Here is a 72,089-nt window from a genome sequence, read left to right on the forward strand (position 1 = left end):
AGGTAAACCTGACATTCACAAGCCAGACTGCTGCTTTCTGATGGAGTCTCATCACTGAAGAAATTTTAATGATCTGTAACAAATGCAAAAATTTGTTAACATCAGTGTTCTGCTTGGTTTGTAATAAGAACCTGTGATTAACCTTTAAGACGAGAAATCAAAGTCTTATGCTAGAGAAATGGGCTCCAGATAGAAGTCATATTTTCCACCCAGCAGGGTGATTTCTATTACATTAAATTGTTCAACATTTATGCACACATTAACTTTATTAATTGAAACCAAGTGAATTTCCTCAAAAGGCTTAACAGTAAATGTGCAGAAACCGAGGTATTTAGAGGATTTTACTGATTGATTAGCAACACGTTTTTATAAACAGGTGGCACGGTGGTTGGTCCGCCTGGTGGCATACTGCTGAACCTTAATGAGAAATGTTAATTTTCATTTGTGATAATGGCCTTTGACGTCAGCGCTTCACACACTGCTCGCTGGCCTTCTCAGTGGGCACGGATGCCAGCCTCCCTCAGGATAGCCTGCCATTTGCATTAAGTATTCATCACAGAGATAAACAGCCCCGGTCTGGCACAATGCACACTGTGGGTCTGGAGAAATCCATTTAGGTCCCCGGGGGATGGGGAGGGGAGGGAGGCAAGGATTTTGCTTTCAGAGGATTCAGTGGGATCCTTGCAAAGCTGCTGGGTGCTCCGCGTGTTCAGATGGCACAACTGCAGACATTCACCATGCATATATACATACACAGTCCTTACTCACTCACATATTCCACAATGGTTTTTCAGGGACTACATATATTAGGCAGAGGTTCCAACACCTGCCCTCCCATCATCCTAGGGGTAAGAACAAGATAATAACCAGATACCTCTACTTCACCATAAGATTGCTGACCCTTAATAGCAAAGATGAACCTTCACAGGTTCATTTCAAATGTGAAGCTAAGAGTAGCCTGCGCACAAGTAGCTTAGCATGGCAAAGCTACTGATGAAGTGCGGAGTTAAACTTAGGGGGTGGACAGAGATAAGCTGAATGTAGAAGCAAAGGATCATAGAATGGCAAAAATTAAGGAGGAAAAGTTGAAGTGGAAAAAAGGGAGAGAGTGAAAATGAAAAGGAAAGACAGAAAAATAAGGGAAAGAAAGCAAGAAGCAGGAGCAATCTCCTGTAAATCCAGCAACAGCAGAGCCCTCCACAGCTAACGCCACTGAAATCCTCTTGGCCTAGACCTCTGCCTGGTGCCTGGCGCAGATTTCATTAAGCCATCACAGAAATATGACGATGAGCAAGAAGTGTGTATTTCCTTCAGAATTAAGTGTTTTTTACGTATGCACTGTGGCATTATTGCAACAGCCACACTCTGCATAGGAAAGTGTCAGACACAGGTTTTGACGTCTGCTAGCCTCATCCTGGAAGTGTAGCAAGAGATCTGCTTACGTGGAGAGAGCTTAGTGTCTCTCATAGGCTTTTGGGATTTCTCCAGAGATAACGATCTTAAACTGTGCATCCAGTGGAGTCTACTACAAATGAATAACCTTACTTATGCTGATAAAGCAGGTGAGGGAGAGTGGAAGCCATGGAGGCAACACTGTAAAGAAGTGAGAAAACTTGTCTCCATGGGACTTTATCAGGTTGAGGATAAAGGGGCCATTCACTTGAAAATGCAACATTTTGAGTCACCTGCATGTCAGGATCTGGATTCAACTCTGAAGTCGGAACAGCTGAAAAGATGTCAGGTCCCTTGCCTTTCGGGAGCTCCCAGCCTCCCTCTACACTTATTTCATTCTCCTTTCTTCTATTCACTAAGGTAGAGAAGGACTGGCCCTAAGAGCAGGTGTCAATCCAATATTCCAGGTGCTTACATATATAGAATTAGTGCAACTCCCACTTCTCTCTCTTATTTCTTATTCCACCGATGTTTCCAGGTGCAGGAGGGTGGCCAATGCTCTTCCCTCCCTAATGGGGCCACTCCAAGCTCTGGTGGGAATCATGGTCTATCCTCCTTCTCCCCAACTTATTTCTTTTTATCTGATGCCAAGGAATGCCCTTCCCACACCTTCCATTGTAAGATCTTCATGTTTACAGATGGGAGTAAGAGAGATCTAGTGATGACCCACAAATGCCTGCTCTCTCTTTCTCATGAATGCTCAATGCACATTGGAGCACCAAGGAAAACAACCACAGTAAAGAAACATTTTACAGGCAGGTGTGACTTGGGCTCTTGCATTCAATATATACACCCCTGCAATGAATACAGAGACCCAAGGTTGGCTTTGTTTTGCTAAACTAAGGAGGTTGAGGTCATAGACCAAAGCTGGTGGTTTCTTCCCTTGGGTGAGGTGGAGAGGTAGGAGAAGAATCCCCACCGACTTCCTCACCCAAAGCCGTCCTTGGTTCATTTTCCTGAGACGCAGTGACAATGTCACCACTATGCACACATCCAGCTGCAGACTGGAGAGTACTTAGCTCTGCCATAGTGGTCTCAGCCTTTGCGCCATCCAAATCCATCATCACATCCCGCAGCTTAGTGCTCATCTTCCTCCTGGACACCGATGCTGCTGTACTGACCACTTGGGCTCCCGTGTTAATCCCCGAGGGGTCTTTGCTGCCACATGTCCCATCTGTAATCGCTTGAATCTGTGGCATTTTTCAGCTCTTGGCTGTCATTCCACTCAATTGAGTGGGAGTCGGCACTTCCTTCTCAGTGATAAAGTGTCGAACCCCCACTTATGAAATGGGAGCTATATTTTCACATTTCTCCTTGATCCTAAGAGGAATAAGAAATCCTGAAAATCTTACTGGGTCCCTACGTGAGGCACTTCCTGGTGTTTTCTTTATCCCTCATTGAAGTTTTGATCAGCACTCTCCATCAAGTTATGTTCCTATTAGCTCCCTGTGAATCACGAGAATCCTGGTTTGTCAAAGACAAACCTTGCAAAGCACCATATTTTAAAGACAGGAAGTGTTTCCAAAGATTAATGTGTCTACCACTGAGAAAGAGATACAAATTGAAAATTCAATTTCATTCTGAAGCATCAATAAAGTCTTCTTGAAGGGTAATTCTTATGAGTAAAACTTCCCATGGTCTAAATATACGGTTTTTTAAAAAGATTTAATTATTTATTTGAAAGACAGAGTTACAGAGAGAGAGAGAAAGGGAGAAACAGAGAGAGAATCTTCCCTCCACTCTATCCACTGGTTCACTCCCCAAATGGCCACAACAGCCTGTCCAAAGCCAGGAGCCAGGAGCTTCTTCCAGGTCTCCCACGTGGGTAGCAGAAGCTCAAGCACTTTGGGCCTTCTTCCACTGCCTTTCCGAGGCCATTAGCAGGGAGCTGGATTGGAAGTGGAGCAGCCAGGACACAAACTGGTGCCCACATGGGATTCCAGCATAGCAGGTGGCAGCTCTACCTGCTGTGCTCCAACACGGTCCCTTAAATATACTATTGTGTATAATTCATTTTCTGTCTAAGGAAGCATTTTTAAAGTGGTAATGAGTATAATGCTGAAAATGATCTCATTCCAAGCTCAGGTGATTACCAAGTTGAACAATATGCGCATTGATTCCCTCTCTTTGGGATAAATATGTATTTTCAGTATTTCCAAAAGTTTTTTTTTTTTTTATTAGAGAGGTGTGGTGAAAGTGAGTGAAAGAGATCTTCCATCCCCTCATTTACATAACAAATGCCCACAACAGCTGGTACTGGGCCATGTTAAAGCCAGGAACCAGAAATTCCATTTGGTTCTTCCATATGAGTGGCAGGGACCCAAATACTCAGGCAGCTGCCTCCCAGGTGCATTAACAGGAAGCTGGATCAGAAGTGGAGTAGCCAGGACTTGTACCAAGCTCTCCAACACAGGACACAGGCGTCCCAAGTGGTGGCTTAACCTAGTGTACCAAATGCTCACTGCCATTTCAGTATTTATCGAACGTAGAGGGTGAATCCAATCCCGTTAGCAACGAAAGCAGGAAGATGAGCAAGACGGTGTCAGTGTAAGAAGCACAGTGGCCCAGAGAAGCACAGGAAAGGATGCACCTTGGGGAGTTCAGGAAGGATTTCCAGGGCAAGGGACACCTCCCTGGAAACCTCAAGTCAGACTGGCAGTCATGGCCAGATGAGCAGTGTTCCTCATTGCAGTCAGCACATGTGGTGCCAGCTACCAGCCTGTTGCTCTCTAAGAGAAGTGTGAAGATGAGAGTATTAAGCAGCTTTAATCATGATTTAGCATTACCATGATATTCCAGCATGTGACCAGCAAGTTCCTATTTTGTATCTTTAACTGGGTAATCTTCAAAAATGAAAATACCGTGGCAAAAGTACATGGATTTCAATCCATTTGTTTGTTTCTAACACTTCTCTGTTTCTATTTTATAAAAAGTCGTATTCCTCAATGGGTTGGGAATTTTAGCAAAGAAACACTGGTCTTTCCCCACGTAGGATTTGAGGAGCAGTGAAGTAGTCACTGGTATTGGAATGAGGAAGGGGTGGGCTGAGTTCAAAAGACAGCAGATTCTAATGTGTGGCTCTGAGGCTGGAGAGGTTGGCCCTTACTGAGACTTGGTGGAGCCCAAAGTATGCCTCTCCTTCCTCCCACGAGCAATTACTTTGGTGATAATGATAAAATTATAATTCTTTTTAAGAACTATTCTTTTTTTTTTTTTTTTGACAGGCAAAGTGGACAGTGAGAGAGAGAGAGAGACAGAAAGGTCTTCCTTTGCCATTGGTTCACCCTCCAATGGCCACTGCGGCCAGCGCACTGTGGCTGGCGCACCACGCTGATCCGAAGCCAGGAGCCAGGTGCTTCTCCTGGTCTCCCATGGGGTGCAGGGCCCAAACACCTGGGCCATCCTCCACTGCACTCCCGGGCCACAGCAGAGAGCTGGCCTGGAAGAGGGGCAACCGGAACAGAATCCGGCGCCCCGACCGGAACTAGAACCCGGTGTGCCGGCGCCACAGGCTGAGGATTAGCCTATTGAGCCTCGGCGCCGGCCAAGAGCTATTCATTTTTATTTATTTGAAAGTCAGAAAGACAAAGTGGGGGGTGTCGGGTGGGGAGAGGTTTCCCATCTATTGGTTCACTTCCCAAACATCCCAACAGCTAGGGCTGGATTATGCTGAAACCAGGAGCCTGGAATTCAATTCAGGTTTGCCACCTGGGTTGCAGAGACCCAGGTATTTGAGCCTTCATCAGTTATAGTTTTTAGGTGTGGATTAGCAGGAAGCTAGAATCAGGAACTGGAGCTGGAACTTGAACCCAGGCACTCTGACATGAGAAGTGGGTATCCCAAGCAGTGTTTTAACCTACATGCCAAGCTCCTGCAGCAGTGTGATAACGCTTTTGAAAGATTTATTTATTTGTTTGAAAGTCACAGTGTTAGGGAGTCTGTGTCTGGAGGAGGGGGAGAGAGAGAGAGAGAGAGAGAGAGAGAGAGAGAGAGAGAGAGAAAGATTGTCCATCTTCTGGTTCATTCCAATGCCATGTAATAGCCAGAGTTAGGCCAAGCTGAAGCCAGGAACTCCTTGTGGATCTCTCATGCATGTGGCAGGGACACAAGTACTTGGGCCATCATCTGCTGCTTTCCCGTGAGCACTAGCAGGAAGCTAGATAGGAAAAGGATCAGCTAGGACTGAAACTAGCACTCCGATATGAGATGCTGGTGTCACAAGTGGTGGTACCTGCTCTGCCACGACACCAGCCCCATGGCAATTTTCTTTTGAAATTTATTTTTATTTATTTGAAAGGCAGATATACAGAGAGAGGAGGGGTGAGAGAGAGAGAGAGAGAGAGAATCTTCCACCCACTGGTCCATTCCGCAAACGGCTGAAATGACCAAGACTGGACCAGACTGAAGCCAGCCTCTTCTTCCAAGTCTCTCATTGAGTGCAGGGGCCCAAGAACTTGGACCATCTTCCTACAGCTTTCCCAGGCTATTAGCAGAGAGCTGGATCACAAGTGGTAGCAGCCAGTATTCAAACTGGTGTCTATATGAGATGCTGGCGTCACAGGCAGAGGCTCTATCAGCCATGCCACTATGCTCACCCCAAGAATTCCTAACACTGTGCATGCGTTCTGTGTTTCTGGCACTGTGTGGGTCACTTTATCTCTGTCATCTAATCTGTCCAACCACATGACTAGGTAGATACTCTCCTTATCCTTATTTTGTAAGTAAGAGAGATAAGATTTGACGAGGTGAAGATCCAGTAGTTCCTAGGTGAGGGCTGAACCCAGAATCTCTGACTTCACTTATTCTTCTAGTCTATTTCCTTGAAATGCTTATGCCTCCGCTGCATAGAATCACTACATCTAGGGCACCTCATCTTCTCCTTAAGAAGCGGCTGAGTTTCCAATTCTTCTCATGTCCATAGTAACCCTAGAAGTGCCTCTCCCTCCAACAGTACAACTTTAAAAGAAAAATATCCACACCCTAGTGTTGTTTCTCTTCCCTGCCCATGATCCAATCCTGCACCTGCTCACCCTGGAGATGTACTATGAGAATTAACAGTAAAACCAGTCTTCAAACAGTACTTTATAGTTTGTGTGTCTGTGTGCATGCAAACTGTTGAAATCTTAGTATAGAGTTGATCTTTGGTATATAAAGACAATTAAAAATGAATCTTAATGAAGAATGGGATGGGAGAGGGAATAGGAGATGGGATGGTTTGCAGGCAGGAGGGTGGGTATGGGGGGAAGAACCACTATAATCCAAAAGTTGTATTTTGAAATTTATATTAAATAAAAATTTTCTATATAAAAAAAGAAAACCATGGCTTGAGCTATCAAGGGACACATCTGTCATGTTGACCTCTGACCCATTTGCTCTAAGAAGAGTTGCTGGTACAGTTCTGAGTCATCAGGGTTCTGAAAACTTTCATGAGATTCTTTTTTTTTCTGCTCATTTCAAACTAAATCAGGGCTGATGATGACGGTAATAAGCTCCACTGTGATGATGGGGCTCCCTGAAATGGGGCTTTGTCTGGCGGCTGCTGATTGTTCTTCACGCAGCAGGGCTCCTTCCCACTTGATTCTGCCTCCCGCAGCTGTGTCCCTGGTGGCAGAAGGTGGCCAGCTGATGGAGTAAACAAACAACCTCATGTTCTGATTGCAGAACTTCCTAAAATGCAAACACCTCTGGCAGGTGCCAGGGCAGGAAGCTTTCTTCGTTGAGCTTTGTTTTTTCAAGTGTATTCCTGTCATCAGCAAAGCACTGCTCCCTGGGACTCTGCCTGTGGTGATAAAAGGGTTGAGTCTACTGCATGAGGTGAGGACCATATGGACGGATTCTCGGGAGGAGACGATGAATAGAGTTGTATTTCGGGGAATTTCTCAGGATGCTCCAGCAGGAAAAAGTATTAAGAATTTTCTAAGGTAAACTGTTAGCTATTTATCTATTTTATTTTTAAAAAAAAAATCTAATTTTAAAACACATCTCTCTTTTCTTTCCCAAATTATGATGTCATCACAGTCAATCAGAAACTCCTAGCTTTGTCTTTAACCATTTACTGCCTGGATTCAATTGCAAGGGATGAGGGTAGGGATGAAATTTTGCTTTGGTAGAAAGAAGGAAACATTCTGCCTGCCTGCTGCCTCACATGGGAACCACCACTCCATTTAATGAAATGTTGTTTCAGGACCAGCATCTTGGCACAACCGGTTCAGCCACCACCTACCTTGCTGGCATCACATATGAAGGCCAGTTCAGGTCCTGACTGATCCAGCTCCCTACTAATGCATCTGGAAAAGCAGCACAAGATGTCCTGAGCACCTGGACCCCTGCAACACAAGTGGGAGACCCCGGTAGAGTTCCAGACTCCTGGCTTCAGCCTGCCCCAGGCCACCCACTGGGGCCATATTGGGAGAGAACCAGCAGATGGAAGATCAATCTCTCCCCCCACCCCGCCCTCTCTCTGTAACTATCTTTTTTCAAATAAATAAATACATCTTTTTAAATGAGATGCCGCTTCCTCTAATTCTATTTTGAACTGAACCTTGCTTGTCTCACCCTTTGAGGCCATACCCCATTTGTACTGATTAGTCTATTGTAGGGGTGTCTCTCTGCTGCTTTTTGAAAAATCTTACTTTAAAAAGTGTTTAAATCGGCTGGCGCCATGGCTCACTTGGCTAATCCTCCGTCTGTGGCACTGGCACCCTGGATTCTAGTGCCGGTTGGGGTGCCGGCTACTAGTCCCGGTTGCTCCTCTTTCAGTCCAGCTCTCTGCTATGGCCTGGGAGGGCAGTGGAGGATGGCCCAAATGCTTGGGCCCTGCACCCACATGGGAGACCAGGAGGAAGCACCTGGCTCCTGGCTTCGGCGCAGCACCAGCCATAGTGGCCATTAGGGGTGTGAACCAATGGAAGGAAGACCTTTCTCTCTGTCTCTCTCTCACTGTCTATAACTCTACCTGGCAAATAAAAAAAAGTGTTTAAATCTAGGATGTTACTGCCTACAAAACTAAAGTATAAAGTTGGCTAATTCAAATACATTCACTTATTTTGCCTTCATTCCCAATCTGTACTTTAATACATGTTCTTTGGCTTAGAAGACCTGGCATGTTTGGGTTGTTCTGTTGACTAGATTATTTGATGACTGGAAAGAGTATCTTTCCATTTCTGAAATAGGAGGATACCTCAATGTCTTCATGGGAAATGGGATTAAAGGATAAGTTTATTGTGATACAAGCATTTTGAAATTCATGCACATTATGTTCACAATATGCATTTTCCATGAACTTTTTGAGCATCCTTTGTAATTTTAGGGGATACCTTTTTAAACATAACCCAACTCCATGCAATAGCCCCATTGTAAGTCTGACTTGAAACACTGAGATGATGTACTGCAGGTGTTGAATGGCAAGGCTTAGACAGGAACCTCATCCTCCCACCTTGTCGTTTTAACCTTCACCAATGCAAACACACCACCTTTTAAGTCCTTGACTCCTTTCTTTAAGAACAACAGTTGGTAATAGGAGGATTGAGAAAATCAACAAATGCTGTAGAAGAAAATCACTGATTTTCATGTCTGTGTTTTTTAAAAGATTATTTATTTATTTATTTATTTAAACAGCAGAGTGACAGAGAGAGGGACACAAACACACACACACACACACTGGGTGCGGGGGGGGGGGGGGATTTCCATCTGCTGGTTTACTCTCCAAAAAGCTACAATAGCCAGAGATGGGCAGACTGAAGCCAGGGGCAACGAACTCCATCCAGGTCTCCCATGTGGGTTTGTAGAGGCCTAAGCAGTTGGACCACAATCAACTGCCATCCCAAATTCAATAATAGATGTAGATGAGTACTGAGTAATCAGTACCCAAAACTGCACTCAGATAGGGGATGCTGCCAGTGCCACAAGTGGCAGTTGAACCCACTGTATGACAGCATCAAATCCTCCATGGGAATTTTTTTACAATTTATGAATACTTTGTGATTTATAAAATTCATGGTTATGTCTTATTTTTGTCTCAAGAGGGTATTGTAATTTACCAGTTCATCACATGTATGACTTCACATGTCTTCAGAAAAACTATATGAAAGTATTTTACCATCCATATGTATACTTCAGTTAATTTTGTCAAAAATATAAACTGAAAATTTTCACTATGTGCTGCAGATTCTAAGTGCACAGGCCATCCATTTGAGGTGCCTTTCCAGCTGTTTAAAGATGGGATGGTCCCGTGTTTGCTGTCATCTGCTATTGAACAGGGTATTAGGAAGCTCTGGGTTACACAGCAGCTCTGATTATCTGGTGACAACAGACTGAGAGCAGAATTGTCTTCATCCTCTGCTGCAAACCCATTTTAAAATTTCTAAGACATCACTTCCCTTAAAAGTCTCTATTATCTTAGTTTTGAAAAATGCTCTTATTCCTGGAGAAGAGCAACAGGACTCAACCAATGCACATTAGCACCATGAGATAAGGAGCATTTGACTAAAGGAGTCAAAAGTCCAAGGGCGGAGCCTGGGCCCTGCTCATTCACTTAAACCTTGAATGTTTCCCACATGCCATCAAGCTCAAGTGGGAAGTCTGCCAGCTGAGGAGTTGGGCTTCAAACCTATGTTATAATTTGGGGTAATTTACTAATTTTTCTAAGCCTTGGCTTTCTTATCCATAAAAAACTGTAATAATAATTCTTATTCCATGCAATTAATAAAGGAATCACTTGACATAACCTATGTGGAGGAACCCAACACAATATTAAGCACGTAAGTGTTCTTATTTTATTAAATTTTATTTTTAGTATTTTAGTTTTTAACAGCTTCAGTAGCCACAATTCTAATAACTGACTCACCTCTCCCTCCCATCCCTCTTCCCTCTCCCTTTCTTTCTCTCCCTTTTTATTTTCCTCCCTCCCTCCCTACCATTCTTCCTCCTTCTCTCCCTCCCTCCCTCCCTGACTCCCTTCTTTCCTCCCTCCCTCCCTCACTCCCTCCCTTCCTCCCTAGTTTTCAGTAGCTAATAGATTTCCTCTCCTGTCCATTTGCAAACTGCATTCCTGTGAGTATCCCAAAACTTTAGGAATATGATGTCTTACATCACTCAGTCAAAGACGTTAATATCTGCCTGCATTTCCCAAGTGACAGAGAAGGCATTAGACACATTTTCACATGTTACGTTTAAATGACAGACTAGCAGTCTCCCAGTCTGAAGCATGATCTGCCCAATGGACAACAGCTGACTTGGTGCTAAGGGTTGACATGTAAGTGCTCTTGAAGCTGAATATTTCAATATCATATTTAAATTCTAAGATAGCGGCTATTCTGTTAGGGCTCATTCTGTGAGAACAAATCACAAAGCAGGTAAAGCTTATTATCAAGACTGAACTAAATGGAGCTTTTAGGTCAAAGTTAAATGTTGAATTACACCCTGGCCAATTGGTATACAGCATGTCCGTGTCTAACAATAGAGACCACAAGATGCTTTGTCATCCACTACATCATTTTTATTTATTATTTGGCATTTACAATCTATGTCACAGGGGCCAGAAAAACAAATAAATTCAGAAAATAGAAATGCAGGGGGGAAAGTAATAAAGTACACTTGTTCCAACTCCACAATTTGGAAATAGGAAAGGGATGTAACCAGAAATGTCTAGCATCAAGAAATAGATGAATAATGTAAATGGAACAAGTGAAGAATGTTGCCCATATATAAAAGACAAGCTGGGGCCAGCGCCGTGGCTCACTTGGTTAATCCTCCACCTGCAGCGCCGGCATCCCATATGGGCACTGGGTTCTAGTCCCGGTTGCTCCTCTTCCAGTCCAGCTCTCTGCTGTGGCCCAGGAGGGCAGTGGAAAATGGCCCAAGTGCTTGGGCCCCTGCACCCGCATGGGGGACCAGGAGGAAGCACCTGGCTCCTGGCTTCAGATCAGCGTAGCTCCTGCCGTAGTGGCCATTTGGGGGATGAACCAACAGAAGGAAGACCTTTCTGTCTCTCTCTCTCAGTGTCTAACTCTGTCAAAAAAAAAAAAAAAAGACAAGCTGATTTCAAGTCTGTGGTGTGCACATCTTGAATGGATGGGTTCCCGTGACCCAGCAGTGGTCACTGCAAGCTGAACTTGCATTTCTGAAAGTCTACAACTCTGACTTTAATCCCCACTCAGGCCGGAGCTCTGCCCCACAAAGGCCACTGTGCAGTGTTTTGGTACTTACGGTAATTTGATCACCCAGATGTGTAGGTAGCAGCCACAATGAAGGAAGCCATGGGAGCCACGTGCAGTCAGTCTCTCCCACCCCCAGCTGACACTTCTCAGTGAAATTAATATAGAAAACCACTTCTGGATGTATGCACTGCTGCCTGTTCTAAATTACAACCATAACGTTCATTAATATTGGTTAGATGTTGCTTGTGATGAGAAGAAATTGTCATCAGTTTAGGTCAGTCAGGGGTGGGGAAAGCTTTTGTTAACAGCACTACACGCTTCAGTATCTACCTCTTTCTAAAGGGCAAGCCATCCATCCCGTATGGAATGACAGAGGAGCCATACCTCATTCGTTAAGGGAGGAAGCCTATGAGGACTTGAAACCACTTACTTCCCAGGGTCTTGTTTTCTATCATCTCTGATGCTTAGCTGACCCCTTAAGGCATTGGTTGTCAAAGGTGTTTCCTAGGTCAGCAGCAGCAGCATCTAGAACATATTAGAAACGCAGACTCTTAGGTCCCAATCCTGAAAGACTGAAAAAGAAACTCTCAGGGAAGGGCCATGAATTTGGGTTTCACCAGGTAATTGCATGTATACCAAAGTGTGAAGACCAGGACGCTAGAAGATGACACTTATTTTATTTTTATTTTTTGACAGGCAGAGTGGACAGTGAGAGAGAGAGACAGAGAAAGGTCTTCCTTTGATGTAGGTTCACCCTCCAATGGCCACTGCTGCCGGGGCACCTCGCCGATCCGAAGGCAGGAGCCAGGTGCTTCTCCTGGTCTCCCATGGGGTGCAGGGCCCAAGCACTTGGGCCATCCTCCACTGCACTCCCGGGCCACAGCAGAGAGCTGGCCTGGAAGAGGGGCAACCGGAAAGAATCCAGCGCCCCGACCAGGGCTAGAACCCGGTGTGCCGGTGCCGCAAGGTGGAGGATTAGCCTATTGAGCTGCGGCGCCAGCCTAGAAGATGACATTTAAAGACCTACATTAACTGCCTCAGACCCTGCGGAAGCCAAACTCACAGGCACCATGAGTTATAGCACATCCCACGGCACCTGACATTGCATTAGCTCAAGACCCAGCTGCTCCAGTTCTGACCCAGCTCCCTGCTAATAATGCACCTGGGAAGCAGCAGATGATGGCCCCTGCTACCCATGTGGGAGACCCAGGTGGAGCTCCATGCTCCTGGTTTAGGCCTAGCCCAGCCCTGGCCATTGTGGGCATGAGGAGAAAACCAGTGGATTTTTGTCTGTCTCTCTGTGCACCTCTCATTCTTGTTCTGCCTTGCAAATAAATAAAATCTTAAAAAAAGAGAGAGAGAAAGAAGCAGGGCCAAGTCTGACAAGTCTTTGCACTTGGGATGATTTGATGAGAAATAACTATACATATTATGTGTGTGTGTCATATGTATAATTTATAATATATATTCTACTATATATATATATATAAATTCATATTAGTGAATCACTACTGATACCAGTCTGAATAATGCCAGACTACTAATACCAGCCTGCATAAATAAATAGTGTAGAGCCAGAAAGAGAATATACCATGTTAGAAGAATCCTAAGTATTCACTTAGGGTAGTTGAATGCAAAATTTAAACAGTCATGCAAGATATGGAAATTTATCTTCATCCTCTACAAAGGTGCTCCAAAAAGTCTATAGAAAATAGAACTAAAACATAAGCTTACTTTGATTTAAAAAAATATGAACTCCATGCATAGTGTTTTCATGATATTCATTTTTTCTTGAATTCCCTCTCAGTAACTGAGAAGCATCCAAGTTAGGGGCCAATTTTTGGACCCAGGAATGAGGCTACCCAGGGGATTCTCTATCAGTCCCACTGTAGGCGTCATCATGATCTACCTGTAGATCCAAGGTCACCCTAAGTCGCAGCCATCAACAGGAGATGTTACCATCAGGCTAAGCCGCAGTCTAGACACCTTAAAGCCTGGAAGCAGGTTCTGCTTGATACCCTTGAACTATTGTCCACAGGTGAGGGAGCCCTGGTAGCTCATTCATCTTTCCCCATCACCACCACCTCGTTCATAACCTTTACTAGGCCTGGGCCTGAGCTGTCCTTGGTAGAATAATGCAGGTGTCACTGACCTACCTGGCCAAGTCCCATCATATCTGTACTCAGTTTTCTTATCACCTCAGCCCACCCACAATGAGGGCAACTGCAGAGTGCCCACACTGACCCGTGTCCAAATACATCCCCCTTAGAAGTCTTGCCTGGCTCTCTAAAGTGTCCATGTTAGCCCCTTGTTTGAAATTCCCTAGCAAAGTGAAGATGCTATCAAGGAACAGAGCCCATTCAGCCATTTACCACCACTATAATCATTGGTGGAACAGGCCAAACCTTACGTAGAAAGAATGGAACTTTCAGAATTATTCTCTCTCTGAGCATCTGTTGGCCCGGAAGAACACTAGGATTTGAAAATTAGGGGTAGTACCAACTCTAAAATGGAGGTAGAGAGAATCACCCTGTGAGAGGTGTCCCATGGCCGCTAAGACGTCCAAAGTTCCCTAGAGTCACAGGTGTTATTTTAAGAGCAGTGCAGAAACACTACAGATCTTAGGTCAGATAAACCTGAAGTTTAATCTGAATTTACAGCATGACCTTGGGCAGTATAACTTTTTTGAGCTTTGACTTCCTAACCTGTAAAAGTGCATATCAAAAATATCTTCTTTGCAAGTTTCTATCCAAACCAAATGAGAAAGAATAGAGGAAAATGCTTAACTGTGCCAGAAATAATTTTTAAGAAAACATTTTTTTTCCAACATTTACCTCTGCTTCCCATCACTGTTCTATTTTCTGCAGTATGTACCTGGAAGACCCTAAGGCAGCTGATGAAATGGGTTAATTAAAAAAACTAGGACAGCAAGTAAAGGAAATAGACTCCAGCCATGGAAAAGCCTTCTCACAAGTCAACACCATGAAAAGAAAATAACTCACAGGTCATTTTAGGGATCCTGGAGCCTCCCACTGACCAGACTCCCAAGGGGCTGTCTGGCATAAATTTAGAAACTGGTGAGATTTTGCTCCCCACATCCTCTTTCTGTGACAAACAGTGCTAACAAATGACTATGCTGGTGCTGTCCATGGCTACTTATTGGAACAGACGCTTTGGTGGGGATGGCTTTAAAATAATGCAACAAAAAGGAAATGTACATTGCAGGTGCCATAGATGGATTTGCTCTGTCTATGTACTATCTCCCTCCAATGCCTTAGCTTTATGACTTGGCAGTGAGAGTCATTTCGACACAAGGCCTTTAATAACATTGGTGTTCATTCCTAGACTATTGGATACACCCAATTAATATATTCCACAGATGATCTGTCACCCACCGAGGCTGCTAAATGAATCAAACTCATTAAGTTACTCCTCTTATTAATAGCACACATCACAGCACTGGCATGCAGGAGAGCCATTAGTAGAGCCGAGTTCTGCTTCTTGTTTGAACAAATTTTATAAATAAGTGGGTGCAGAAAGGGATATGAATCATCGTAACTGGAGTCCATCACGTAAGCCTGGAACAAATGACTACATGCCTTCTCTGGGGGCAGCTGAGATACTGCAGTCTCTGGCTCCCAGAGAAATGGGTGTTGAAGGAGAGAGGCTGCTGGGCAAGGGTCCCCATGAGTGAGGCTGCTACATCGGAACCACTCCTTGGTCCAAAGCATCAATATGAAAAATTCCTTCCTAAGAAAGCACAGAATCACAGCTGATTCGATTAGGAAGAACCTCAAAGATCAACGGACCCAGCAATTTCAAACCCTGACTGTAAATTAGAAACAGCTGGGGTCTTTCAGAAATTATCAGTGTCAGTTAAACAAGTGCTACCCAAATAAAAGGATACAGAATAGAATCTATGCTAATTGGATTAATTTAAAAAGAGATGTCAGGAATGTCCCAAATATTTGGAAACTAAGCAATGGATTCTAAATAATCCATGAGTCAGAGAAAGCATTGTGAACTGAATGATAATGATAATACAAAATACTGTTAACATTTTGGAATTTAGCAAGAGGAATGTATAGAGATTAGTGTGTGCTATTAAGTAGATAAATAGAAAATAAACAGTTAAAATCAATGATCTCTGATTCTGTCATAAGAATAGAGAAATTAAGACCCAAACAAGCAAAAGACAGGGAACAACAAAGGTCCGTAGAAAGCAGTCACCCAGAGGCCGGCGCTGTGGCTCAACAGGCTAATCCTCTGCCTTGCGTTGCCAGCATACCAGGTTGTAGCCCTGGTCAGGACACCGGATTCTGTCCCGGTTGCTCCTCTTCCAGTCCAGCTCTCTGCTGTGGCCCGGCAGTGCAGTGGAGGATGGCCCAGGTGCTTGGGCCCTGCACCCGCATGGGAGACCAGGAGAAACACCTGGCTCCTGGCTTCAGATCAGCACGGTGTGCCGGCCGCAGCACGCTGGCCACAGCGGCCATTGGAAGGTGAACCAACGGCAAAGGAAGATCTTTCTCTCTGTCTCTCTCTCTCTTTCTCACTGTCCACTCTGCCTGTCAAAAAAAGAAAAGAAAAGAAAAAAGAACGCAATAACCCAGAATGTGGACAAGCAATAGAGAAAATAAATGAACTCAGAAGCTGGTTGTTTGGGTTGTTCAACAACATCAATCAAATCAATAAACCGTTACAAAAACAGACCAGGAGAGAGACAGAAAACCAAATAACTAATAGGAACAAAAGAGGAAATAATGTGAACCTCAGAAGATTTTAAACAACTTTATGCCCATTTAAAAACCGAAGTAAAATATATACATTTTTTGAAAGATGCAATTAATCTTAATTGTTAGAAAACACAGAAAGCCTTAAAATGCTGCTCTCTCAAAGAAATCAAATGAATGGGGCCAGCACTGTGGTGCAGCGGGTTAAAGCCCCAGCCTGCATAAAATCGTGAAATCATAAAAATGATTCTTAAAAAAAGAAATCAAATGAGTAATTAACAACATTCCAGGGGCTGGCGCTGTTCCACAGCGGGTTAGTGCCCTGGCCTGAAGTGCCGGCATCCCATGTGGGTGCCGTGTGGGGAAATTAGGCACAGGAGGCAATTCAACGATGGTGCCTGTGGCAAAATTAGGCACACGTGGCAATTCAAAGATGGCGCCCAAAGGAAGTAAGGTGGGTGGTACCCAGTTGTTTACCACCAAAGCTGATTGGCTGCGCAGCATCAGGGGAGGTGACGACAACTGATGATGAGTGTACAGACATATGGCTGGTCCTGTAAAAAGTCACCCCGTAAAATGACCTTTTAAGTAATTGGTTGGTCCTTATGCCCTGTCCCAGTAATCCTGCGGTCTTGTGCTTTATAAGGCTTTGCTATGTGCACAATAAACCAAGTTCTTACTTGCTTGACTTGACTCCCCTCTGCGCCTGACTGACTCTGGGATCAGGAGGCTGGGGAACAGGCGAGCGGCGCACTTACCTTCCTTCAGACCCAGTCCATCCTCGTTCGGTGGACTAAGACCCTGCAGTGCCAGTTCTAATCCCACTGCTAGAGCTGCTCCACTTCCAATCCAGCTCTCTGCTATTCCCTGGGAAAGCAGTAGAGGATGGCCCAAGTCCTTGGGCCCCTGCACCCGCGTGGGAGACCCGGAAGAAGCTCTGGCTCCTGGCTTCGGATTGGTTCAGCTCCGGTTGTTGGGGCCATCTGGGGAGTGAACCAGCGGATGGAAGACTTCTCTCTCTCTCTGCCTCTCCTCTCTCTCTGTAACTCTGACTTTCAAATAAATAAATAAATCTTTTTAAAAAAATTCCAGAAAAGAAAACTCCAGGCCAACACCTAGGTGTTGTCAAACAGCTAGGGAAAATAGTGTAACCCTTACACAAGGCCTTTCAAACACAGGGGAAGAGGTAGCATTCCCTACCACATTTTCTGAGGAAACAACATGAGACCAGCATCAGAAAAAAATAGCAAATCAATGTCCTCATAAACAGGCACAAAGACCCTCAACCAAACAGTGGCAAACAAAATCCACCAAAATGTACTTGTGCAAATATAACATCACCAAACTGACCACATAAACAGAGAGACAAAACACACATGATCTTCTCAGATCTTACAGGTAGAGAAAAGTATTTGACAGCATTCAATACCCTTTCATGATAGCACTTCTCTGTAAATTAGAAGAAAATTTGCTCAGTGTGATAAAAGGACTTCTTCAAACAAGTTGCAATTTACATCATAATTAGTGGTGAAAATTTCCTGTTTTTTCATTAATTTTTAAAAATTTGAGAGGCAGAGATTGAGAGAGAGAGGGAACTTGGATTTGCTGGTTCACTCCCCACATGTCCCAAATGGTCCCCAGCTGGGGCTGACGGCAGGCCGTCAATCACCCATATGGGCGGCATAAACTTAATCACTTGAGCCATCGCCTGAAGCCAGAGTTTTTGGGAGTGGAGCTGGATGTGGAAACCAGGTACTCTGATGTGGGATGTGGAAGTCTTAACCACGACCCCCAGTGTGACTTCTCTGGGGAGCCTGATTCAGAAGGCGGTCATGCATCTTTGCTGCTATACCTGATTCCCACAGATGGGGTGAATTACAATATTCAGCTCTAGGTCTGGAAGCTGGGAAGTCCAAGTTGGAGGGGTCACGTCTGGAGAGGGCTTTAGCGCTGTATCATAGCAGAAGGCATCACATGGTGAGAGGGCGTGTGTGTGTGTGTGTGTGTGAGAGAGAGAGAGAGAGAGAGAGAGAGAGAGAGGGAGAGAGAGAGAGAGAGAGAGAACTTCTTTACCTAAACCACTCCTGAAATAAGAGCAATTAACCTGTGCCTAAGGGTGGAGCCTTCCTTACCTAATCACCTGTTAAATACTGTTACCATGGCAATAAAGTTCCAATGTGGGTTTTGGAGAAGACATTTGCACTAGCAACATCGCACCTGCAGCCAAATGGGTTCTACACAGTCCATAGACACAGCCCATTCAGGCGCAGTGTTTCAAAGACCTGGCCATCAACATAAATGACTTCAGTACTCTTCATATAGGACAAAGCATTGAACAGGGTGACCAGCTGCTTGCTGTGTGAAGACCTGGATATGGACTGGAGAGTGGAGGAGATTCCAAAATGAAAACTCCGTAAATAAAATCAGTCCAACCTGAGGGTAGCCCAAAGGCTCAGGTTGATGTTAGCAGAGGGAACTACATATTTCTAGATCCATCAAATCAGAGGGCGACATCTTCCAATCTCTGTACACAGCTTCGAGGGCAACCTGTTCTGCAGGGTGGCATCACCCAGGAACTGCCACTGAACAGGCAAAACCAGAAAAAGCCTGAGTTCCCTCCGAGTGGGCCTAGCCTCACCGCCGTTGACTGTACTGATTCGTTGAGAAGGGAAGTTTTCAAGAAGAGATGGGGTATAAGGCAGTGAGGGGAAGTACAAGCTAGGTCTGCCTTGGTAGCTTTCTGCTCCACGTGACACAGCAGGTGGCAGGCCCTTCAGAAGGAAGCTCAGCTGGGCAGCAGCTCCCAGCTCCCCAGGAAAGCTAGTGGGAAATTCAGATGGGGAGGAGGAAACACAGAGGCCCCTGCTCTCCAGAGAACACCATGGGCATGCACAAGGAAGTTCTAGAGAACCTGCATTTTTATTTTAAGCCACAGGTCTCCCCTTTCCGGAGCAACAGATAGGAGAAAATTCAGTAAGGCTTTGCCTGTCTTGTTCAGCACATCTGAACGTAACTTTATAGAAAGGGCCCTGATACCAGGAAATCCTTGCACCCTTGCAGCAGATCCCAGCCACTGAAACTCCACCTCTTAACTCCCCTGCAACCTGTGTGGCCTCCTGGGAAGTGAACAGAGCAGTTTGCAGAAGGAAGACTGCTTGAGAACTGAGCAGGAGCGCAGGTGCTCTGTGGCCCTACCCCTCCTGCCCCCTCTCCTGCAGGAGACAGCTGAGGAAGGAGGGAGGTGTGAGCAGTCTTAGGGAGAGGCACTGGGTGGGTGTGAGGGTGAGGAGGGCACCAGGCCTGGGTGCATTTATGTATTTGTTGTCCTGATCTTCCACTGTGCACTGAGGGAGGGCCACCCTGACCAAACTCTCCCTGGGAATCCCAGCCAGGTGAGATGTGAGCAAAAGTGGAGGGAAGAGAGAGAAGTGGCCACTGGAATAACGAGGGAAACGTAGCCAAGTGAGACTGCCTGGGGACAGGAAAAGGAGACGTTTTAAATTAGGCTTCGAAGTGCAAAATTACCCAAAAGAAGTCACTATCAAACACTGCAGAATGGGACTGGAAGATGTTGGTCAAAGACATAAAAATTTTGGTCAGACAAAAGGAATAAATTTAGAGCTATTGTACATCAAAGTGATTATCCTTACTAACGATATATCATGAACTTTAAAATTGCGAAGAGAGTAGATTTTGAATGTTCTTACAAACATTACAAAAAAAAAAAAGGTTACAAAAAAGACTCATATAGTAGAAGTAGCTTCACACAGCCATCTTATAACGTCTCAAAGCACCAAGCTTCACACCATTGTACAATTTTCATTTGTCAATTTAAAAACAGTAAATAAATCAGGTTATAATTTAAATACATCATTTAGAATTTGTAAAATTAAAAAACATTTAGAATTTGTGGGAAATACATGCTTTTGTTTTGGCTCCATGTATTTTTTTAAGATTATTTATTTGAGGGCCGGCACCACGGCTCACTAGGCTAATCCTCCGCCTGTGGCGCTGGCACCCCGGGTTCTAGTCCCAGTCAGGGCGCCAGATTTTGTCTCGGTTGCTCCTCTTCCAGGCCAGCTCTCTGCTGTGGCCCAGGAGTGCAGTGGAGGATGGCCAAGTGCTTGGGCCCTGCACCTGCATGGGGGACCAGGAGAGGCACCTGGCTCCTGCCTTCAGATCAGCGCGGTGCGCCAGCCACAGCGGCCATTGGGGGGTAAGCCAACGGAAAAGGAAGACCTTTCTCTCTGTCTCTCGTCTCTCTCTCTCACTGTCCACTCTGCCCGTCAAAAAAAAAAAAAAACCACAAAGATTTATTTATTTATTTGAAAGGCAGAGTTATAGAAAAGGAGAGGCAGAGAGAGAGAGTCTTCTATTTGCTGGTTCACTCCCCAAATGGCCGTAACAGTCGTAGCTGGGCCGATCAGAAGCCAGGAGGTGGGAGCTTCTCACATGGGTGCAGGGGCCCAAGGAGTTGGGCCATCTTCCATTGAGTTCCCAAGCCATAGCAGAGAGTTGGATTAGAAGTGGAGCAGCCGGGACTCAAACCAGCGCCCATATGGGATGCCGGCACTGCAGGCGGTGGCTTTACCCACCCCCGACAGATCACTTTCAAAGAGAGCACCTGCACCAGTTGTCCTGGTATCAAGGACTGCAGGAAGCCAGTAGGGGCAGGGGTGGGGGTAGAGGTTCACCCAACTCACACAGGAGCTGCATCCTCCACTAACTAAAACCCCCAGTGGCCTCAGGCACGACCATCACATTTGCTATACAAACTAAGCTGGCTTCAAAATTTAGAGTATGTGATCATAATGAGAAAATAATTCCAGAGCTGCCTGCTTTTTCTTTTTCTTTTTTCATTTTTTTCTGTAAAGGTAGCAAAGTCTCTCCACCTGAAGTGAGGTGAGCCTGAAACTGAACCAGTTTACCTCTGCCTCTAAAGAATTGAGATCATGGCCGGCGCTGTGGCATAGCGAGTAAGGCCACTGCCTGCAGTGCCAGCATCCCATATGGGGGCCAGTTGGAGTCCTGGCTGCTCCTTCTGATCCAGCTCTTTGCTGTGGCCTGGGAAAGCAGTAGAAGATGGCCCAAGTCCTTGGGCCCCTGCACTCACTTGGGAGACCCGGAGGAAGTTCCTGTCTTCTGGCTTCGGAGTGGCTCAGTTCAAGCCCTTGCAGCCAACTGGGGAGTGAGCCAGCGAATGGAAGACCTCTCTCTCTCTCTCCTCTCTCTCTCTCTCTTCTCTCTCTCTCTGCCTCTCCTTCTCTCTATGTGTAATTCTGACTTTCAAGTAAAATAAATAAATCATTAAAAAAAAAAAAAAGAAGTGAGATCAGGCCTGTTGGGCTGATCCACTTTCCAGCACAAGTCTTACCTCCAAAAGTTTTGGAAATTTTTCACTTGATTTGGGTAAATTTCTTGAGTGAGCAAACGTATTTCAAGGAGAATTGGCTTAAGAGGATAGTTTGGTTGATGTATGAAAGCACAGGGATTGTGAGAGCCCATGTGTAGGTAAAATTATAGTGAAATGAACCTCCTCTTGTTCACCTTGATTTCCCTGGGGCTTCCCAGGAATGGCTGCCCACAGCTTCATTAACCACAGGCTGCGGAAGGGAGCCGCAGGGATTTGTGGCTGCGGCTTGGAGGTCAGCCGAGAGAGCTCTCTCTGGGCCAGTGTGAATTAGCCACCATTCTAGCAGGCTGAGATGGCACGCAGCTCAGGATGTCTTGTGCGTGGTGCTTCTATACAACAATGTGCTTTGAAATTCAGCTAGAGCATAACTTTGGAATTTGGCACATAATATTAATAAAAATAGCTTGCAGCCTACCTTGAGCTGTTTGTTTCAGATTTCACCTGATCTCAGAGTTTGAGCCAAATCTCATCTGGAACTTCTATATTGTCTTCAGACATCTGTACACACGCACACACTGTTAAATTATTGGACATTGGACATATATACCTATTTCTACTGTATTTTGTTTTTTTTTCATTTTTTAGTTTTTAAGAGCAAATATGATTATAATTTTTGCCTTATTCTTGATTGATAAATATTCGTTATACAAATTTATGGGATAATGTGATGTTTCAAAATACATGTACATTGTGTTAGACTCACATAGGCTGTAGAACCTTAAAATTTTTGATGAATTTTATTCTATTCCATGTTTCATTTTTAATTGGTATATAATGCTTGCACACATTTGTGGGGTGCAGTGTACAATTCGATCATGTATGCATGGATAGAAGATACAATGATCAGATCAGGGTTACTAGCATATGGATTACCTGACATTTATCATCTCTTTGGGATGGGAGCATAGAATTTATTTTGACAGTGTATTTGGCTATAGAATAACGCATGGCTCAGAAATGAAAATGGAGTAAATTAAAATGCAGAGCAGGCTCCTGCAATGCTGCTTCTTATAAACTGAGGGTTGGTGTGAGGAGTCAGAGGGTCCATATACAGTCAGGTTGGTCTTGGTGGAAATAAGGAAAGGGGAGTCCGTCCCCCCCCTAAGAGGGTGCAAAATGTTTGTTTCTCCCCAGAAATTTTCTTTAGCAAGATCAAGACACCAAATCCGACTGCATGTTTCTCCCCAAAAGCTGACTTTAGCACAAGTGCCCATCCCACCCTTAGGACCCTGCTTGCCATCATTAAGCAACATTGTGATTATCTAGCGAGTGGAGGACCTGGATGTGAAAACAAGAATCACAGGAGTGGCCCCTGCTTTGTGATGGCTTGACTTCACAGTGGTGCAAAAGCTACACCCATCCAGCAAAACCCCACTTGGAATGTTGCATTTGGAATCTGTTTCTGCGCTTGCACCATCAAGTCCAATGGTGATGCTGGCCCCGAGGTCACAAGGGGAAAGTACCCACACTCTCCAGGGTACTGAGCTGCTCAGCTAGAGTACTCCGTGGGGAAGCGGAGTCAGCGCATTTTCAACCGTGATAAGTTTGTTGGTAAGACACAGCCTCATAAGTGGAGGTGTGTTTGTATTCTCTGAGGATAACACAGACTCATGGACCCTGTTCTGTTGTTCAGTACTGCATAGCCCTGCTCCCTAATCTGAGTTTTATTGGACATATCTAATTCCTTTTTGTTTGGTCGATACTTTAATGTCTAATGCTAAGATCATTTAGATGTCTTTCAATTCACAAATGGTTTGCTGAACATCACAGAGTCAGTAGTGAAATGTTTGATACAATGAAATGGTTACTATTTTTTTTAACTTTTATTTAATAAATGTAAATTTCCAAAGTACAACTTTTGGATTATAGTGGCTTTTTCCCCTCATAACCTCCCTCCCACCCGCAACCATCCCATCTCCCACTCCCTCTCCCATCCCATTCTTCATCCAGTATTCGCTTGCCTTGCTCCTTGGCGTCATATAATAGGTGTGACTAGAAACTTTTTGTCACGGCCCTGGCTAAGCCACTTCATGTTGAAATGAAGCCAAAAATCCAATTAGTGGAATTTTATTATATTTCTAACCTTTCCCGTCTCATTGGTTGCCAAACTTTTGCACATCAAGACAAAACTCTTTTTGCTTTTTGTGTCACACATTTCCTCATGGAGTTCAAAGCATAGCTTCAAACACGTAGCAATATAGCCTACACTTTTACTTTGTCTCCTTTAATTTCCTTTGCAGCCACATTAAAGGTAGCAAGTATGTACTAGGAAGTACCTGGCCGTGAACCATGAGCAAATGAAGGAAGGAAGAAACAATTGATGAACCAATGCCTTCTCCAAGATCTACTTTGAAAGCAGTTACTACAGCTTATGGAACCAAGTGGAAGCTGTACTATTCAGATTCACCCTCCTATGTATTAAGCATAAGAAATGAGTACACAGGGACTGATGCTGTCATAATAGGCTAATCCTCCGCCTGCAGTGCCAGCCAGCATCCCATGTGGGCTCCAGTTCATATCTCCGCTGCTCCTCTTCTGATCCAGTTCTCCGCTTATGGCCTGGGAAAGCAGTGGAAGATGGCCCGAGCTCTCTTCATGTGCAAGACCTAGAAACCTGGAAGACACTCCTGGCTTCAGTTCAGCCTAGCTCCGGCCTTTGTGGCCATTTGCAGGGTAAACTAGCAGATAGAAGACCTTTCTCTTTGTCTCTCCCTCTCTCTGCCTGTAACTCTGCATCTCAAATAAATAAATAAATAAAATCTTAAAAAAAAAGAGAGAGAGAAATGTGTAAACAAGAAAATCAATGGCTTCTTGACCCATGCAAACAAGATGTGCAGAGGCTGTCTCTTCAGGTCTCAGCTCACAAAGACTTTGAGCAAAAACGACTTCACTGGCAGATGTGAGAGAATGACAAGCCGGGTCAGCAGGGCAGCTGCCTGCACAGCTTTGCATTTCTCCAGACAGTGGACATTAGGTATATTTATGGGCTTTCAGAGCAGAGTGGTCTGTAATGCAATTGTAGCTCCTCTAATGGAGAAAGAAAAATGGGAAATGTTTACCAGGCATGTCTGCCTAAGCCTTCCCTGCATCCTCGGCATTTGTATCAATACAGGAAGTCATGGAGATAAATTGAATTTATAGACTTGTGAAGAATAAATCAATTTCCCGTGGAAAAACCCTAGGACCAGAGCTTCTGCGTAAGCTCCCTTCTAGGCTATTTTTATGTCTGCTTGCTTAGAGGATTGTACAAAACAGAACTGTGACAAGTCTAACTGAGTCATTCTGGCAATGAAATCATTCAAGGGATTTTGCTTTAACCATGGAGGCTGACCATTTCCACATTTGCCTGGCTTGTACTGAAAGCTGTGGGATCCCTGTGACGTTGGGGTTTTTTTATCAACGCCTGGCAATTAAAAGAGAGATCATTTGTCTTTCTAAAATAAGTTCAAATTCCTTCTTGAATTCTCCTAGTGGTTCATCTCTCTGTAGATTGAAAATCATATTAGAAAATATTGAGAAAATGCAATGTTTTGGAGAGGTCCAATGACCAAAGTGAGCAACATTCCTGTCCTAAACCAACAGACATATTTCTGTGTTGTGCCAGCTCAGGTTTCAGAAACACAGCACCTTCAGATGGCTGACTAAAGATAGTTCAACACAGGATTGCTCAGGTGGGCAGGCTCCTTTTAGCACAGAAGGGCAGTAGAACAATCCAGAACTAGCAATGCCCTTAGCCTGTAAGGAGTCCGGGAAGAAGCTGTCAGTATAGAAGTGGACTGCAAGGAGCAGAATGTGGCAAAATTGGAAAGATATGGCCTCTCTCCTCTGCCTGTCCAGTTTCCAGTATCTCGCTGGCGCCTTTCATCCTCCAGACCCAATCAGAACTTGACAAACGAGAGGAAAGAATTAGCTTGGTCAAGATTGATGCCTCATGGGCTGGTTGCCAAGAAAGAGTTGGCTGCCTTCAAAGCTCTGGAGACAATGCCTGAAGCCTAGTTCTTATGGCTGTCAATCCTGGACAATTTCATGGACTGGCCACCTGAGCTCATACTCACTGGGCTCTCACATATTCAGCTGGTGGGAGAAGGCTAAAATTAAAGTAATGGACATATTGTGCTTCAATCAGTCATGCAGCCCCTGGCCACAGCTGTGGTTAGATGGAGCTGTGCTTCCAAAGTCAAGCCCCTTAAAATTCACACCCCAGAGCCTTCGTCACACCATCCAGTCCCACTAGACCTCTGTGTGTTTCTCTAGGATGAATGGGGCATTTGGAAGTCACGTGGATCTGTTCTCCTGAGTCTCCCCGGTAAGTGCCAGAGATGAGTGCTATCTAGTCAGTTACTGTTGTAGGCGCTCAGCAGGAAAGCTGCAGGTGTAACCTAAAGAGGTGAGTCAACCTCTATACCCAACACTATGAAAACGTGTGTGGATTGATCTGGAAAGGCAGCTAGTGTTAGGTAGTTTTGGATGATATTTCTCTCTCTCTCTCTCTCTCTCTCTCTCACACACACACACATACACACATGCACACACAACACATGCACACATATGCAATCATATCCCCATTTTATGCATTAGAACCTAAAGCTATGAGAGTTTAGGCTACATACTCAGTGAGTGTGCTGAGATCACTGATCCTCCCTTATGATAGAATGCCTCCAGGTTTTCAGCACTGAGACCACTCATGCTTACTCCATCTGCTGCTTACATGGGTGGAGGGAGTAGCTGTTGGCAAATGGACTTCTGTCCATCTCTGTTATCGAGGGACTGGTTAGTCTTTCCCATTATCTTTATGTTGAATGCCCAATGAAGTGTCATGATACTAACGTTAGCAATTCTGTCAATCACTATGAAAATTCTCATGGGTGGATTTTCTATATGTTCACCTCATTCTTCATATTTCTCACTTAATTTTCTAAACAATCTTAGTTGACATTTTAAGCATAGAAAACAGAGGCTCAGAGAAGGTAAAGAATTCGCCTAAATTCACACAGCTGGTACATGGCACAGCCTGTTTCAAATCTAGGTTTAAATTCAAGTGTTAAACTATATTCCAGCATACCAAATGTAGGATTATGAAATAGCATGGAGCTTGTAATCTGGGTGCCATAAGGTAACTCCTGGTATCTGAGGCCAAGCCCCAAAAGAAACAAAGCTTCAGAGGTCATATGATGTTTAAGTTGAAGGAACCCTTATGGTCCATCACTTATTTGGAAAATCAGTCTGAGCTTCCTGATATTATGCCCCATGTCCTAGAAACTGACCCCCAGGCAACCAAGGTGCTTCATATGGCTCCAAATATGCTGCCATGTGGCTGCCCCAGCATGGGATGAATTCAACAGAGCGTTTACCTGGGATTCCATGCCTCACGGGATAAATATGTGCCTTTGAAAGAGAAGCCACCTTATTTCAAATGTGAGTTTAATAAGCTGAGCTATGATCATATGCATGATACTGAGAACAATCTAGAGGAATGTCTAGTAAGACAGGGACCACTGAATGAGACTCTATTTTATAACTGTGAAACCCAACAAGCTTCAATGTGTGCTAGTCCTCAAGAGAGAAATTGCCCATCTCACTCCATTGAGTAATTGCTGATATTTACTTAAAGATGGATTTTAAAAAACCTTTGGGACAATAAATAAGTACTTAAAAGTCACTTTAAAGTCCCAAACCATTAGCAGAAGAATGATGAACACAATTATCTTTACCAAATGTATTTTCACCAACTCATCATTTTAAAGTTCATTTAGCCCTGATTAGCATTCTTTAAAAAATGGATTGGGTAGCTTTGTCAGAACACAAATCCATATATATTTCAGGTTAATATTTAATTGATGGCAATTAAGATTGGATCTCAATTAATAAGAAAATACAGGAACTGCTCCTTTTTGTTATCTGCAAATACTCACATGACATTCAGCATGTTGCCTACACCCATGTGCACCTGAGTTTTCTCTGAAGAATAAAATGGAGAAAGTGGCCAGGTGAGTTCTCAGTGCCCTTTTAGCTCCAGCGTCCTGTGGTTCTAGGATTCTTCGAATACTAGTTATTTTGGGGAGTCACAATGAGCAATGACGATAACCACAGTGTGGTGTTGGTGGTGTTGCACTTGTCCGTTGGCTGTTTATTACGTGTTTCTCTATGTATCTTGAAAGATGCTACTGTTATAGAATGCTTCCAAACCTGGCAGGGGAAATCATAACCCCCAAAAGCAGGTCAGCTCACCTAATAGCCAGAAAGCCAATTACTGACATCAGGGTGGTGGAAGAAAGTAAGAGTTTATTTAGCAATGGACAGAGCAAAGAGTTGGGCAACCATAGCTCAATTCTCGGATTTGCTAAAGGATCAAAAGTGGGGAATATCACAGATTGAAGGTGGGGTTGAGCAGGGTATGATCAGCTTGTGGGCATGCCCCTAGTTGGCCCACAGTGTTTGTGGCCTTCCTTGGATAGATCAGCAATAGAAGTGGGTGTGTTCTTCTGAAGCTGCTGTGAAAGCCAAGTGGGCTCCAGCCTATCTGAGACCTATGGGTAGATTGGTTACTACATTGTGTGATTGGGGCTTGAAGTTCCTGAAAACATCTCAGAATGGAGTCTGGCATTAGGATGTTAGAGGTGATAATTGAATTGCAAGTCTTGCTATCTGGATTCCTGCAGGGCTGGCCTTAACCCTCGCACCACTCCTTTAATTAAATGAGTTAACCTTTAGTAACAAAATGACTTTTAATCATCGGAGGTAGGGAGACTGGGACCTGAGAAAATCTGAATCGGAGGCCTTGGGGTGGGAGTTCAGTTTCACTTCAATCGAATTGTGCTCAGCCCACATCGCTGTGGTTCTTTACATCCACGATGGTGCCTCTTTCTCTCTGCTCCATTAGCTTGGCTGAGGCCTGGGAACCTGCGGCCAATTCTCTCCAGCTGGGGCAGCTGAAGCAGAGCTGCAAACAGACAGGATGATGGAAAGCCTGGGTCCATCCCCAGGACGTCTTGCTGGGCCTGCCCCACTGCACAGGGAAACGTCTAGGATCAGCGGAGCGGTATGTGGTAAAGTATGTCAGGTTTATGAGAGCAAAAGCGTTCTCAGGGAGAAATAGCTACTAACAGCCCAGTGACTAAAGCTCTAACACAATTCTCCATTTACTTCCTTCAGGGCTGAAAATATATATACAAACAGCTCAACTTCTCTACATCTCTCCTTATAGAAACTTGGCTTTTACATCATTGCTGTGACACTCTGATAGTCCTGTAGACTACATACAGTCAGATGTGATAGTCCTGTAGACTACATACAGTCAGAGGTGATAGTCCTGTAGACTACATACAGTCAGATGTGATAGTCCTGTAGACTACATACAGTCAGAGGTGATAGTCCTGTAGACTACATACAGTCAGAGGTGATAGTCCTGTAGACTACATACAGTCAGAGGTGATAGTCCTGTAGACTACATACAGTCAGATGTGATAGTCCTGTAGACTACATACAGTCAGATGTGATAGTCCTGTAGACTACATACAGTCAGAGGTGATAGTCCTGTAGACTACATACAGTCAGATGTGATAGTCCTGTAGACTACATACAGTCAGATGTGATAGTCCTGTAGACTACATACAGTCAGATGTATCTTCCTACCAGATTCAGCAGCTGGAGATCAACAACATTTAGAAAACAATACAACTGTACTGAACATGTAAGGACTTTCTTTTCTTATCATTATCCCCTAAACAATACAGTAGATTAACTACCTTCATAGCTTCTACCTTAAATTAGGCATCATATGTAATCTAGAGATGAGTTAGAGTACACAGAGAGATGATATAGATTATATGCAATTCTATGGCAAGGCTTGAGCAATTTGGGATTTTGGATTGAGGGGCAGGAGGGCTGTCCTGGAACCAATTCCCCCGTGGATCCTGTGGGACAGCTGTATTTCCTCTCCTTTTCCTGGCACACCATTCATAAAATACATGTAAACTTCAAAGTGGTAAGTGTCTTTTGTATGCTATTGACTTGACCCATGGTGGGCAGACCTAGTAGCTTCAGGATAGGGCTGATCATGGGAGAAACAAGGTAGGAGTAGAAGGCTTGGGACTTCCAGGAAAGGGGAAAGGGAACTGTCTGAAGGTTGAGTTCATCACCAAAGGCCCCCAGTGTAACCAAACACGTATTTGTAATGAAGCATCTGTCAAACCCCAAGAGGACTGGGTTTGGGAGCTTCCAGATAGCTGAACACACGGAGGTTTCTGGAATGTGCTGAGTCTAGAGGATCCCCGAATCTCTACACCCCTCCCACAGGCCTGGTCCTGTCAATCTGACCTTCTGGGTTCTTTACCTGTTTTAGCAGCAAAAGTATCACATCCCAGGAAACCCCTCACTCTAAGCAAGTGGAGATAATCCCAGTCTGTCCTGACTGTACAAGTGAAAGGGAGTGTTGTAGATGCAGGGCAAACTGGGAGAGCTGGTCACCATACTTCAGAGTCATGGACAGCCATCAGTGGAAATGACAAGATCATTTTTAAAAATGTACAGCTGGGGCTGGCACTGTGGCGTAGAGGGAAAAGCTGTCATCTCCAGTGCCAGCATCCTATATGGGCACCGGTTTGAGCTAGTCCCAGCTGCTCCACTTCTGATCCAGCTCTCTGCTATGGCCTGGGAAAGCAGTGGAGGATGGCCCAAGTCCTTGGGCCTCTGCAGCCATGCGTGAGACCTGGAAGAAGCTCCTGACTCGGCTTCGGATCATCGCAGTTCCAGCCATTGCAGCTAATTGGGGAGTGAACCAGCGGATGGAAGACCTCTCCCTCGCTCTCTCTCTCTCTCTCTCTCTCTGCCTCTCCTTCTCTCTCTTTGTAACTCTGACTTTCAAACAAATAAATAAATCTTTTTAAAAAATGTACAGCTGCTGGTGGAGAAAAGATTAAATAAACATAAGATCTGAAGCCAATAGTTAGGTGCCTGACGTGGTGGTTAAGACACCAGTTAGGAAAACTGACCCTGGACTCTGGCTCCTGACTCCACTTCCTGCTAACGCCGACCCTGGGAGGCAGCAGCTGATGATCTGAGTAATTGGATCCCTGCTGGTGTTAGGGCAGGCAGTTCCCAGGCTCTGACCACTGAATTCCAGTGATCAAGTATGTGGAAAAAACCACAGCTTCACAGGAACCAGGGAAATGAGACAGGGTCAAATCTTCCCTGCCCCAAAGAGGACTCCATCTCCAAAGTCACCTTGAAGATCTGGTCTGATCCCACAGGGCTAAAATAGACTCTCCACTCTTTCAAGATAAGTCCCTTCCCATTCTACAGAAACCCCTCCCCTGGGGAGGGATACCCCACTTTCTGATTAAGATACAGACAAGCTGATTGATAGTCCTACTTGCTGATGGAGCAGCTTCCTACTTGGATCTTTCCCAAGTGTACTTTGCTTCACACACTTTGCTCCGTGCTTGACTCATGTTGGCTCTGAATTCTTTCTCTGCCAAGTTCAAGAACAGAAGCTGCAGTTTTTTCTGCATCAGAAACCGATAACATTGCCTGCCACCCATATGGGACAATTAGATTGAGATCTGGCTCCCAGCTTTAGCCAATCCCAGATCTGTCTACTGCAAGCATTTGGGAAGTAAACCAGCAAATGGGAGCTCTGTTGGTGTGTGTGTTTGCCTTTCAAATACATAAAGATTTGAAAAAAAAAAAAAAAGATGTGAGCCCAAGAAATGAACTGTGAGGCTAATACAGTTGAGATGTCGACTTGGATGCAAATAAAAAAGGAGTAGCTGCAGCTGATGGAAGGGATCTGTTGCCACGGACACTGGTGGAGGTGATTGCCAAGTTTGTGGCTCCCAGTGGGTGAATGAGTGCTGATGCCTTTATCTGAAATAAAAACCAGGGCCAGGAAGTAGTTAGGGGGTGGGGGCAGGAGTTAGGTTGGACATGTGAGTCTGAAGCACTTCTGCCTTTCAGACGGTGGCTTTGCCAAGTCACTGGAGCTTGGCGAAAGCTGATTTTAAGTAGTCTGACTCCGAGCAGGGAAGTCTAGAAAGAAGATTCTCACCTGGGAGTTGTCAAGTAGTGGTTGCAGCATTTTGATTTTTACTGAGATAACTGAGGGAGGAAATGTGGTGTGAGAATGGGGTCAATGGACTGAGCCAATATGTGAAAAAACGGCAAAGGCAGGTAATCCAGGAAACAGAGCCGAAGATGTGTTGCCAGAGAGATGGGAGGAACACAGGAGACAGGCTGTCCTGAATCCAGGGCTCAGTGGATTTCAGGACAGATGAGAAGTGGGAAGGGAACCTCAAAACCACCGTGGAATTTGCAAGTTTTAAGTCATTGTTGAAATTATTTATAACCTTAGAGAGGGAACTGAATTATGCTTTCAGATATTAGTCAGTAATGTCAGTTTCTGGTGCTATGAACCATTTGGAGCATAGGCTACATTTACAAAAGGATAAAAAAAATGCTCATTTCTGTACATTCAATCCACAACTCAGGCACTCCTCTGAGTGTTTTGTGGTACCCCACTGCTTTTACTCTGGAATTGTGAGAAACTTGGCATGCTGGAGCTACACAGCTGAAGTCTTCTTTGAACAGCACTCAAAGGTGAGGAAATATGGCTCCTACTCAACTTGTTTTGATTGTACAACACATACTTAGCTTCAGACACTACAAAGAAGTGTATGATTTGTCAAAAGGAAGCAGCAAATGCTTTATCTTAAAAGATGTATTGTAGCAGGAACTGGAAAACTGTTTCAATGAAGGACCAGAGTCAAGATTTTGCACTTTGGTAGCCAAGCGACAAAATGGAGGCTGCATGCAGGCATTGTTATAGAGGAGAAAAGAATTCCACAAATTCAAAACTGTCATAGTAGTAACTGAATGCAACTTTATGTGAAAGAGGTTGACTAATGAAAATCATGTTTTTTTTAGAAGGGACAATTTAATTGATATTCAGCTAATGTTTCACTATTATTATATTGATTGCAAGTATACACCTTGAAAATTCATTCCTAATTCATTCTTAATCTGCAAACCACACAAATCAAGCAGCAGACCAGATTTGGCCTGTGGCCCATGATTTGCCAATTCTTACATTAATACACAAATATCATAAATATATGTGTGTGTGTGTGTGTGTATTTAGTCTGCAGAATGGCAGAGAGGCAGAGACAAAGAGATAAAGAGATCTTCCAACTGCTGGTTCACTCGTCAAATAGCCACAATGTCCAGGGCTGATCCAGGCTGAAGTCAGAAGCCAGGAGCTGGGAACTCCGCCCAGGTTTCCCACACAGTGACAGAGACCTAAGCATTTGGGACATCTTCCATTGCCTTCCCAGTCATATTAGTGGGGAGTTGGATTGAACTGGCACTCTGATATGGAATGCCAGTAAGCCAGACAGCAGCTTAACCCACTGCATCACAACACCAACACCAGAATATGTCTTTTTTTAATGTCTGAATTAGTGGGAAGTAATTCCAATGTCCCATAACAGATAAAATATAATTGAGGTTATTTCAGAAAATTGCAAGCATTACTAGGGGAAAAATGGCTTGGAAATATAGGACAGAATTTTTATTTTTGACATATCTGATTTTAACAGACCATTGCTTTTACTTCAAACAAGTTATAAAACACATGTGAAAGTTACCTGTACCAAAACACAGTTGAATGTGTCAACTCTAACAAAAATAATTACAACCATGAGATTTTGAAGACATCATTCATATGCATGATTGCCTGATAGAAACTGTCACAAAAGACTGTGTTGGAACCACACTAGCACACGGAGACCACCGCAAGGAATTCTACAAGGGTATCTGCCCAGCACTTGTCTGTTCAGGGTTACCCTGGTAATTAATCGTCATGGCCAAAGATTATTGTTCTAAAATGTATGATGAAACCCCCTTGTTTTTCCTTTTGAAGCTTTCCCTTGTCTCAAGCTCCATGAATAACCCATATTTACTATAGTAAATGCCATGCCCTGCTATTTCTATATAAAGATCAGTGCTCCTTACAGAGTCTCTCTGTCTCACTCATGACTGCTGTTTGTTTGTTATTTGGGTCATTTCTATTCCATAAAGGGGGACTTCGACAGGTTTAAGAGAAATGGAATTAGAAGTTAAGCTTAATATAGTATAAAACATTTTGAAATCCACGCATGGTTTTTCATAATATACGTTTTCCTCAAACACTTTGAAGACCTCTCATACATCCATATAACACATACTTTGTCTTCTTTTTTATATACTTACTGATTTTAATTTATAGAAGGACTGACACACAGAGAGAAACAGAGATCTTTTATGCTGCTTCACTCCCCAGATTCCTGCAATAGCCAGAGCTGGGCTAGGCTGAAACCAGGAACCAGAAACTCCTTTCAGGTCTGCCACATGGGTGGCAGGAGCCTAAGTATTTAAGACATCATCCGGTGCCTCCCAGGATGCACTAGCAGGAGGTTCAATTGGAAGCAGAGTAGCCAGGACTCAAACCAGGCACTCCAATACAGGAAGCAGGCACCACAAGAGCCACAAAGCCCTCTCACTATCTCGTATTCTTAAAATGTGTGTAACATAGTAGCTTTTCTGTCATTCTGAAAATTATTTTTAAAATTCTTAATCATAATATTTTAAATCTTTTACTTAAACATATCCCAAGGCAAGTTAAACAGTATTTAGCTTTTATTTTTTGTAGAGAAATTTGTTTGCTTCTCACTCATACACACACTGAAACATCATGTTCTGAAAAGAAAACAAAGAAACAAAGGCCTCAGAAATAAGTAGTTGCAATCTTCACTTTGAGTTTGTGACTTAGGTCATTTGACTTGGTTATATTAAACTGATGATAGTGTGCCTTAAGTCAATTCCCTTGGGTTAAGAGAGGGGAAGGATCATTGACTGGATCCTGCCCCTCACTAGTCAGTAAGTCAATGATGACCCCATGGGGAGACAAACACAAAAACCTAAGGGAACCCTGGGCCACCATGTAAGAGAGGTTTCCAGAGCAAGGAAGCAGAAGGGAACCAAGATCCTGCAGGCTACATCTGTGTGAAGCTGGGGACATCTGCTCTGCTCCTAAGCATCTCAGGCACACGTAGTCCAGGAGAGAAGGTCACTCAGACACTGGAACTTCCCTTGACCTCTCTGTCTCTCTGTCTGCCTCTCTCTTTACTTTAAAGTGTTATAAATTTCTTTTTTAAAATGTTTAAAAATATTTATTTTATTTATTTGAAAGGCAGACCTACCCAGGGGGAGGGGGGAAGAAGAGAGACTCAGGAGAGGAGAGAGAGACCTTCCATTCACTGGCTGGTTTACTCCCCAGATGGCTGTAATGGCCACAGCTGGACCAGGCTGAAGCCAGGAGCCAGGAGCTTCATCCGGGTCTCCTGTGTGTGTGCAGGGGCCCAAGCACTTGGGGCCCTAGAACTTGGGCCATCTTCCACCACTTTCCCAGACACATTAGCAGGGACCCAGACTGAAAGTGGAACAGCCAGGACTCAAACCAGAGCCCATATGGGATGCTGGTGTTGCAGGTAGAGGCTTAACCCACTACCCCACAATGCTTTTGTTAATTTATAAAAGAAAAAAATCATTTGAGAAGAAGAGACGTAGACCTCCTAACTGTTGGTTCACTCCTGAAATGCCTGCAATCATGGAGTCTTGGCTGAGCTGAAGTTGGAAACAGGGAATTCAATCTAAGTCTGCCATCTGGGTGACATCATCACTGTCTCCCAGGGTCTGCATTGGTTGGAAGCTGGAATCAGATCTCTACCTCAGGTACTGTGAAATGGAATGTGGGCATCCTAACCAGCATCTTAACCACTGGGCCAACTGCTTGGTCCTCAAGGCTTTTCTTAAAGAGTTTCTCATAGCAGAAACTGTTGCATTGTGATGAAGCACAAGTTAGAGTTTCCTCCATCTCCTCTCTTCTACAGCTATGTGCAGAGAGTGAGGAGGATGATATTCTTAAACTGTAGCTGATGTTAGAAAAAAAACTCTCTCTGGAGATGCACTTACTGGAAATGTGTTCTGCCCTCACTGCTGAGATGTTAAATGCAACTTCCTAGCAAATAGGCTACAATTCTCATAACACCAGTCATCGCATTGTCCCTTAATGAGACTGTTGTCAACTATGACTTTACATGTCAAATGATCTATTTCATAGAATCTTTAATCCCACAGGCCATGTGCTGTCCTTAGAGGTAATCTAGACCAATGTCTTGTTTGGCAAACTAGTTGAGGGTCAAAGAGATAAAACAATTAATTAAAAGAAAGATTCGAGTTGAGTTCTCCAGATTTCCAGGCTGGTGTTGTCTCCCATATCATTCCAATCAGATTATTTTTTTTTTCCTCTTGCTCTTTCACTTCATGTAGCAGAATCTTCCTTTTCCTTTTCAAGTGCTGCCACCATTACTTGCCTGGAGGGCAGTTTTATATTTTAAGGCTCATTTAGTTGATAGTGTTCAGGCAAACAAGACACATTTTCCCCCAGATGCAGTTTTCTTGATGAATTGTAGGATTCAGATCTACCCCAAAAGGTACCTCCTGTGCTTCCCACAAAATGACTCCAGGGCCTAAATTCTTGAACCTTGCAGTTGGAGGAGAACATTCCTGGGGCCAAGCACATGTAGACATAGGATTCTAGAATCCTCATGATGACCCCTTATTTCCAGGGCTCTCCAGAGCCCACGCACCAGAGTAGGAACACAAGTGTCAGCCTCTACTGTAAAGACTTCCACTTTGGACTAGCAGGCTCCAGACTGCTTTATGAGTAAATAAAAAATCCACCTACTGGGACTGGTGTTGTGGTGTAAAGGGTTAGGTCACAACTTGTGCCACCTGAATCCTGTGTGAGAGTCTACACTGGCTTCTGACCCAACTCCCTACTCATGCATCTGGGAAAGCAGAAAAATATGACCCAAGTACATGGGCTCCTGCCAGACATGTGGGAGACCCAGGTGGAGTTCCAGGGTCCTGACTTCTGCCTAGCTCAGGCCAGCTATTTCAGGCATTTGGAAAGTGAACCAGTGGATGGAGTTGTCTTTTTTAATCTCTCTCTCTCTCTCTCTGTCTTTCTCTGAAGTGCTCTGCCTTTCAAACAAATTAATAATATTTTTAAAAAATATATATATTCACCTACCAACATGACAGGGGAAGCTTTGGAGCCCTTCTGTTCCAGGGAACTTCTTTGGTGACCTTTGCTACCTAGAGCATCTGCATTTAATGCACTCTCTTTTTTAAGATTTATTCATTTATTTGAAGGAGAGAGCCTCACACACACACACACACACAGCGAGAGAGAGAGAAAGAGAGAGAGAGAGAGAGAGAGATGTTCCATTGGTTAATTTCTCATATGGCCACAACAGCAGGAATTGGTGAGGCCAAAGCCAGGAGACCAGAGCTCCATTCAAGTTTCCCACATGGATGGCAGGGGCCCACATACTTGGGCAGCATCTACTGTTCTTCCAGACTTATAAGCAGGGAATTGGATTGGAAGCAGAGCAGCCAGGACTTGAATAGGTTCTCTGAAATGGAATTCTGGTCACAATGCAGTCCCTTGCGCCCACTCTTTAGGGGGCCCTTAAAATGGGTGTGGATGAGTTAGTATTAAGCATTCATTTGTCAAATGCAAATTAATATACCTCAGTGCTGGGTCTAGGAAAGATATCTCAGCTAATAAGTACCTGTACCTTGTCGTTGGCCCCCACAAACCAGGGACTTGGCACTGGATTCTTGAAACCAGTAATGAAACAATCAGCTCATAGAATTGGGCACTGGGAACCCTCATTATCACCCCCAAGCACTAGTGAAACTGCATAGTAAGCATATGTCCCACCCAGGGTCTCACAGTACACTGATCCTGTGATATTGAAAGTAGCATAGGAAAGTAGTTGCTTTAGATTTACATGAGGTTGGCGTGGGCATGAGCATCTTAATTTCTCTTCCATGTTCTTGCTTCACACAGAGATAAGAATTCTAAGCAGAGACTAGTAGCATGCACTATAGGAATGGTATTCATTTAACAATGTGGTAATAAACATACATTCACATGTGAGTGAGGGCCACCCCACACAGAGAAACACCCATCATGAGTGGGTCCAGGAGTTGCTCATGAAAGAGTGGTACCTCTAAGTGTGGTCTGTGATGAAGAGACCTCTCTCCAATTTTCAGCCTCTGTATGAGGTACAGGTGGAATCTTAATCAGATTTTAATGAGGTGGGGTCATAGTATGCATCCTGGTCCTGGATGAGACAGGTGCATCCTGGGAAGGTGGATGTATCAAGCTGACAGTTAAAGGGATAAGGGTTGTAAGAATTCCAGCTCATCTAAACTTCAACAAACTGCTTAGTTACTCTACATCAAGGTGACACTCAGTGGAAAGGCCTGGTGGCTGAGGAAGTACCCATAAAGAAAGAGGGTGCTTAGACATCCCAAAAAGAGGTAAAAAGGGATGACATACTATGTCCGAAGACACCGGGAAATGGTCTTCACTTACTAGATTGAAACAACTCGCCAAAGTTGTCCAAGGCTCAGAGACAACGTGGAGACCCTGGATTAGAGAACAGAGCATGCAGATACTGGGACTGCATTAGCTATCGCAGAGGAGAGCTTGCAGAACTCAGGGACCCATGGACCCCTTGAAATAATCAGAACATGCGGATACTCGTTTAGTAAAGAAGAGACCTAGAAATGAATGAACCTCTAGGGAAGAGAGTGTGCAGGCATTGGAAATTGCTCTTTGTGTGTTTATTTCTTCTTTCTTCCACTTATTTGTGTTAATTCCTTCCCTTTTTTCTACATTCTTAAGAGCACTGATTTAAGTATTTTCTTATTTTTAAGTATTTAAAGTATATATTTTTTCTATAGGCATGCTTTAGTTGATCATACCATTTTAATCTGTTGAATTTCCATTTTTCAGGTTCAAAATGCTTTCTGGTTTTTCTCGTGACCATTCTTTGGATCATGCTTTGCTTAGAAGTGTGTTGCTTGGTGGTTATATATTTGGTTAGTTTTCAAGGTATCTTTCTTTTCTTTAATTGTATTTTAATTTATTATAACCAGAGATAAAATCCTGTATGATCTGAATCCTTTTAAATTTACTGAATTGTGTTTCAGTACATTGCTTATCCTGTGAACTGGAAAAGCATATGTAGTGTCTCACTAGATTGAGATGGTAGGCATGTGATCAGATGCTCTGCCTCTCCTGAATTTATTGTCTATTTGCTTATTCATTACACGGAGCAGAGTGTGAAAACTTCCCACAATAGTTTGCAGTTTATCTAGATATCACATTAGAGCTGTAATTCTTTCTTCAGCTGGGTCACTCCCCAAATGTCTACCACAGTCAAGGGTAGACCAGGCCAAAGTCAGGAGCCAAGAGTGCCATCTAGGTCTTCCACACAGAATGCAGGCAGCCGCACACTTGGGCCATCATCTGCTGCCTCTTAGGGTACAGGTTAACAGGAAGCTGGATTGGAAGTGGAACAGCTGGGACTCAAACCAGTCACTCCAACCAACATCGGATGCTGCTGTTCCAAGTGGTAAATTGACCGATGTGCCAAAGGCCTACTCTTCTTTCTGTATTTTAAAGGCACCACTCTATTTTTCCTTTGGATTATATTACTTCTGGTGAAAGTTCAGCAGTCGTTCTTATCATTATTCACCAATGTGGCCTTCTTTCTTCATTACTTTTAAGGTTTTCTTTGTCTTTGGTTTTTACCAGTCTAAAACGATAGGTTATGAGTTTATCTTGCTTCCTAGATTGGTATGTTGATTTCTCATCAAATCTGACATTTTCCATCCCTTATTTGTTCAATTTTTTTTCTGTCCCATTTTGCTTCTACTCTCTTTCTGATACTCCAAGTACATCTATGTTACACTACAGACTATTGAGCGTACACTAATATTTTTAGCCATTTTTCTCTCTGTTTCAGTTTCCATTACCCTATCTCGAGGTCCACTGGCCTTTCTTCTGTCCTAGTTAAACTAACTTAATCTTGTCAGGTAAAATTTTAAATTCAGATATTATGTTGTGCAAGGCAGAATTTTCCATTGGCTCATTTTGTAAACTGTTGCTTTCTATGCAGAGCCCCATCTGTCATTTTTTTATTGCCTTTTCCAACTCCGTGGGCACATTTACTATGGTTGTTGTGAAGTCCTTATGTAATTAGTCCAGCATTTCTTGGCTTTCTGCAAATTCTGGATGTTGCACTGCAGAGTCTAACTGATGCTGACTTCCTGGAAAGAATGTTGAGCTTTATTTTATTCATTTATTAATCAATTGTCCTGATTCTATTGCTATGTTTTTAAGCTTTGCTAGGTAGGTCTGCGGCATCCCTTACTCTAGGTCTTGAGTAGTCCCTCCTGGGGTCTCGGTTGGATGGCTGTGGCATTCAGTTTGTCTGGTGGCACCTCTCATGTCTCCACCTGGTAGCTGTCCTCTGGCAGGCTTCATGGAGTCCCCCCTGTGTACACAGAATTTAGTATTTGACCAAAGACTCGAGGGAATATTTCCACAGAACTCTGAAACTCCTTCTCTATCTATGCACCACCTTTTCTGATATCCTGTCTCTCTTACTCCAGTTGCTTCTGTGACCTTAAATTTTTTCTGTGTTTTCTCTATCGGTATGAAATTCTGGGCTTCATTTGCCTTTGGCATGGCTTGGAAAAGACCTCCAGCAAGGGAGGTGAAGGAAGTACAAGCCATGAGGCTCTCTTCTCTCAGGGACAACAGCCATATTCTGTCCTTAGTCCAATCCTGTCACACAGCTGCCTCGCATATTTTGTCCTGCTTCATTGTTGTTCGAACTGGGAAGACAGATGTTACACCCATTACTGCATCATGGCTCAAACCATCAGCACCAGAACCACTTTTTGTGTGTGTGTGTGTGACAGGCAGAGTGGACAGTAAGAGAGAGAGAGAGAGAGAGAGAGAGAGAGAGAGAGAGGTCTTCCTTTTGCCGTTGGTTCACCCTCCAATGGCTGCCGCGACTGGCGCATCGCGCTGATCCGAAGCCAGGAGCCAGGTGCTTCTCCTGGTCTCCCATGCGGGTACAGGGCCCAAGCACTCGGGCCATCCTCCACTGCACTCCCTGGCCACAGCAGAGAGCTGGCCTGGAAGAGGGGCAACCGGGACAGAATCCGGCGCCCCGACCGGGACTAGAACCCGGTGTGCCGATGCTGCAAGGCGGAGGATTAGCCTATTGAGCCGCGGCGCCGGCCACAGAACTACTTCTAAAATAGTGAAAGTAAATTTTTATTAAGTACACATTGATTGAATTGAGAAATGCTATGGTGGCAGCATTCTATAACTGAAAATGAACTCTTAGGAGTTTCAGGACTTTGCAATTCATTTCTCAACTCTGTAATTTCAGTTGAATCATTTAATCCAGCAAAAACTTAAACATTCTCATGTTCTAGATTTATTTATTTGTATATTTACTTGAAAGGCAGAATGACAGAAAGAGAGGGAGAGACAGGAAGAAAGAGATCTTCTTTCCGTTGGTTCACTCTCTAGATGGCCTCTAACAGCCAGGTCTGGGACAGGTGAAGCCAAGAGCCAAGAACTCCATTCAAGTCTGCTGCATGAGTGACAGGGAACCAAGTACTTGGACCATCATCCACTGCTTCCCAGGTGTATTATCCTGGAGCAGAGCAGCTGAGACTTGAAACTAGTGTTCTGGAGCGAGGCGGCAAGATGGCGGAATAGGCAGGGAGCACACTTAGTCCGGGGGGACAGAAAGTTTAATATAAGTGGAGATACTGCAGGGTCAAGGAAGAGTAGGGGATGAAACAGCAGAGGAAACTCTTCCGGAACTAGTGATTCACAGTGGACCTGCGTGGAGAGCGTGGGAGCCCAAGTTCGGGACACCAGCGGCAGACTCAACGCACCAGCGCTGGAACGCGAGGTGAGCCGAACCTCCATAGCCCGAGATACCAGCAGGCAAGCGGAAAGAGGAGACTAGAGGGAACGAGGCTTGAAACTCCGTGGGGAAAAGTTCACCAGGCTAACTAGAAGAGAGAGAAAAAAAATAAAAAAAAAGTGACTGATACGGACACAAGTTTCTCTCTCTCTGCTCACCTCTCAAAGGCGAGCAAGACAGAGCAGGCGCCATTTTGGACATACGTCATAAGCAGGGCGACCTCAGGTCTGCACCAGCCCTGAGCCTAGCAGAAAAACCTGACTCTGTGGGGAGGGGTGAAATAACAGGAGATTAGCATCTAACTTGGCAACCCAGTGGGAGACTGCAGGAGAATTGGAGCCCACACTGAGGGCAGCAGAGATTCCCTGTGTGGTCCTTGGGAAAGAGCTTCCGATCTCTGGCTCCTGTGGGTATATCATTTGCCTGCTAACTACCTCCAATTACGTTCAGCTGTGCGGAATTACTTCCCTTTTAAATCAAAAAAAGAAAGAGAGATTTACCACACCTAACCTGGGAGTGTCATCCTTGACACACCCTCAACCCTGAGGAACCAAACACAGCTCTCAGTCCACACTCACCTCAAGCCTCTAAGGCTCCACTGAAAGCAGACAGTCCACTTAATATAGAGCCATAGTGTAACAAGAAAAAACACCACAGTGAAGAAACCAAATATCTCCAACATGCCAAACAACAAACGCAAAAACCAAGCTAACAAGAACAAGGAAGAAACTATGACGCCCCCAAATGAAAAAGACACCCCAATTCAAGATTATGAAGATGATGAGATCGAAGCAATGCAAGAAGCGGATCTCAAAAAATTGATAAGAACATTAAGAAGTTCCCAAAAACAAATTCTTGAACTACAGAAATCCTTCATGGACAAGATAGAAAATCTCTCTCGTGAAAGTGAAATATTAAGGAGGAATCAAAATGAAATGAAACAACTAGTGGAACAAGAAACTCTGATAGTGACTAGAAATCATAATGAAATGAAGAGTTCAATAGATCAAATGACAAACACATTAGAGAGCCTTAAAAACAGAATGGGCGAAGCAGAAGAGAGAATATCAGACTTAGAAGACAGAGAACAGGAAAGGAAACAGGCAAACCAAAGAAAAGAAGAAGAAATTAGAAATCTAAAAAATATTGTCGGGAATCTACAGGATACTCTTAAAAAACCCAACATTCGGGTTCTAGGAGTTCCTGAAGGCATGGAGAGGGAGAAAGGATTAGAAGGCATTTTCAGTGAGATACTAGCAGAAAATTTCCCAGGTTTGGAGAAGGACAGAGGCATCTTAGTACAGGAAGCTTATAGAACCCCTAATAAACATGACCAAAAGAGATCCTCACCACGACATGTTGTAATCAAACTCACCACAGTGAAACATAAAGAAAAGATCCTAAAAGGTGCAAGAGAGAAACGTCAGATCACTCTTAGAGGATCTCCAATTAGACTCACAGCAGACTTCTCATCAGAAACCCTACAAGCTAGAAGGGAATGGCGAGACATAGCCCAGGTACTAAGAGAGAAAAACTGCCAGCCCAGAATACTATATCCTGCAAAGCTCTCATTTGTGAATGAAGGTGAAATTAAGACTTTTCATAGCAAACAGAAACTGAAAGAATTTGTTGCCACTCATCCTGCCCTGCAAAAGATGCTTAAAGATGTGTTACACACAGAAACACAGAAACATGGTCACCAATATGAAAGAAGGTAAAGGAAGGAAACCTCACAGCAAAAGATCACAGGAAGCTCAATTTCTCTTTGACATAGAATTAAACTCTGATGCTCTGTGAAAGCAATGTGTTAAAGTAATCTATTATGTTCTCTTGATGTCTGTTAAATTCTAATTGTTCAAAAACAGCTGAATTTTTATTAAGAGCTATGGGTTATTTAAATATGTGCTTATTTTCAAAGATTTGAATAATCACCTTGTAACAATGATCAAATTTGGTCTATGTTATGTCATGATTTTAAGAAACCTTATTTCAACCAGATATTTTGGATTTTGAGCCTTCTTGGCATTCTTGACAGGCATTCAAAAAATCAAAGTTTCAAACAATCTGGTCTCTAAAATTTCCAGTAAATCCTGGACTTTGGTTTTTCCAGTTTAGGCCCAACTGAAAAAATCGAAGGACCTATGTCTCTCATCTTATAGAGACACCAACTAATCAGTCTATTTGGAGTATATTAGAAGTACTGTCAAGATGTGATGTGGTACCAGACTTTAAGTTTCTATAATGGAAAATGCTATTAATACAAATGTTTGAGAATTAAAAAGTCTAATGATCTTGTGTTACTAGACATGATAGTTATCTTAATGAGAAAGCCCCAGAGGCTTAAAGGGTTAAATACTTGTAAAATCCTACAGGTGCTTTCAAAAATACTGTGAAGTAAGCAAGTGCCTCTTGTTGGTTGATGAGTTTATAATTTTAAACATGGCGACTTAAAGTCTTTTGGCATCCACAGTTATATATGATCTGCTGCTCATAAAACTAAAGCGTTGTTGGTTCTGTGTTTAGCTGTCCTCCTATAGGTTCCTATGGACTTTTTCCAGCCACTTTTATTGTATTCAGTACTTTGGGATGGCTCTGTAAACAGATGAAGCCAATAATGTATTAACAGTACCAACTGAGAGAAAGTATGGTTAACTGAGGTTACTAAAAAGAAAAAGCAATTCAAATCAATTGGCAATCGACAAAAAGAGTTAAAGATTTTAAAAGCTATTATTAAAATTGCTATATTGGTCTATTATGCTATATTATATGTGTGTACATATTGTACGTCCACATGGGGAAATTTTATTAAGAGTTTTATTTTAAATGGCTTATAGATAAGATTGTCCATAAATTTAAGCTGCTAAAATCAATCAAAGATACATTTTAATTTGTGTGACCTGAATCTGTGTATGATATGTTTTAGACTTGTTGGTAGAAAGAAACTAAAAACATTTTAGATGGTTGTGCTTAAGTTTACTGGCTAAACAAACTACACCATGTTAGATATTTAAGAGGTGTTTTCAAATACATGATTCTTAAAATTTATAGAAGGCATTGGACATTCTGGTAAATGTTTTCTTAAGTTGTTATCTAATGGTTGAAACGGTTTGCTAAGTATTCATGTGATATTGCTATTGTCAGCAAGCGATCTAGGACTTGCTCCCTCATTTCTCTATTCTAAGCCCAACTTGTTCTTTCATTTCTCTATTCTCTTCAAGGCAGGAAACTAATTCTATTATGAAGGAATCTGTAGGATGCACAATTTAATCTTTAGACCTTATAAAAGAGATGGCTAACATTTTTCTGCAATAGCATAGCCAAAATAAGAACTCAAATAATAATCTCATAGCTAGATTCACTTCGCCATCAGTGAAGTATACAGTAAGTAGAAAAAACCTCCCTTTCAGACCAAAGGGAAAGAAAGTTTTAAAGTGAGAATATAATTTTCCTCATGGGCATTGTCTACCTTAGAAAAACTACTACAGAACATGCCTGTGACTATAGACTTGTAGTCCAGGCCACCGAAGATTAGAGATGGGAAACGGGCACTCCCTTGACTTGCATCCTCTGGTCTGCTTTAACAAAAACCAGGAGGAAAAGAAAGCTAGGCATCAGAAGCAATGGGTGGCAGGCCTATTACTGGCTGATCTGTACAGTGATCTGCCCTCAAGGAGACCCAACAGGCCAGTCCACTGCAGTGGCTTTCAATGTGGTAAGCCTGGGCTTCAGCAGAAGTCAGCTGGTGAAGAGCCCTGGCAGCTCTGCCAAGAGTTGGATCACTGGAAATGGACCTGCCCTGGAGTCGAAGGATGCCCAGGTCAGAGCCACAGATCTTATCGGCTCTAAGCTGAAAAGTCCTTCACTCAGCCCAACTTCCAAAGTGACCACTGCAGCTGAGGGGATGGTCAAGTAGGGTCAGCAACATTGCAGGCAGAACTGTAAATTTCTTGTTAGAGATGCCCCCTGCCTTTACCTGGCCAGCTCTCCTCCCAGGCCAGCCAAGTAATGAAAGTCAACAGAGTGCCTTCCCCTAGGAGGTTCACACCTCCCTTAGAATATACCCCATGTGAAGAGATAGATAGGTCTGGGCCTCTGAATTTACAAGGCCTAAAGCCCAACAGATTATTATCAAGCCCTTTCTATCAGGTTCTATTTGCCTCTCAATCAGAAAACTTAAACAGCACCTTTCTTAGCTCCTCTAATAATGACTCTGTCCTTTGTTCTAGATCCTGTCTAGTGCACTTGGGCCTCATTCCTTTGTAATCATAACCTCTACTCTACCACCAATGGCTCTACTCCCAACATGTGTGTACTGATGGTCCTCTTCCCCACTTAATGCTGTATAATTGTTCAAACCTGGTAAATGCCACTCTTAGGATCATTGGTTACTATCCTCACTCTGTCTTTTATGACCTTGTCTAAATATGATCAGAGTCGGCAAACTTGGAAGGCTTCCATAGCCTTGGCAACTCATGACGACAGCCTAGGGTGGTTACTGGCGCCATAAACTAGAGTGTCAATTTGTTGGGTCAACAACAGGAGCCACTGTGCACTTGCTCCTCATGTGGGATCTCTGTCCTTAATGTGCTGTACATTGTGATTTAATGCTATAACTAGTACTCAAACAGTATGTTTCACTTTGTGTTTCTATGTGGGTGCAAACTGTTGAAATCTTTATCCTAAATTGATCTTCTGTATATAAAGAGAATTGAAAATGAATCTTGATGCAAATGGAAGGGGAGAGGGAGCGGGAGAGGGGAGGGTTGCGGGTGGGAGGGAAGTTATGGGGGGGGGGCAGCCATTGTAATCCATAAGCTGTACACTGGAAATTTATATTCATTAAATAAAAGTTAAAAAAAAAAAAAAGAAACTAGTGTTCTGATACAGGATGCAAGCATTGCAAGTTATGGCTTAACGTATTGCACTAAAATATCAGGCCCAAACTCTCACATTTCTAAATTAAGGAGTGAGTATTGGATTATATGTAAAATGTTTTTGCTTCTGTGGAACACCGATAAAATTCTTGAATTTTTCAGTTTTAAGGAAGTGAATATTTCTCTTTTATATGAGCTCTGATGATAAAAGACAAGAAAAACTGAATACTTAATGTACTATCAAATTGTCTTTTATATGCTGAGCTGAATATTTAGCACATTATAACTATTTAATTTTCCCAAAAGAATAAATGTAATATATCAAACAGCTCGATGAATAATTCTGTCAAGGATTATTCCTCCCAAGTGGAATGGATTGTGTGTTATAGATTAGTTCTAGGAATAAGTTGAATAATGGTTGCTGATTTACTCATTTTGTCTTTTTCTTATAGACTGTTTTATCTTCATTTATTCCACAAATATGCTTTGAGAACTTATTTCAGCCAATCACTATGCTTGCTTCTGTGGCAAAATAATAAGCAAAAATAGAGCTGGTTCTTGTGGTTACAGTTTAGAGATCAGTGGAGGAGAAAGTATTTTTTGTAAAAGATTAATTTATTTGACAGGCAAAATTACAGAAAGAGAGTGTGAAAGGGGGAGGGGCAAGGGAAGAGATGGAGAAAAAGGTTTTCCTTCCTTGGTTCATGCTCCAAGTGTCACAACAGCCAGAGCTGTGCCACCAAAAGCCAGGAGCCAGGTATTTCTTCCGGGTGCAGAGGCCCAAGCACTTGGGCCATCCACAGATGCCTTTTCAGACCATTAGCAGAGAGCTGGATTGGAAGTGGAGCAGCCAGGACATTAACCAGTGCCTGTATGGGATGCCGGTGCCACAGGCGGAGGCTTAACCTACTATGCCAACAACACCAATTCCAACAAGAAACTATTTAATAAAATAAAATAATCATGGAAGTAAGTAGAAGGTTTCAGTTCTAAGACATTGTTCTGCAAGAGGCTATACTTTTAGCTAGAAAGAGGGAAAAAGCAGCACCAAATGCAAAAAAAGATGTAGTTGTCATTCCAAAGCCTAAGGTGAAAAGAAGTTGGGTAAATCTAAGGATCTTCAAGAAAGCAGTGTGAAGGAGCAATAGCAGTGAGGTGAGCCAGGTGCAAAATATACCTATAGTAGAATTAGCGGTCATATGGTTTGGTTTCTGTAAGCCATGTTAAGATGTGTTTTTATCTAAAAGTAATAGGACTCATGTGACATTCCTAAGGTTACACCAAAAATTAAGCCACAAATAAGTCTCAACAAATTTTTTCAAACATTAAAGTCAATCAAAGTGTTTTCTCCAGCCATAGTAGAATGAAAATTAAAATCAATAGCAGAAGGAATATCAGAAAATTTGCAAATATGTGGAAATTTAACACTACATTGAACAACTAGTGGGTCAAAGAAGAAATCACAAACAAATTTATAAAAAAATAAAAAGGTTTTAAGGAATGAAAATGATCATATACTATACCAAAACTTATAAGATACAGCAAAAACAGAGGTCAGAGGGCAATTTACAACTCTATACATCTACATTTAAAAAGAAGAAAGAACAAGGGGGGTTCCAAGATGGCAGAATAGTGGCAGGGCAGTCTGATTTAGGTTGGATGAATTATTATAAAAAAGTGGAGAAAGTCCACTCTCTGGGTAAAGCTGCAGGGGACACTGCAGTGGGATGTCCTACAAAAGTGGTAGAAATGGCCCTGACCTGTGCAGAGAGTGCAACAAGACAACAAAAGACCCAGCAGCTTGGATCTGGGAAGAAGGTGTCTACCCTGATCAACCAGGTAAGATCAGATTGTGTGGGCCACACCGTGATACACACCTGATACAGTGGGGGGGAGGGGGGGCTTAGCAAACTACATCTTTTTTTGAGTCCAACCTGGATCCCTCAGGACAGTGGGGCAATGCTCACCCAGAGGAACAGAAAATAAGCAGCACATCTCCTTCTCTCCCCTTCTCCCTAAAACAACAGTGACCTGCAGCCAGGAGTGGGAGGGCTGGCACCATTTTTGGACACAGGCAAGTAGTGGCTACAACAGCTAGTGTGCACGCACCCAGCAATTATTGGGCTTGCCCTCCACCCAGTCAGTGGGGGCAACCACAGCAGCTCAAGGGCAACCAATGGAGACAGTCTCCACCATGCCAGCTGCACTCACCTGGCAATGGGAGGGGAGGGGCAGCCATCCCTACAGAAGGAAAGTGCTGCCTGTGGGACTCTCCCATATACCCAGTACAATTGTGAAGGGACCAGGGCTGTGGCTGGCAGGTATTTTACATGCCTGTGAACCAGAGATCATACCAGAGAGAAAAACCTGTATTCCCCACTGACAATGAATCTAGTTGGGAGAACGGGACTCAATCCAGCAGGCTGGAACACACATGGACAGCAGCTCTGGGAACACCTTAGTCTCCTTGTGGACAGGATGGGCTAGCAGGGTGGAGTGGTCCCTCTTGCACTCCTTGACCCTGGGAGTCCTTGGAGCTGAGAGTAAGAAAACATTGTGACTACACTAGAGGAAGCAGGGTGTAGCTGGGCTCTGGGCAACCACAGTGCTTCTGCACATCCTCAGAGCTCCTTGGTCGCCTAGAGCAGCTCATAGCAGAGGAAACAGTGTTCATAGGAGGGGCTGCACAGATCATAAGTGTGGTTCATACGGCGGTATGGATGAGTGTTGAACACACCAGGGGCTAACATTTGGGCATTCCTCAGCTTGGAGGAGAAGGGGTGGTCGCACCAACAGAGGTGACCATTCCTCTCCATCCAATTAACCAGAGAAGAGCTACCATGCCCAACTTGGGTGTTTCCCTGGATACCCACCCCATACTGGAGCACTGCCCAAAGCTCCCTGGCCACCACCCACTTCTTGGTATTCACTGAAAATGTGAACACTCCACTAAGCCACAGAGGCATAGCTCAAAGACAGAAGCCATCAGAGGAAAAAGAATACATCCTACAGATGCCTAAAAATAAACGAGGGATTTAAGAAACAAGAATAAGGAAGATACTATGACTCCCCTCCCAAAGAAACACAACAACATTTCTATATTAGAGTGTGAAAATGAAGAGGCTGAGGAAATGCCAGAAATGGAATTCAAAAAGTTAACCCCGCGGCTCACCACCTGCGGCACTGGCACCTCGGGTTCTAGTCCCATTTGGGGCACCGGATTTTGTCTCGGCTGCTCCTCTTCCAGACCAGCTCTCTACTGTGGCCCAGGAAGGCAGTGGAGGATGGCCCGAGTGCTTGGGCCCTGCACCCGCATGGGAGACCGGGAGGAAGCACCTGGCTCCTGGCTTCAGATGGGCACAGTGTGCTGGCCGCAGTGCACCAGCCATAGTGGCCATTTGTGGGGTAAACCAATGGAAAGGAAGATCTTTCTCTCTGTCTCTCTCTCTCACTGTCTAACTCTGCCTGTCAAAAACAAACAAACAAAAAACAATCAGAAGCAAATCCACAAAATAAAGAAAGCCATATATGATGTGAATGAAAATTGCTCTCATAAAATTGAGATTTTAAAAAGAAATCACAATGAAACACTAGTAATGAAGAAGTCAGTAGATCAAATAAAAAATGCAATGGAGAGCCTTAGAATAACTGCACTAGAAGGCAAATCTCTGGAAATTCTACTGTCAGACCAAAAACAAGAAGAAATTAGAAAACTTAAAAACAATGTTGGAGATTTATGGGATAATATCAAACAACCCAACATACAGGTCTTGGGAGTGCCTGAAGATTTGAAAAGAGAGAATGGACTAGAAGGCCTACTTAGTGAAATAATTATAGAAAAATTCTCTAATGTGGGAAATGTCTAAGTACTGGAAGCACAGAGAACTCCTAACAGATATGACCAGAAAAGATCTTCACTACATTGTAGTCAATCTCTCCACAGTAAAGCATAAAGAAAAGATTCTAAAATGTGCATGAGAGAAACACCAGGTTACTTTCAGAGGATCTCCAATTAGACTCTCAACTGACTACTCATCAGAAACCCTACTGACTAGAAAACAATGGTAAGATATACTCCAAATCTTAGGAGAAAATAACTGTCAACACACAATAGTGCAACCTGCAAAGCTCTCATTTATGAATGAAGGTGAAATAAAGACCTTCCATAACAAATAGAAATTGAAAGAATTTGTAACCACATGTCCAGCCACACGAAAGGTGCTAAAAAAAATATGCTACACACAGAAACACAGAAAGAAAGCCAACATCATGAAAGAATGTAAAGACAGAAAATCCTCTGGTAAAAATACAAAAGAAATCCAAAGTAACCAATAGGAATACTCATGAAAAAAATGGCAGAACCAAGTAGTCACTTATTAATAGTCACTTTGAATGGAAATGGCCCCAATTGTCCAGTTAATAGATACAGATTGGCTGAATGAATTAAAAAACAAGACCCATCTATTTGCTACCAACAAAAAACACACTTCACTTCACCAACAAAGATAAACATAGACTGAAAGTGAAAGGACGGGAAATGATTTTTTATGCTAATGGAAAAAAAGACAGATGTAGCCATCCTAATATCAGACAAAACAGACTTTAATGTGAAAACTGTTAAAAGAGACAAAGAAGGACACTATGTAATGATTAAAGGATCAGTACAACAGGAAAACATGACTATAATTATGTATATTCACACAATTACAGGGCACCTGGCTAATTAAAAGAACTATATTAACAGATCTGAAGGGAGACATAATAGCAGGGGACTTCAGCACTCCATTTTCATCACTGAATAGATCAACCAGACAGAAAATCAACAAAGGAACAACAGAGCTCATTGACCAAACAGATGTAACCAATATCTATAGAACTTTTCTCCCCACAGATGCAGAATACACATTCTTCTCAGCAATACATGGGATTTTCTCTAATATAGACCATATGCTAGGCATAAAACAAGTCTCAGCAAATTCAGAAATCAAAATCATACCCTGCACCTTCTCTGATCACAATGGATTGAAGCTAGAAACTAATAGCTCAACAACCTCAAGAACATATGCAAGCATAGGGAGACTGAAAAACATTCTCCTCAATGAACAGTGGGTCATAAAAGAAATTTAAAAATTTCTGGAAATGAATGGGGATGACAGTACAACATATCAAAATTTATGGGATACAGAAAAAGCAGTGTTAACAGGCAAGTTTATAGCTATTAATGCCTACATCAAGAACGTGGAAAGTCAACAAATAAATGACCTGTCAATGCATCTAGTGGACCTAGAAAAAAACAAACCCCAAATTAGTAGGAGGAAAAAAATAATTAAAATTATAGAAGAAGAAATAAACAAAATTGAAACAAAAAATACAAAAGATCAATGAAATGAAGAGCTTTTTTTTGAAAAAAGATAAATAAAATTGACAGAGCATTGGCCCAACTAGCCAAAAAAAAAAAAAGAGGGAGGGAGAAGACCCAAATCAACAAAATTGGAGATGAAAAAGGAAATGTAACAACAGATACCACAGAAATAAAAGTAATCATCAGTAATTACTACAAAGAACTATGTGCCAAAAAATCAGGAAACCTAGAAGAAATGGATAGATTCCTAAACATGTACAACCTACTGAAATTGAGTTATGAAGACACAGAACACCTAAACAGACCAATAACTAAGATGGAGATTGAATCAGCAATAAAGACCCTCCAACATAGAAAAGCCCAGGTCCCAACAGCTTTACTGCTGAATTCTACCAGGCATTTATTTAAAGAAGAACTAATTCCATTTCTTTTCAAGCTATTCAAAGCAATTGAAAGGGAGAGAATATTCCTGAACTCATTCTATGAAGCCTGCATCACCTTAATTCCTAAGCCAGAAAATAATATGACAGAGAAGGAGAACTATAAACCAATATCACTGAAGAACATAGATGCAAAGTCCTCAACAAAATATTATCCAGTCAAATTCAACAATGCATCAGAAAGATCATTCACCCAGACCAAGTGGGATTTATCCCTGGTATGCAGGAATGGTTCAAAATCCAAAAATCAATAAATGAGACAAACCACATTAACAAACTGAAGACAAAAAAAATACGATTATCTCAATAGATGCTGAAAAAGCATTTGACAAAATTCAATACCCTTTTATGATGAAAATCTTAAGCAAATGGGGTATAGAAGGAACATTCCTCGATATAAATAAGACAATATATAACAGACCCACAGCCAGCATTCTACTGAATGGGGGAAAACTGGAGGCATTCCCATTAAGATCCAGAACCAAACAAGGATGCCCACTCTCACAGTTGCTATTTTATTTAGTTCTGAAAGTTTTAGCCAGAGCCATCAGGCAAGAAAAAGAAATCAAAGGGAATCAAAAAGGGAAGATGTCAAACTATCCGTATTTGCACATAACATTATTCTATATAGAACTCAAAAGAATCCGAAGGAACCCAAAAAACTCCACAAAGAGATTATTGGAACTCATAAATGAGTTTGGTAAAGTAGTAGGATATAAAATCAACACTCAAAAATCAATAGCCTTTGCATATACAATGCCATAGCTGAGAAAGAACTTGCAAGATCAACCCCATTCACAATAGCTACAAAATATAAAATACCTTGGAATAAATTTAAACAAGAATATCAAAGATCTCTACAATGAAATTTACAAAGCATTAAAGAAAGAAATAAAGAAGATATAAAAAAGTGGAAAAATCTTCCATGTCCATGGATTGGAAGAACCAGCATCTTCAATTGTCCATACTACTGAAAGCAATTTATAGATTCAATGCAATCCCAATCAAAATACCAACAAAATTCTTCTCAGATCTAGAAAAAATGATGCTAAAATTCATATGGGAACACAAGAGACCCTGAATAGCTAAAGCAATCTTAAACAATAAAAACAAAGTTGGAGGCACCACAATACAAGATGTCAAGATATACTACATGACAGTTATAATCAAAGCAGTTTAATACTGGCATAAAGATAGACATGTAGACCAATGGAGCAGAATAGAAACTCCAGAAATTAATCCACAATGCTACAGCACATCTATCTTTTACAAAAGAGCAAAAATAAACCCCTGGAGCCAAGACAGTCTTTTCAACAAATGGTGCTGGGGAAAATGAATATCCCGATGCAGAAGTATGACAACTAACTGTGCACTTAAACAGAAACCTGTTGGAGTGAAATAGACACTATGAGAAACAATGAATTGATCAGTCCTTTCCTGACTGTCGAGGAACAGCTTACTATTTTATTCCTTTTAGTATTTTTTTGTTCTACTTAACATCATTGGTTGAACTCTTTAATTAACACACAATTATTCTTAAGTGTTTAAATTTAACTGAAAAGTGATCCCCATTAAATATAAGAGTGGGAATAAGAGAGGGAGGAGATGTACAGTTTGGCACATGCTCAATCGTACTTACCCCTAATGGTAGAGCTAGAAACGTGCCATGGGATTCCAATTCAATCCCATCAAGGTGGCAAGTACCAAGGCCATCTCACTAGTCAAAGTGATCAGTTTCAGTTCATAATTGATCATAAAGATAAGATTAAGAGTCAAAGGGATCAGGATCACATAAACAAGACTAGTGTCTGCTAATATTAACTGATAGAATTAAAAAGGAGAGAACAATCCAACATGGGAAGTGAGATACACAGCAGACTCATAGAATGGCAGATGTCCTAAACAGCACTCTGGCCTCAGAATCAGCCCTTAAGGCATTTGGATCTGGCTAAAAAGCCCATGAGAGTATTTCAGGCATGAAAAGCCAAGACACCATGGCAAAAAAAAGTGACCTAAATGAAAGATCTCTGTGAGTGAGATCCCAGTGGAAAGAATGGGCCATCAAAGAAGGAGGTAACTTTCTCTGAAGGGAGGAGAGAACTTCCACTTTGACTATGACCTTGTCTAAATAAGATCAGAGTTGGTGAACTCAAGAGGCTTCCATAGCCTTGGCAGCTCATGACAAGAGCCTTGGATGATTACTGACATCATAAATAATAGTGTCAATTGTTAAATCAACAACAGGAGTCACTGTGCAATTACTCCCCATGTAGGAGCTCTGTCCTTAATGTGTTGTACATTGTGAATTAATGTTATAACTAGTACTCAAACAGTATTTTACACTTTGTGTTTCTGTGTGGGTGCAAACTCTTGAAATTTTTACTTAATATATACTAAATTGATCTTCTGTATATAAAGATAATTGAAAGTGAATCTTGATGTGAATGGGATGGGAGAGGGAATGGGAGATGGGATGGTTGTGGGTGGGAGGGAGGTTATGGGGGGAAAAAGCCACTATAAACCAAAAGTTGTCCCTTGGAAATTTTATATTTATTAAATAAAAGTTAAAAAAATAAATAAATAAACCATAACCTCAGTGTGTGCTGCCTACAAGAAACTCATTTCACAAAGGTACACACAGTCTGGATCTGAAGGCTTGGAAATAGATAGACCAAAGGGACTACCTCTGTGGCACAGTAGGTTAAGCCTTCACCTGTGGTGCTGGCATCCCATGTGGGTGCAGTTTGTGTCCCAGCAGTTCTCCTCCAATCCAGCTCTCTGATTGTAGGCTGGAAAGGCAGGAAAAGATGACCCAAGTGCTCAGGGCCCTGCACTCACGTGGGAGACCCAGAAGAAGCTCCTGGTTCCTGGCTTCAGATCGACTCAGCTTCATCCACTGTGGCCATTTGGGGAGTGAACTAACTGATGGGAGACCTTTCTCTCTGTCTCTCTGTCTCTCTGTCTGTAACTCTGCCTCTCAAATAAACAACATCTTTTAAAAAAAAATAGAGAAATACACTGGAAAAATGGAAACCAAAAGTAAGCAGTTATAGTTATGTTGATTTCAGGTAAAACAGACTTTAAATCAAAAACTCTAAAAAGATATGAAGGACATTGTTTTTAATAAAATATTCTATTCAGAATGAAGACATAACAGTCATAAGTATATATATACATCCAACCTAAGAACACCCAAATATATACAGAAAATGATTAGAGTTAAAGGGAGATATGGCCCCCAATGCAATAAGAGTGAGTGACTTCAGCACCCCACTCTCATCAATGGGCAGATCATCTAGACAGAAACTCAATAAAGATACATCAGAGCTAAAACACACTATTGAGCAAATGCACCTAACAGACATTTACAGGACATTTCACCCAATGGCTGCAAAACACACATTCTTCTCATCAGCACGTGGAGCATTTTCCAGGACAGACCACATATTAGGCCACAAATCAAGTCTTGGAAAATTTTTAAAAATTGGAATCATACCATGTATCTTCTCAGACCATAAAGGAATAAAACTAGAAATCAACAAGAAGAATAAAGAACACTCACAAATACTTAGAAATTAAACAACATGCTACTGAATGATCAATGGGTCACTGAATAATTAAAAAGGAAATCAAAAACTTTCTTGAAATTGAAAATGAAAATATCACATATCAAAACCTGTGAGACAAAGTGAAGGCAGTATTAAGAGGGAAGTTTACAGCATTAAGTGCTTACTTTAAAAAAAAGAGAATTTGCTCAAAGTAAAGATCTAATGAAGCATCTTGAAGACTCAGAAAAACAAGAACTGAACAAACCTATAATCAGTAGGAGGCAAGAACAATAAATATCAGAGCAGAAATAAATGAAATTGAACCTAATAAACAATACAGAAGATCAAAAAAACGTTTTTGAGAAGATAAGCAAAATAGATATTCATCTAGCCAGAATAACAAAGAAAAAAAGAAAAAGAAAGAAATAATTAAAATTAGAGATGAAAAATGAGACATTATAATCAAAACCGCCAAAATACAAACGAGTATTAGAAACTATTATGAAACACTATATGCCAATAAACTGGAAAACCTTAAAGAAATAGATAGATTTATTGATCCATAAAACCTACCAAGATTAACTCAAGAAGATATATACAAACTTAAACAGACCCATAACAAGCAATGAGATTGAAGCTGTAATCAAATGTCTTCCATCAACAAAAAGGCCAGAACTTGATGGTTTTACTACTAAATTTTATAAAGCATTTAAAGAGAAAGTAACTGATACTCTTAAAACTATTCCAAAATATTGAACAGGATCCAAAACCATAGGATCATCTCAATAGAAGCAGAGAAAGCATTTGATAAGATTCAACATCACTTCATGATAAAAACCCTCCACAAATTAGGTAAAGAAAGAACATTCCTCAAAAATATAAAGGCTATGCATCACAAATCAACAGCGAATATCATATTTTATGGGGAAATATGAAAGCATTCCCCTTAGATCTGGAACAACACAGGGGTGTCCGCTTTACCTATTCTTATTCAATATAGTACTGGAAGCTTTAGTGAAATCTGTTTGGTAGGAGAAGGAAATAAAGGACATCAAAATTGGAAAAGAGGAAGTCAAATTATCCATGTCTACAGATGACATGATACTGTACCTGGAAAAAAGCTGTTAGAATTGATGAACCAGTTCAGTAAAGTTGCAGGTTACAAAAACATAGCTTTTTGGATGTTAATGATGAACCTACAGAAAGAGAAATCAAGAAAAAAATCCCATGCACAATAGCTACACAAAAAATCAAATATTTAGGAATAAATTTAACCAAGAAAGTGAAGGATCTCCACAAGGAAAATCATCAAACATTGGTGAAAGAAATCATCAAGCCCACAACAAATGGGAAGATATTCCTTGATCATGGATCAGAAGAATCAGTGTCATTGAAATGCCTATAATACCTAAGTCAGTCAACAGATTCAAAGCAATCCAAATCAAAATTCCAATACAATTCTTTGCACAACTAGAAAAAGCAAGCCTAAAATTCATGTGCTATCACAAAAGACCCAGAATAGTCAAAGCAATCCTGAACAAGGAAAATCAAGCTGAAGACATCACAATATCCAGCTTCAAGGCATACCACAAAGATATAGTAATTGAAACAGCTTGGTACTTGCATAAAAACCAGTACATAGATCAATGGACTAGAATAGACAGCCCAGAAATTAATCAACACACATACAGCTAACTGATTTTTGACAGAAGTGGCCTGACCATACAGTGGAGTAAGGATAGTGTCTTCAAAAAATGGTGCTGGCAAAACTGAATTTATATGTGTAGAAGAATAAAATTACATACCTACCTCTCACCATATACAAAAATCAACTTAAGATGGATCAAAGAATTAAATTTAAGACCTGAGACCATGGGATTGCTGGAAGAAAACAGAAGAAATACTCTAAGTTATTGGTGTAGGGAATGACTTCTTGGACAAACCCCCAAAGCACAGGCAACAAAAGCAAAATTAATAAATGCAACTATATCAAACTCAGAAGCTTTAGCACAGCAAACGAAACAATCAATAGAGTGAAGAGACACCCAATGGAATGGGAAAAAATATTTGCAAGTCACCTATCTGACAAAGGACGAATATCTTAATATATCAGAAACTTTAAAAAACTCAACAACAAAAAGCAGCAATGCAGTTGAGAATAGGCAAAAGACTACAGTAGATAGTTCTCAAAAGAAGAAGTAACAAAAAAAGTCAACAAATATAGTTTAAAATGTTCAATATCACTAGCCTTAAGGAAATGAGCTTTCACCTCATCCCTGTCAGAACGGCAACAATCCAAAACACAGAGGGTAACAAATGCTGCCAGGATGTGGACAAAGGGGAACACTTACACACAGTGGGTAGAATGTAAATTACTGCAGCCACTGTGGAAAAACAGTGTGGAGATTGCTTAAAGTCTAGAAATAGACTTGCCATATGATCCAGCCATCCCAATACTATGTACACATCCAAAAGGTTTGAACACACTGTGTCAGAGAGACCTGCACCACCGTGTTCACAGGAACACTTCACAACAGACAAAGTTTGGAATCAACCAAGGTGCCCAGCATCAGACGAATGATGAAGAAACTGTGGTATCTACACACACTGAAGTATTATTCAGGTGTAAAAAAGAATGAAATTCTACCATTTGTAGCAAAACATATGCAACTAGAGGACATCACATGGAATGAAATAAGCCAGACACAGAAAGACAAATGTCTCATGTTCTCCCTTATATTTGGAAGCTAAAATGTTATGAAAAAAATAACAAAAAAGAAGGAAAAATAAATGGTTGTGTGTATCAGTATTGCTGCAAATACAGTTTTACAAAACTTTGTTTTATTCCTTTGTCAATCTAATGGTTGAGAATGTTATACTGCTACAGTTTGAATGATCTGTGATTACTTTAAATTTGATTGTATATGGCTGAAATTGTTATTTTTCCATTCAGTTATTGTTTATATCCATTGTCTATGTTCCCAATAAACTATGGTCTTTTTGCTTTTTAATTGTTAAACTTCATATCCAGTGACGTATTGAACCTTAGTGTAATGTAAATTTAAAATATTTAATATATCTCAAAACTTTAAAAAAATGAAGAAAGAAAAAAGAAAGGAGAATGGGAGCGAGAGAGGGGAGTGAAGACAGAAGGGAAAAGCAGTATGTGCTTAGAATTGTATCTACAAAGCACATTGAATCAGTTAAAAACTAATTAAAAATTAATTTTTTTAAAAAAAAACTCAGGTTCCTCCTTCAGAGTCAGCTGGCCAGACTGACTGGAATTTTGTAATGCCAACAGAAATAAATTAGCAGGAGGTTTATCAGCATGAAGTTGCTCATGAAATGACTCCTGAATCCAAATATCCTTCTTAGATTGTCAGATTTTATCATTATCATCCTAATGGTCTTTCCATCAGCACATGAAATCAAGAAAATGGCCACCTGGAAGAATTGTCACTTAAACCAAGATGTGAAAGGTTGCTAAAAGGAGGCATTCACGTTCATTCTACAGCCCAAGTCCCAATCTCATAGCCAAGAAAACCTGTAATTATGTGAAGGATTGAACTACTTATAGAATTAAATATACTCAGAATAAGAATCTTTAAAAAAAAAAATTGCAGCAGTTCTTCTCAAACATTTTTAAGTGAAAGAATTTTTTAATGGAAGGCATTAAAGAATTATTTTTTTTTTTTTATTTGAAAGACTGAGTTACGGAGAGAAGTAGGGCCAGAAAGAGAGGGGGGGGGGGGGGGGGGGTGAGAGTCTTCCATCTACTGTTTCATTCCCCCAAATGGCTGCAACAGGCAGAGCTGAGCTTCCTCCGGGACTTGGGCCACCTTCTACTGCTTTCCCAAGCCATAGCAGAGAGCTGGATTGGAAGAGGAGCAGCTGGGACTCGAGCCAGCACCCATAAGGGATGCCTGCACTGCAGGCGGCAGCTTTATCACAGCGCCGACCCTGAGAATACGTCTTAACTTCTATTATGTGGCTACCATGATCCTGATAACAAAATTGAAGACACAAAAAGACCACTACAGACGAATGACCTCTATGAATATAGGTGGTGATATTCTCAATGTAATGCTAGCCAAGCAAATTCAGCAGCATATTAAAAGTATCAACACCTTGACCCAGCAGGATTTATTTTATGAAGAAAAAGGTGGCAAAGAATACAGGAAAATCAACCTACTTAACGCACATTTTTTAAATGAAGACAAAAACTCGTGATACTCTCAATTGAAAGTATTTGATAAAATCCAAGAATCTTTTATGATAAATACACTTAACAAACTAGAAAGGAATTTCCTCCTCTGGATTAGGGCATTGATGAAAAGGATACAGCCAACATCGTTCTCAGTGGTGAAAGCCTAAGTCTTTCCCCTAATAACAGGAGAAAGACAACATCATTCTTGTCACTGAAGTCATTAGGCAAGAAAAACACCTAACACACATCCATATTGAAAACAAAAGAACAAAACTATTCCTGTTTGCATATACGATGAGCTTATATCTAGAAAATTCTCTATATTCCACAAAGAAACAACTAGAACCGGTAAATGACTTCAGCAAAGTTATGACAAGATAAGCATGTAAACCGATTACCTTTTTATAGGGTGAAGAATAAAACGGAATTAAAGAAAATGATTACATTTACAGTAGCATTGGAGAAAATAAAATATGCAGGAATAAAATGAACCAAGGAGGTGAACAATTTATACATTGAAAATTTAAAACATTGCTGAAATAAATTAAAGGAGACTTAAATAATATTAATATATCTAGTTTTTATTTTTGGAAGACTTAATATATTAAAATCACAATACAACAGACCTGAAACAATCTACGAAGTTAATTAAAATGCTAATGGCTTTTTTTTTCTAGGTACAAAAAACAACATTCAAAATTCTTAGAGAACTGCAAAAGGATTCAAAAGTTAAAATCATCTCTACAAAAATGGGAGACACATTTTTCCTGATTTAAAATTGTATCACAGGGGTGTATATTTGGCCTAGCAGTTAAGGTGCCATTTAGGATCCGCATGTCCCATATCAGAGTGTCTTGAGTTTGATTCCTGGCTCAGGAGCACCTGATTCCAACTTCCTATCACACAGACCTTGGCAAGCAAGGGTGATGTCTCCAGTAGTTGAGTCAGTGCTACTCACGTGGGAGATCTGGACTGTGTTTCTAGCTCCAGCCTTTCACTCTGGGCCCAGTCCTGGCCACTGTGGGTGTTTGTGGGGTAAACCAATGGATGAGTGCAGAGTGTCTCTCTCTCTCTCTCCTCTCTCTCTCTCTCTTTCTCAACCTACTTCCCTCCCTCTCTCCATTTCTGTCTCTCTCCCTCTCTCATTTTTTCTCTCTACCTCTTGAATAAATAATTTTTAAAAATATTTTGAAGGGTCTGGCACTGTGGTGTAGTAGGTTAAGCCTCCACCTGCAGTGCTGGCATCCCATACGAGCTCCAGTTTGTGTCTCAGCTGCTCCCCTTCTGATCCAGCTCTCTGCTAATGTGCCTAGGAAAGCAGTAGAAGATGTTTGGGCCTCTGCACCCATGTGAGGGACCCAGAAGAAGCTCCTGGCTTCAGATAGGCCCAGTTCCAGTTGTTGTGGCCATTTGGGGAGAGAACCACAAATGGAAGACCTTTCTCTCTGTCTCTCCCTCTCTCTCTGTAACTCTACCTCGCAAACAAATAAATAAAAATATTTTGAAAAATAAAAAACTTACTATAAAGTTTTAATAGAGATCAGTGTTTTATTATGATGATAGGCTTAGACACCAAGGGAATAGAATTGAGACTCCAGAAAAAAACTCACAACTCATCTGTAATCACGTGACTATAGACAAGGGCACCAAGACAGTTCAGTCGGGAAATAACAGTCTCTTCAACAAATGGTGCTGGGGCACTAGATACCCACATGCAAAGAGATGAATTTGCTTCCTTACCCTATACTACATTTAAAAAGGAGCTAAAAATAGACCGATGACCCAAATGCAGATGTTATAACTCTCAGAAGAAAATATAAGAGTATATCCTCATGAGTCTGCACTGGCCACAGATTCTTCATTTTTCCCCATTTCACAGATGAAGAAAAAGAAAGGTTTTCTAACAGGCTCAGCACCAAACATGTAGAGAGTAGTAATTCAAATCCAGGCCTATTTAATACCAGAGCACACACAATGTTAGGCCAGCACAAGGTACAACTTCGAAAGGAACGCAGGGTGGCTTGATGGCATTTAATTCCTTCCCTCTCCACGGAGAGAAGATGATTTTGACTTTGATGTGAATTTTTCACATACTTAAAAAATGTGTGTGAATTCACATTGAGACCAGAAAAGGCATACAGAAATAAAAACAAATGATGTGCACCCATGTGTGACGAGAGGAAGTATGGAAGAACAGTGACAGATGACAAGGCTTCAAGGGAAATAAAGGTACTTCCTGAATTTAAAGTAATCCATCAAATGTCAGAGAGCTGAGGATAACGCGTCTTCTACCCAGCTAGGATCCCATTTATTTTTAATAAATGAAAGCAATTTTGATGGACAGAGAATATTATAAAATGGCCACAAGGGAAACTATCATCAGATAGTTTTTATTGTTTAATTATGTATTGTGACAAATTGAAAGGTCGGAATTTATAGCCGCAGTTCTTTTGGGTTAGGTCACATACAAAATAAATGATATGCACCCACTTGATTTCCAGGGAACCTTGAAGCTCTGTATGTCGCAAGTTCTCCACACTACACATCACCAAAGAAGAAATTCTCACATTTAGAGTCACCCTTTGGGTTTAAGACAAGCTTGACAACCAAAGCACAACTAATGACAAAAAAGAATGTAACCATGACCACTATCTGCACAAAATGTCTTTTTGGTTTTATGATTAAGTTTAAAATTGAATATGAATTTAAGGTGGTACTCTGTAACACAGTCATTAGTATATAATGATAAGTATATAAAATACATATGCCGTTTTTAAGAAATCGTTCACCACAAAGTTAATGTAGCACTTCATGCATGTGGAATGTCTATCCTGGGATTCTAAATGGCCGATCTTAAGTGGGCATGGTCCAGTTTGAGAAGTACCAGCTTAAGTGGCTGGCTTAAACACTGTTGTAGGAGGACATAGCTTTGTCCTCCACTGGAGTGACTGAGTGTCAGCTTGACAGAACTTGCAAGGAGCAGGATACAGAAATTGCAAGTTATTTATCTATTAATTTATTTTTGTTTGTTTGAAAGGCAGATAGAATGGCCAAGTCAGACAGAGAAAGAGAAAGCGAGAGAGCAGAGACAGAGACAGAGACAGAGAGAGAGAGAGAGAGAATCTTCCACCCAGTGGTTTATTTTCCAAAAGCTGGGAATAGCACCAGCTTGAGCCAAGAGCCCGGAAACCCATCAAGGTCTCCCATGAGAGTGATATGAGATGTTGGCATTGCAAGCAACGTCTTAACCACAGAGCCCAATGCCCATCCTAAAGTTATGAGTTTTAACAGGACTAGAGCTAGATTTCAACTTAGAACCTAGTGATAGTCACTGCAGGAAAGGCAGGTGGTGCCTTGGGAGGATTTGGAAGAGTCTAGGGAAGGAGAGGAGGGGGAAAGAGAAAAATAAAGAGATTGCTGGTTAGTATCAATACAGATTTTATTAGAGAGAAAAAAAAAACAAAAGTTTCAATAAATTATCAATATGAAGGCATATACTATAAAAATACAAGCTTTCTCAAAGAACAAAAATGTGTTACAACATATTCATTAATTGTAATATATAGACCTTAGTTAGATCTTAAATAAGAAAATGTAAGTATTCATAGGATATTCAGGGAACTTTGAATACTGAATAATATATATTTGATTATAGCAAGGACTTATTTTTTTTTTGTGGGATAATAATGGTACTGCAGTTATTTTAAAATCCTTAAGGGGCCAGCGCCATGGCACTGCAGTGCTGGCATCCCATATGGGCACCGGTTCTAGTCCCGGTTGCTCCTCTTCCGATCCAGCTCTCTGCTATGGCCTAGGAAAGCAGTAGAAGATGGTCCAAGTTCTTGGACCCCTGCACCCACGTGAGAGACTGGGAAGAAGCTCCTGGCTCCTGGCTTTAGATCAGCGCAGCTCCAGCCGTTGCGGCCATTTGGGAGTGAATCAATGGACGGAAGACCTTTCTCTCTGTCTCTCCCTCTTGCTGTAAGTAACTCTAGCTCTCAAATAAATAAATAAAATCTTTGAAAAGAAAGAATCCTTAAGAGAAACATTGGAATTTTTAATGAATAAAATCATGTATTTATGGGGCTGTTACTGTGGCTCAGCAAGTTAAAGCCCCAGCCTGCAGTGCCGGCATCCCATATGCGCCGGTTCAAGTCCCGGCTGCTCCACTTCTGATCCAGCTCTCTGCTATGGCCTGGGAAAGCAGTAGAAGATAGCCCAAGTCCTTGGGCCCCTATACCCATGTAGGAGACCCAGAGGAAGCTCCTGGCTCCTGGCTTGGGTCAGCTCAGCTCTGGCCGTTGAGGTCATTTGGAGAGTGAACCAGTGAAATGGAAGACCTCTCTCTCTCTCTCTCTCTCTCTCTCTCTCTCTCTGACTCTGGCTCTACCTCTCTCTGTAACTCTTTCAAATAAATAAAATAAATATATTAAAAATGATATATTTAGGGCCTGGCACTGTGGTATGGTAAGTTAAGCCATCATCTGCAGTGCCAGCATCCCTTATGGGTGCCAGTTCAAACCCTGGCTGCTCCATTTCTGAACCAGTTCCCTGTTAATGTGCCTGACATAGCAGCGAAATATGGCCCAAGCGCTTGGGCCCCTGCACCCACATGGGAGATGTGGATGAAGCTCCTGGCTCCCGGCTTTGGCCTGACTCATCTCTGGTCATAGCAGCCATTTTGGGAGTGAACCAGTGGATGGAAGATCTCTCTCTCTCTCCCCCTCTCTCCCTCCCTCCCTTCCTCTCTTCCTCCCTCCCTCTTCCCTCCCTCTTTTTCTCTCCCTTTCTCTCTGTAATTCTGACTTTCAAATAAACAGATAAATAAACCTTTTTAAAAAATGATATTTACAGGCCGGCGCCGCGGCTCACTAGGCTAATCCTCCGCCTTGCGGCGCCGGCACACCGGGTTCTAGTCCCGGTCGGGGCACCGATCCTGTCCCGGTTGCCCCTCTTCCAGGCCAGCTCTCTGCTGTGGCCAGGGAGTGCAGAGGAGGATGGCCCAGGTGCTTGGGCCCTGCACCCCATGGGAGACCAGGAGAAGCACCTGGCTCCTGCCATCGGATCAGCGCGGTGCGCCGGCCGCAGCGCACCTACCGCAGCGGCCATTGGAGGGTGAACCAACGGCAAAAAGGAAGACCTTTCTCTCTGTCTCTCTCTCTCTCACTGTCCACTCTGCCTGTCAAAAAAAAAAATGATATTTACATTTCCCCAAAATGTGAACAGAGGGGATTTTTCACATTAATATTTTTAAGATTTATTTATTTATTTGAAAATAAGAGTTACAGGGGTGGGGGGGAGATAGAGATCTGCTGGGTCAGTCTCCAGGTAACCTCAACAGCCAGGTCTGGGTCAGCCTGAAGCCAGGAACCAGGAGTTTCATCTGGGTCTCCCACATGGGTGACAGAGGCCCAAACACTTGGGCCATCTGCTGCTACTTTTCCCAGGCCACTAACAGGGAGCTGGACCAGAAGTGGAGCAACCAGGACATGAACCAACACCCATATGGGATGCCAGTGTTGCAGGTGGCAGCCTTATCTGCTATGCCACAGAACTGGCCTCCATGAACAAGGTTTTAAATTAAGCAAGCCTGGCCTTAAATGATGACTGTTGAAGCTGCAAGGGGCTATTTGATTGAGATAGGGTTCGTCAGTACATTCTCTCTACCTTTGTGTCCATGAGGTTTTCTCCACTATTATTCAAGAAATAGGTGAGGCCCTGCAAAGCAAGGTACTGTTCAGAAGCTGGAGGAGTAAGAGCTCAGGGGAAGGTTTGAATGGGGAAAGCACAGAAAGAGAAGACCTTATGGCCCTATAGAAATGGAAGGCCTGGGAGGGAAAAATGTCAGAGGATCAGTGCAGGGAGTTTATCAAGCAAGCTAGGATACTGTCAGGAAAGAGGAGTCAGAGCATGAAGCCACGGCTAGACCAGGTGTATTCAGAAGAGTAAAGCCAGGGAGGGGCTCACTCCCAGGTGAGTGCATGGCAGGGGGTTGCCAGCGAACACACAGCAGAGAGAGAGAGAGAGAGAGAGAGAGAGAGAGCCCCTTCCCTTACAGTGGTTTACATAGGACAAAGCAGCCTGCAAGAAGGGGTTTGGGGCTCTGCACTACAGCTGAGCTGCTGAGATACAGGAAGAGTTTGGGCTAGTTCCATTTCTCTATTCTCTTCAAGGTAGGAAACTAATTCTATTATGAAGGAATCTATAGGACGCACAATTTAATCTTTAGACCTTATAAAAGAGATGGCTAACATTTTTCTGTAATAGCATAGCCAAAATAAGAACTTAAATAATAATCTCATAGCTAGATTCACTTCATCATCAGTGAAGTATACAGTAAGTAGAAAAAACCTCCCTTTCAGACCAAAGGGAAAGAAAGTTTTAAAGTGAGAATATAATTTTCCTCATGGGCATTGTCTACCTTAGAAAAACTACTACAGAACATGCCTGTGAATATAGACTTGTAGTTCAGGCCACCGAAGATTAGAGATGGGACTTGGGCACTCCCTTGACTTGCATCCTCTGGTCTGCTTTAACAAAAACCAGGAGGAAAAGAAAGCTAGGCATCAGAAGCAATGGGTGGCAGGCCTATTACTGGCTGATCTGTACAGTGATCTGCCCTCAAGGAGACCCAACAGGCCAGTCCACTGCAGTGGCTTTCAATGTGGTAAGCCTGGGCTTCAGCAGAAGTCAGCTGGTGAAGAGCCCTGGCAGCTCTGCCAAGAGTTGGATCACTGGAAATGGACCTGCCCTGGAGTCGAAGGATGCCCAGGTCAGAGCCACAGATCTTATTGGCTCTAAGCTGAAAAGCCCTTCACTCAGCCCAAATTCCAATGTGACCACTGCAGCTGAGGGGATGGTCAAGTAGGGTCAGCAACATTGCAGGCAGAACTGTAAATTTCTTGTTAGAGATGCCACCTGCCTTTACCTGGCCAGCTCTCCTCCCAGGCCAGCCAAGTAATGAAAGTCAACAGAGTGCCTTCCCCTAGGAGGTTCACACCTCCCTTAGGATATACCCCATGTGAAGAGATAGATAGGTCTGGGCCTCTTAACTTACAAGGCCTAAAGCCCACCAGATTATTATCAAGCCCCTTCTGTCAGGTTCTATTTGCCTCTCAATCAGAAAACTTAATTGTAGCTTAGACAGCACCTTTCTTAGCTCCTCTAATAATGACTCTGTCCTTTGTTCTAGACCCTGTCTAGTGCACTTGGGCCTCATTCCTTTGTAATCATAACCTCTACTCTACCACCAATGGCTCTACTCCCAACCTGTGTGTACTGATGGTCCTCTTCCACACTTAATGCTGTATAATTGTTCAAACCTGGTAAATGCCACACTTAGGATCATTGGTTACTATCCTCACTCTGTCTTTTATGACCTTATCTAAATATGATCAGAGTCGGCGAACTTGGAAGGCTTCCATAGCCTTGGCAACTCATGACGACAGCCTAGGGTGGTTACTGGCGCCATAAACTAGAGTGTCAATTTGTTGGGTCAACAACAGGAGCCACTGTGCACTTGCTCCTCATGTGGGATCTCTGTCCTTACTGTGCTGTACATTGTGATTTAATGCTATAACTAGTACTCAAACAGTATGTTTCACTTTGTGTTTCTATGTGTGTGCAAACTGTTGAAATCTTTATCCTAAATTGATCTTCTGTATATAAAGAGAATTGAAAATGAATCTTGATGCAAATGGAAGGGGAGAGGGAGCGGGAGAGGGGAGGGTTGCGGGTGGGAGGGAAGTTGTGGGAGGGGGAAGCCATTGTAATCCATAAGCTGTACATTGGAAATTTATATTCATTAAATAAAAGTTAAAAAAAAAGAGTTTGGGCTAGTTCTAAAGACCCTTCGAGATAATAGTGGGCTGCATTTAGAATGAGGCTGGACTACTAGGCTAAGCTGTTGAGATAGGAGGAAGACAGCTTGGGAGGAGTGCGGGAGCTCAGGCGGACGGCTGGACTCTTCAGAGTGGAGTGTCCAGCAGTGGAAGCAGGGCGGGAATGGTCAAGGCAGGGTGGGGCTGCATTAGCAGGGCAGAGACATGGGGGCCTGCTTGTTGTTACATAGGTCAGAGGTCAACATGGATCAAAGGCTTTTGGTCCTTGCTCCATCACCAACTCCTCCCAGTTTTACCCATAAAATCTTTAAATAGCTTTGTTAAATTCTGTTGTGTCCATTTGATAGTTTGGCCTGAGGACATTCTTTCTAGAAAATGCAAATTATTCTCAATCCCTGCGGCCAGATAGATGACGGGTAGCATAGGGAGAGGTAATAGTGGCTCCAGGGATGGATAAAAACATAAAATCACAGGCCTGTGTCGTGGCACCCTTGGATCAGCTACCATCCAAAGATACCGGCAGCCCATATCTGAGCACCCGTTTAAGTCCTGGCTGCTCTGCTTCCAATCCTGTTCCCTGCTAATGTGCTTGGGAAAGCAGCAGACAATAGCCCAAGTACTTGCTGCCTACCTGGGGACCTGGATGGAATTCTGAGCTCCCAGTTTCAGCCTGACCCATCCCTGGCTGTTGCAGCCACTTGGGGAGGGAACCAGAGGATAGAAGATCTGTTTCTTCTTTGTCTCTCTCTTACTCTGCCTTTCAAATAAATAAATAGCAACACAAAACCCCATGGGAGGGGCTGCCACTATGGCATAGTAGACTAAGCCTTGACCTGCAGTGTTGGCATCCCATATAGGCACCAGTTCCTATCCCGGCTGCTCCTCTTCTGATCCAGCTCTATATTTATGGCCTGGGAGAGCAGTGAAAGATGGCCCAGTGCTTGGGCCTCTGTGGAAGACCTGGAAGGAGCTACTAATTCCTGGCTTCAGATCAGCCCTGCTCTGGCTGTTGTGGCCATTTGGGGAGCGAACTAGTGGATGGAAGACCTCTCTCTGTGTGTCTCCCTCTCTTGGTCTATTACTCTATCTCTCAAATAAATAAATAAAATTTTAAAATAAAACTATATAGGAGATTTTAAAGGAAGAGCAACCTGAGTGGAGGAGGCAGGCATTTAGCCACGGTTGAGATGTCTGCAACTCCTATTGAAGTGTCTGGGTTCAAATTGTGGGACCAAGGTAGAATTGAGGTTTATGCAGCTGCCGATCCCTGCATGAGTAAGTGTGTAAAGGGCTGATGGACAATGCCACTCACCTGGAGACCTCAGATGAGACATGGCAGGACCGGTGAGGTCAAGGAGTCTGTAGCCAGAGACCATTTGAGAAAGTGCAGCACTGAAACAGTGATCAAACGTAGTGAATGATCACAATGCCGAGGCCAATCACAGACAGGATTTTGACAAGTGGTTCTTGCACACACGCTACTTTCCAGAGCACGCTCTGCATGTAAGATATTAGAATGAGTGCTGGAAAGAACACAAATATCATTTAAACACCGTAGTGGTGTTTGCCTTCAAATGACTGGCAATTTGTTAGGGCTAAGTGGTTTTCTACAAAGATGCCAAGGAAATTCGATATGGAAAGTCTTCTCAGCAAAAATGTTCTGAGGTTATTAGATAAATGTATGGGTGTGGGATTAACCCTCAACCCTCAGCAAACCTAAAAATGAACTCAACATGGATGTAGAACTAAATGTAAAAATTTGTAAAGTAGACAGGAAATAGTTTCATGTAAGATTAATACACATCAAAGCAGTAAAGGGAAAAGTTTACTAAAACAATGTAAGATGCGATAATTCAAGAGAGGGTGAAATTACTTCCAGGTAAAAAGATGCCGTGAGACTTCAGGGAGAAGCAGGATCCTAGTGGTGGAGAGAAACAATTTATCTTTGTAGAACATGGTCAGCCATCACAGTGAGTGAATCCCTCAATACTAGGATGGGGCAGAGATGGGGGATCTGACTCAGTGATGGGGGTATCTCCACACAGGTGGGATACAGTGTATCTCTGTGGAGAACCCCAAGGACTTCACAAGGATTTCAGGGAAAGTGAGCACTGGACATCCAATGGGAGGAGAGAATACATAGGTGAGAAAACCAGGCAGGAGACTGTGCACAGTCATGTAGAAGTAGAGTATCATTTGGAAAATGCACCCATAAAAGCCGGAGACATGAGACTAGTGTCCAATGCCAGTGAAGAAAATCGGCACAAGTAAGTCTGGGTCCTGCAGCCCTTCCGTGGATGGAGCTTCCCAGGAGGACTCTCACCTTTGAGAAGGCTGGAAGGCTCAGCAAAGCCCCTGGTCAGAATTAAAGACAGAGGACCAAGCTAGGGACCCAGCTCCACAGCCTCAGATGAAGCACCCTGAGGTAGGGGAAAGCATGAATCCTGGACGGAAGACAAATGAGCTATGAGAACACAGAAACTCAGAGAATGAGGTGGAAGTCAGTGATTGTGACCGACTGTCACTGCATCCTACTCCTCAATCCAGATGTGTCTATGAGAAACAGGGACAGGCAGAGGCAAATGGCGTTTGTCTCAATTGGGTCCCTTTAGAAGCACACCTTGAGACAAAGATTTAGGTGCAAAACGTTTATTTGGAAGATGCTCCCAAGACCACCACTAGAGTAATATGGAAACAAAATAGAGGGAGAAATCCTGGGTGCATTATTGAGCAGGCTACGGCTATGAGCATCACCAGCACCATCCCATGAAAAACTTCTGAAATACAGTGTGCAATATGCCAAGAGGTGATCTGCCTGCAAAGCGAGAAACATGCACCTCTGTGTACCTCCTCCCGTTGTATTGCATGAATTCTGTACTACCTTGTACATAGGGCAAACATATTCTGCTCACTGAAGAAGATCGCAGCCAGGGAATTTTATGTTTCTTGTACCCAGAAGCCTGAGATAGGAATGGCACGTGCTGAGGAGTCCAGGTGGTCACCAATAGTATACACTACAGCACATGTCTCCTATTGTGCAGATCCACACATGCCCATGTTAGGTTTTTTCCTCCTGTCTTTGATCCTTCAGTATAATGGTCAGTTACACTTTCTGATAACAAAAGTTCTTTACATACCTTACAATAGAAGTTTATTTTTGTGCATTCCAGTCCCTACTACTGCAGTGTATCCTCAGACCATAATTTATATTATTTCCTTCTTTTACCTTCTATCTTGTAATGTCCTTGTGTGGCTACAGTTGAAGTAACTGCCCATTTGTGATTTTTACTGGGTGTGGAAGTACCCAGAAGTGGCCCAGTTAGAAATGTACACCTTTGTACTTTTGTCTACCCTCTTTAGATAGCAACAACTTTAATGCACATGCTTATAAAGGCCCAGTACCTCTACTGGAATAACTTTTTCCATTGTCTCTCTGTCTACCAGCATGAGAAGTGCAAAATGACTAACCATAGCTTTAGGCTCAGAATTCTTACTATACTTCTTGTGGAAGCATCCCCACTCAAACCTGAAACCAGGGTATCTAGTATAAGCACAAATTCTCCGTAAGTAATTTCTTGATTTTTAAATTTTTTATTTAATAAATTTTTTAAATTATGTATATATATATATATGTGTGTGTGTGTATAATATATATAATATATGTAATTTGAAAGGCAGAGAGACAGAAACAGAAGTCTTCTACCCACTGTTTCACTCACTGAAATGCCTGGAATATCCAGGGCTGGGTGAGGCCAAAGTCGGGAACCCAGAACTCAGTCTGCATCTCTCACATGGGCGGAAGGAATCCAATTACTACAGCCAGCACCTGCTGCCTCCCAGGGTGTGTATTAGCAGGAACCTGGAATCAGATGCGGAGCTGCTCATCAAACTCAGGCACTCTGATATGGGACGTGAGCCTCCCAAGCAGCACTTCAACTGCTGTACCAAATATCCAACCATTCCCCACCCCCATAAGTAATGGAGTCAGTACCACTCCTACTTCATTCCCTGGTTTCAAAACCATATCCTCTACCTTTGGGGGCAAATGACTCTATAATGGCTGTTGGTTCAAAGTATAAGCTAAATACCTAAAAAATAAAACTAAGGGGCTGGCACTGTAGTGTAGCAGGTAAAGCCCCCGCCTACAGTAATGGC

The sequence above is a fragment of the Lepus europaeus genome, chromosome 13 (assembly GCF_033115175.1).
Source record: "Lepus europaeus isolate LE1 chromosome 13, mLepTim1.pri, whole genome shotgun sequence".
NCBI lineage: Eukaryota > Metazoa > Chordata > Mammalia > Lagomorpha > Leporidae > Lepus > Lepus europaeus.